Consider the following 72,089-nt stretch of genomic DNA (forward strand, 5'->3'; position numbering starts at 1 on the left):
CGACGGAAGCAGTCTTCTCGGTGACATCTTCAGCGAGTTCTTCGGGAGATCAATGTAAGTCATTTATAGTTAGTTTTTGTTTTCGTTTCATGCTATATGGATCAACAATGGTATCAGAGCCAAAATTATGGTTCTGAAAGCATGAAATTAACTGTGAAATGGCGACATTGTGATTTCACAATAATCGTCAATGCTATCGAAGTCGCGATTTCCTCCTGGACATATGACGGTAGAGAAGCACCGACAATCACGGTAAAATATCGGTAGAAGTTGGCTGTGGGACGCCTCGTGTTTATCGCGAGAAAGCTCATGTTTTTTTTCTTTCTGTCGAGAAGAAGAACAATACCTACTGTTCATCCGTCATTTGAATCGATTGGAATGAATTTCAATCGATTCAAAATCAGAGTGAACAGTGCTTCAGTTTTTGGCGAAGCACAGTGCTTAATCGATTCATGAATCGATTGAAAAAAATGAGAAGCACAGTGCACAGTTTAATTTGTTCTTTTCAATACATAATGTTGGATCGAGAAGCGTAGAGGGGGGGGGGGGGTGAATAGCGCTCGTGGCTTTCACTTGTTTCGAATTCGTAAAGCGATAGAAAATTAAAGCAGTGGAATAAAAAAACACGCACAGAAGACCCAAGTGTTTTTACTTGGCTCGGAGCCTTGGGCGGCTTCTATTCCAAGGCCCACGCTCGTAGAGCATTTAATTTAGGCAATCACTATAATCGCGTAAAAGTACAAATATGAATTGCGTACAACAAGAATTTTAAGTAATACAGACAACAAAAATTAAGGAGATCGGAGTGCCAGATTGTCGGGGGCTTGTCATAGCTTGGCCGGAATGTCTCGTTAGTAGCTTGTTGCTCGAAGGTTGTTTGGAAGATGATGATTTGTACTGCTAGTCTAGATGCCCTTTTATTGGACGTTGAAGGCGCCTCCAATGCCAGTCAAGGCGCCTTAAACCCCAACACTTATCCCGGATTGAACGCTGAGATGAGCCTCACATCGCTTCCTCTTATCCACCTTGAGGCGCCTCAATCATCACTCTGAGGCGCCTTAAAGGTAGCTTTCAAGGCGCCTCGGATGTCCTCTAAGGTGCCTCCAGCTCCTTTGTGTAGCCATCTCCTGCCTTGCATCCGAGGCGCCTCTAAGCTCCATGGAGGCGTCTCAGACACTGTTCATCCGAGGCTTAAGGTTGCTCCTTTGCACTTGCAAGATACGTTAGTCCCAAACAATACCCTACAACATAAAGTTAGCACAAAATACCATAAATATGATAAATTGAATACTTGACAGTCATCGGACTGTCCAGTTCTGACTTCAGATTTCCAACCGAAAACCCTAGGTTGAACCGACGTCTACTGTTCTCTCTACCGGGGAACGCATCCTCACCTACTCCACTCAGGAGAGTTACCTTTTACCAGTTCGATCCTCCATACCGACTGGACTTTTGTTCAGCGTTCGATGCTTCCGGTCTTCATGCTGGACGTTCAGTTCTCGACCCATCCAGACTTCTACCCGGTTCGCGACACCAGGATTTTAACCTAGGGTTACCGCCCCCTAGGATTTTTACCTGAAGCTCCGACCCGCCAAGGCTTTCCGCATAGGGTTACCACCCCTATGACCTAGGGTTACCGCCCCCTAGGGTTTTCCCTTTGCCTAACCGCAACTAGGACTTTTTCCTAAGTAAACTTAGGATTTTCCTGTAATGCTCATTCAAGATATCAGATAACAAAACACCTTAATTTTGAATCCTTTGACATAATTAAAATATAGGTTCGATCATTGATGCTTCCTGCACCAACACATAAGACTTTAATTAAACCAGTGCATGTGTAAAACTTTAATTAAATATATTTATTACTTAATTAAATACATAAGGAAATGTATTATTAATTAATATATATATATATATATAATTAATTTATAGTTCAATTTACTGAAAATTGAACCAGACCAACTTATCCAATCAAACCCAGATCTGATTTAAATTATTAATTGATTTTAGCAGACTAGTTTGATTCAATGATACCTAGATCTAGTTCAAATTATTTGTTGATTTAACCAGTTCGATTTATTATTGAATTAATTGGGGTGATCTTGATTACAAAAGTTGGGCTGATCAAATATGACCAGATTAGTTTTGTTGTGTCAGATTTGATCAAAAAGATTAGATTTGTTCTAATGGGTCAAAATTAATCCAATGGGCAATTGGGTGAATCAAATAGACATAAGTTTGATCAATAAGTCTGAGATTGACTCAAATGAGCTTAAATAATAACAGAACATAAGTCAGAAATCCTTGTCCAATTAGATTAGTTCTAATGAGGATGATAGACTAAGCTTAAGATCTGGATCCTTGATCGACCGATCTAATGTGTCAGTCACATGAGACTCCCCAAAATAAGAAAATTTATTTTTTTAATTGCTTGTGTATTCTGTATGTTTCGTTCTATATGTGGGAATTGAATATGACCGATTTTTGTTATTGGTTTGTCGGTTTTGTACTGACATCATGATTTTGAATTCCAGATACAAAGAATGATATACATGATGACTGGTCGTTATGAACGACAACATGAGCTATGGGAGGAGATCAAGAAGCTGGAATATGATTCGGATCACGGAGTCGGTATGCTTATTGGTCAGCTTGATTAGTTGTTCTAGAATCTTGAGCAAGAAGGGTATCCAGTCCAAGAAAAAGAAAGAAGATGGTCTATGGTTTATTCGTTATCGGAACATCTAAGGCAGATAGCATTCCAACTTTGGGATGATTCTGATGGACACATCTCATATTCAGAGATGTGTAGACAGTTACTTCATTTGTAATGGGATCCTGAAGAATCTGAAGAGGATCCAGATCCCAAAGATATGGACCTCGAAGAATCTGAGGAGGATCCAGAAATGGATTCTGAAGATTTAGAGGAGGATCCAAATCCTGAAGAATCTGAAGATGATCCAGAAATGAACCTCGAAGAACTTGAAGAGGATCCAGAAATGGATCCTGAAGATTTTGAGGAGGATCCAGAGATGGATCTTGAGGAGGATCTAGAGATGGATCCCGAGGAGGATCTAGAGATGGATCTCAAAGAATCAGAGGAGGATCCTCAAGAGTGTGTAGAAGATCCAGAAATAGATTTGATGGATACATCTGAGGCTGATCCACCCATCATAGATTCTGAGATAAACGGGATACAATTGGCCACTACTCTAGAATTTATCCAAGTGGGAGTAGTGCTGGCTTATCTAGTTTATTAGTGTTCTGTTTACTGTCGTTATATACGAACAGTGTTAGCTCATTTAGTGTTTAAGCCATGTAATAATTTCTGTCGTTATGTACGAACAGAGTTATGAAAAATAAACAGTTGTGTTATGTGTTAACTAACTTGCTCATGATTAGTTCATGTGAATATGATTAGTTCATATTATAGGATCGAAAAGAATTTAGATATCTCCACAATAGCATGATATTGTCCACTTTGGGCCTAGACCCTCATGGCTTTGCTCTTGGGCTCTCCCCAAAAGGCCTCATACTAATGGAGATATCTTTTCTCTTATAAACCCATGATCTTTCCCATGTGTTTTCAATATGGGACTATGTTTGCAACCTTGCAACCCCAACAACCCCCCCTCAAACAAAGGACCATAGGCTTCCCACGTCCGATCCTCGACCCACCAGGTCTTCCTGCCCCTCGGTCCACCCGACCTACTAGGACTTTATTGCCTAGTCGCAACTAGGACTTCCTGCCTGGTGTTTGATCCTCTTGATCCGAACATAGGAGCTCCCACTTTCTTTATTCGAGGTCAATATTGTACCCACATGGCTCAATCAGACCATAGCTCTTGTGCACAGTCGGCGGTTAAACCTTCTGGCAGTCCAGACTCTGATACCAATTGTAGGATCGAAAAGAATTTAGATATATCCACAATTGCATGATATTATCCACTTTGGGCCTAAGCCCTCATGGTTTTGCTCTTGGACTCTCCCCAAAAGGCCTCATGCCACAGTTGGAGATATCTTTTCTCTTATAAACCCATGATCTTTCGCATGTGTTTTCACTATGGAACTATATTTGCAACCTTGCAACCCCAACAATAATGGATTATCGGACCAATTGTTGGATCGAGACGCGCTAGAGGGAGGGGGGGGGTGAATAGTGCTCGCGGCTATTTCATTTTTCAATTATCGGAAAACTATCGGAGTTAAAACGTGCAGCGGAATAAGCGGAAATAAAATAAAGAAACACAGAGACACAAGGAATTACTTTGTTCGGAGCCTAAGGCGACTCCTACTCGAAGGCTCACGATCCTTGATCGCTTTCCGTGGGCAACAACTATAAGCTCGATAAGAATTACAAACTAATTACAATGAAAGTATTATAACAACTTTATACCAACAACTAAAGAAGAAGAAAACAGAGCTCCGGGTCGTCAGGAGGTTGTTGCAGCACTTCTGGATCGTGTCGTTAGCAGCTAGATGCAAAGAAATTGCTTGGAAGTTGATTGATTAAGGTGCTGCTCGAAACCCCCTTATAAAGGGTGTTCAAGGCGCCTTGAAGGCTGTTCAAGGCGCCTCCATGCTGCCGAGTCCTCCGCGTGGATCAAGCTTGAACTGGTCGAAGTTCATCTGCATAAGCCGCCTTATGCCCTATCCAAGGCGCCTTATACCTCCTTCAAGGCGCCTCCATGGGTGCTTCGTAGCTAGCTCCAGCTTTGCACCCGAGGCACCTCCAAGCTCCATGGAGGCGCCTCGAACACTGTTCATCCGAGGGAAAACTTCATTATTTTGTACCTGCAAGACATGTTAGTCCCAAACAATATCCTGCACCACAAAGTTAGCATAAAACAACTGTATGAATATGATACTAAGTAATGACTGTCTTCGGGTTGTCCGGGTCTGACTTTGGATTTTCGTCCGAAAACCCTAGGTCGACCCGACGCCTACTGTTCCCTCTACGGGGAACGCGTCCTCACCTACTCCACTCAGGAGATTTACCTGCTGCCAGTACGATCCTCCAGATCGACTGGACTTTTGCTCAGCACTCGACGCTTCCGGACTTTCTGCTGGACATTCGCTTCCCGGCTAGTCCAGTCTTTCACCTAGTTCGCGACACCAGGACTTTTCACCTAGGGTTACCACCCCCTAGGACTTTTGCCTGAAGCCATCGACTTGCCAAGACTTTCCGCATAGGGTTACCACCCCCTATGACCTAGGGTTACCACCCCCTAGGATTTTCCCTTTGCCTAACCGCAGCTAGGACTTTCCTGAAATACTCAAGCAGACTTGTTAGATCACAAAACACCTTAACTTTGAATCCTTTGCCATTATCAAAACACGAGTTCGATCGTCGGATGCTTCCCGCATCAACACATATATCCATATGATTAGTTCATATGAAGAATGATTAGTTCATTTTAATAATGATTCGTTCATTAGATGGGATATGTGTAATATGATTGATCAATATTGATTGGATTAGAACATACAAATGATGAGTGGAAACAATGTTATCACTTGATTTTGTAAACTAATTTTAATTTACACTGAGTCAATAATTAATTGTACATATATGAATTACACTGAAATAATAAATAATATATTTATTTATGTAGATCATGACAACTAAAAATATCACAATTGAGCTCAATAAGGGTGAGAAATTATATGGGGATAACTACAAAATCTGGCACCTCAAGATACAATATGTTCTTGAGGAACATGAAGTTGTAGAGGTTGTTAAATCATGGAAGAACCAGCTGATGGTTCTACAACACAGCACAGACGTGACCTTGATGCCTATAAGGCATGGAAAAGGAAATACTCCATTACTAAGGGTATATTGATTAGTTCAATGGTGGATGACCTGGTATTTGAGTATGAGCCATTACCATCGGCTCATTCTGTCTGGGTAGCCCTTAAAGAGAAGTACAGTGGAGTAAGTCTTAGTAAGCTCTGTCAGCTAATAATTAAGTTTGATAGCTGTAAAAAACACTCGAATGTTATCATGGCTCAACATCTCAGGGAGATGGGTAACATGATTCAAGAGCTTAAGATTGCTGGTCATGCGTTGACCGATGAACAATAGGTTCAAGCAGTAATCTGTTCCCTTCTTGATTCTTGGGAAACGATGAAATAGAATCTGACCCACAGTGAGAGTATCAATACTTTCACCGATGTCTCACGCCATGTTGAACTTGAGATGGAGAGGATTGAATCTGCAAGGATTTCTAGTCAAGCTTTTGTAGCTGAAGGTTTTGGTTCCAAGAATAAGAAAAGATGGTTTAAGAAAGGAAAGGGAAAAGAAAAGGAGGCTAGTGTTGTTGCTGTTAAAAACCAAATCAAGAAGAAAGGAAAGAGATATGGACAATGATCTATGAGCAAGTTGACCTGCTTCAACTGTGGTAAGAAGGGCCATTTTGCTCGGGATTGTACTGAGCCTAAAAGGGTAGATCCATTGCTATATTCTTTCCATGAGCAATATGTTGCAAGCATAGTGTTGTTAGCTGATTCGTATCCTTTGTGGATTATAGATTCAGGAGCAATGAACCACGTAGAACGTGATTGAGCTATATATGTGGAGTACCGTCGGGTACCAGCTGACAACAAATGGATATATGTAGGAAACAATGCAAGAATTGAAGTCAAAGGAATTGGCACTTGCAAGCTCAACGTACATGGTGGGCGTACCTTGTTTCTACATGATGTTCTGTATGCTCCTTAGATTCGACGAAATCTAGTTTCCATTATTTGTCTTCTTGGTTTGGGTTATAATGTAAATTTTTATAGCCATTGTGTGGAACTTCGAATTAACTCTGTGTTAATTGGGTATGGTTATGTAACAAATGATTTTATGGTTCTTGATGTAGAACCAAATAATAATGATGTCTATTTTTCAAACATTGCTCTTACTAGTAATGCTGATGTTAATGATGAAATTTGGCATGCTAGGCTAGGACATATAGGATAAGAACGAATGAATAGATTAGCTAAGGAGGGCCTTTTTGTAACAGCCCGCCTCCTACTGACTAGGCTGTAAGGCCGGGGGTTACATTATGCTAAACTATTTTGTGCAGAAAGCTGAACTAATTTAAAACTCTATATTATTTGCTATAAAATCTGGAATCTAATATTCAGAATACACTTCTAAAGTTGTACATATGCTAAAGAAGGGAACCTAAACTTCCTATTCGATCCAAAAAGCTGAAATTATACAATTCTGGCTGAAATCAGACGTTCCAATCGATCGGCTGATGGATTGAAGTTATTTGATTGATCCACTGATCGATCCAACGTGCTACTGTGCACGGAACTCCCATCTGGATCGATCGGCTGATCGATCCAGGCTGACCAATCGATCCAGTGATCGATTCAACAGCTCTCTATTCGCGGAAATTAAATTCCCGATCAATCAGCTGATCGATCTATGGCCGATCGATCAGCTGATCGACTCATCAGCTTTCTGTACACGGCAGATCGCTTCCCAATCGATCGACTGATCGATTGAGGGCTCCTCGATCGATCGGCTGATCGATTGAGGGCTCCTCAATCGATTGGCTGATCGATTCCGTAGCATTCTCTACGTGGAGATTTCTTCCAATCGATCGGCTGATCGATTGAGGACTCCTCAATCGATCGGCTGATCGATTGGGTTTCTGATTTCTGCAGAAATCCCACCCGAACTCGTATAGGACCTTCCAGGAATAAACTAAAAACATAATATCACTACTAGGCATGTCATTACTCATGGTTAGCTATCTAATATCCAAACAACAAGTAATCTAAGCATAAACTTCATAATTCAAGACGCTTAAACATCTAAAGGTGCGGAAAGTAACACTATAAGAAATAATAAGTCTTTAGACTTGCTAGTCTCCAAGAATCTTTATTCTAAGTTCCTTCTCACACATATCTGATTGCATTGCCCTCCAGCCTCCGCTAATCCATCTTCCCTTTACCTCTATCTGCAGTATAAGGAAAAGGAAACTATAAGCTTGGGAGCTTAGTAAGAAACCATCTACCTCACAAAACATGCATTCGAAGAAATCATGCTTTCAAAAGATACTATTTGAAATACATGCTAATGATCATGCTGAAAATGCTAAAACATGGCATATGAACATACAAGTCATGCTATACAAATAATGAACAAAAGTTATTCATTGTATCAACAAGCTAGCTAAATCGATACATAAGCTAAGCTATTTGTTATAACAATAAGAAAACTAAACTGAAGCTAAGCTGTATTCACATATCTGGTTTGTGAAGTTTGAAAACTATTTTCATAGATAGATAAAAATAATAAACATGCTACTGATGGGTCCGACAACTGTACTTGCTATGCGCGCATCCCTAACTAGGCCCGAGGTAGCAAGTCCCGAATCTAGTAGGGTTACTAGGTTATCTAAATCTAGGGACGACTATGGGAGCCCAACCCAAGGACAACTGAAGTCCAGTACAGTGCCACTGATAAAGTAAAATATTAATTTTTAATCTAATTATTTTGTCTTGTCTGACTAGGTTATCTGAACCTAGAACTAGGTTATCTGAACCTAGAAGTGACTATGGGAGCCCACCCATTGAACTGTAGTCCCATATAACTTACACAAGGTTAAGCATGCTATTTAAAATGCTTCTATGACATTTAACTAAGCTATTAAAATGCCTACTGTAACTTTTACTGTCCTAGACATTTTATCGAACACTTGGTGTGCTCTAACTCTACATATGGCTGCACTAAGAACATAAGAGCGAACTAAGGACATAAAAGCATACGACTAGCTACTTATACTGCAGGTGAGGGGTTACTTACATCCTGCGCTAGATTTCTTACAATTCCGATCGCTAGGTTTCCGGAGAAGAAGATCTTTTCGGCGATCCTCTTACGTCTACGCTTTCTTCTCGCGGAGAGGAGCGTCCTCGTATCGGAGACATCACCGGAAGGTGCTCCTATGGCCCTAGGGATGGAACCCTAGGTTCTCCTTGGCTTGTGCGCCGAGAAGGTGCGGGAGAAGAGGGAGGCGGCGTGTGAGGGTGAGGAATAAGAGAAATCATCGTTCAAGGATAATAACTCCCACTTAAATTCCCTATTTATATTAAGTGGTAAATATGACCCAACTAAACCTTAAATAAAATTTCTCTCTTCTTCTTTCAGCACACCCCTGCTGGGGCCCCCTAGTTACTAAGTCACCCTATATGTCATAGAGTCCATAGGTCGCGGGTTCAATTCCCGCTTAGGCTATTTTACGTTTTTGTTTAATTTTGCTACTTCTGCTACTCCAGAAATTCCATAAAAATATCCTAAAATTTCATAAAAATAATAGAATATTTCTAAAATTGATTTGAGAATTTTCGGGTGTTACAATCCCCCATACCTTATAAAAAGTTCATCCTCGAACTTAGAATAACTCTGGGTACTTCTGTCTCATACTAGCTTCTGTCTCCCAAGTTGCCTCTTCTGTTGTGTGATTTTGCCAAATAACTTTTACTAATGGTACCTCCTTATTCCGCAATTTCTTAACTGCTCGGTCTATTATCTGAATAGGCCGACTGTCATAGCTTAGGTCTTCGCGGACTTGTACCGACTGGGGCTCAATCACCTGGGTGGCATCTGGGATATGCTTCTTCAGCATAGAGACATGAAATACATTATGGATAGCTGACATCTTCTGGGGTAGCTCTAGCTCATATGCTACCTTGCCAACTCTTCTAATGATAAGGTATGGTTCCACATATCTGGGACTTAATTTGCCCTTCTTCCCAAAACGCATTACTCCCTTCATGGGAGCCACTCAGAGAAATACTGTATCCCCAACTGAAAACTCTAAGGGTCGACGCCATGTATCAGCATAGCTTTTCTGGCGGCTCTGAGCTGTCTCTATCCTCTGGCGGATCTGCTGTATAACTGCTGTGGTATCTGCTACTAGATCTGTCTGAAGTTCTAGTTTCTTCTATTCACCACTTTCATACCAGCATATTGGAGATCTATACCTCCGCCCGTAAAGAGCCTCGTAGGGTGCCATGCCGATAGTGGCATGATAGCTGTTGTTGTATGCAAATTCTGCTAAATACAGATATTTGCACCAACTTCCCTTGAAGTCTAGGGCACACGCTCGGAGCATATCTTCGAGTACCTGATTTACTCGCTCCGTTTGACCATCTGTCTGCGGATGGAAAGCTGTGCTAAATTTTAACTTGGTGCCCAACGCTGACTGTACACACTCCCAGAAGTGTGACATGAATCTACTGTCTCTGTCTAAAATAATGGCCCGTGGAACTCCATGTAGTATGACGATCTCCTTGAGATACAACTGAGCTAGCTGCTCCATGGAGTAGGATATCCTGATAGCTAAGAAGTGGGCTGATTTAGTCAACCTATCGACTATTACCCAGATGACATCAAAACCATTCGTGGTTCTGGGTAGTCCCACTATGAAATCCATGGAAATATCCTCTCACTTCCATTCTAGAATCTGAATAGGTTGCAGAACTCCTCCTGGTCTCTGGTGTTCTGCCTTGACCCTCTGGCAGGTCAGGCATGTGCTGACATATCTAGCGATGTCTCTTTTCATCCCAGACCACTAAAAATGTTTCTTTAGGTCTTGGTACATTTTGGTGGAACCATGATGCATCGCATAAGGAGTCCTGTGAGCCTCGTCTAGGATCCTCCTCTGTAGTTCCTCCTGATCCGGAACGCATAATCTGTCACCAAAATACAGTACCCCACTATCAGATACTCTGAACTCTCTACTTTCTGATTCTGCTAACCCTTGCTTGATTTTCTGAATTTCAGGGTCCCGATCCTGAGCTGTCTGGATGTCACCAAGCAGGGTAGATGCTAATGTCATAGTAGAGAGTTGCCCAGCTATTAGTTCGAGATCGAAATATGTAATCTCCCTTTGTAGGGGAGGTGACATGGCTGATAGGGATAATAAGGTGGCACTGGACTTCCTGCTAAGTGTGTCTGCAACCTTATTGGCCTTTCCTGGATGGTAGAGGATGTCTATGTCATAGTCTTTGACCAGCTCCAGCCATATGCGCTGTCGCATATTCAGATCCTTCTGAGTGAAGAAGTACTTCAGACTCTGATAATTTGTATACACTCTGCACTGAGCTCCATATAAGTAATGTCTCCAAATTTTAAGGGCGAAAACAACTGCTGTAAGCTTAAGGTCATGAGTAGGGTAGTTCCCCTCATAGTCCTTGAGTTTTCTTGAGGCGTAGGCGATCACCTTGCCCTTTTGCATCAGTACTGCTCCTAGTCCCAATTTAGAAGCATCACTGTAAATATCAAAGCTGTCTGTGTTTTCTGGCAGAGTCAGAATGGATGCGCTGGTCAATCTTCTTTTTAGCTCGATGAAGCTATTCTCGCAGTCCTCTGTCCACTGAAATTTTCTGTTCTTCCTGGTGAGAGTTGTCAGTGGGGAGGCTATCTTGGAGAAGTCCTCTACAAATTTTCTGTAATAGCCTGCTAGTCCCAGAAAGCTTCTGATTTCACTGGCGTTCTTAGGTCTTTTCCAGTTACTCACAGCCTCTATCTTACTGGAGTCTACCATGACACCATCCTTGGAGATGATGTGACCCAGAAAGGATACCTGATCGAGCCAGAATTCATATTTCGTGAACTTGGCATACAGCTAGTTCTGCTGGAGAGTCTGCAGTACTATCCTTAGGTGCCCTGCGTGTTCTTCCTGAGTTCGGGAATAGATAAGAATGTTGTTGATGAACACGATAACAAACTTATCTAAGTATTCCCTGAATACTCTGTTCATGAGGTCCATGAAGGTAGCTGGAGCATTCATCACACCAAAGGGCATGACTACGAACTCATAATGTCCGTATCTGGTCCCGAAAGCTGTCTTGGGTATATCACCTTCTTTAACTCTCACCTAGTGATATCTCGATCTGAGGTCTATTTTAGAAAACACTGTTGCTCCCTTTAGCTGATCGAACAGGTCATCTATCCTGGGAAGAGGATACCTGTTCTTAATCGTGACTTGGTTTAGTGCCCGGTAGTCTATACTCAGTCGCATGCTCCCGTCCTTCTTCTTCACGAACAATACAGGCGCTCCCCATGGTGAGTGACTCGAGCGTATGAAGCCCTTGTCGAGCAGCTCTTGTAGTTGCTCCTGAAGTTCCTTCAGTTCTGCTGGAGCCATGCGGTAAGGTGCTTTGGAGATGGGGTTTGTACCGAGAATAAGCTCTATCTCAAATTCAATCTCCCTATCTGGTGCTAGGCCTGGTAACTCCTCAGGGAAGACTGCTGGGTAGTCATATACAACTCGGACCTCCTCTAGCTTTTGGTCCTTGTCCTGACTGGTACTGACTACATATGCTAAGAATCCCGTACATCCTGAATCAAGTAGCTTCTGTGCTTTCAGAGCTGAGAGAAACTTCTTGGCTTTTCTCTTTGGTTCTCCGATGTACCCGAACTGCACTCCTGCTTCGGGTTGGAATACAACTCTCTGTTTACGGCACTCTATGGAGGCACCGTACTTACTCAGAAAGTCCATTCCCAAGATGACATCGTAGTCAGTCATATCTAACATTATTAGATCACCAAAAAGCTCTCTGTCCGCTATAATGACTGGCACTGCTCGGAGCCAGTGCGTGAATGCCATTATTTCTCCTGAAGGTAGTGTTGTCAAAAACTGACCACTGAGTATCTCTGGAGATCTTTCTAGCTTTTCGGCAAATGTCCTGAATATATAAGAATGGGTTGCCCAAGTATCGAATAAGACAATTGCACTATGCTGCAACATACTAATATGACATGTAACAACTGTCAAAGCATTCTCTACGTCTTCTCTGGTGAGTGAGTAGATCCTTGCATTCGTCGTGGCTGAGGGGGCTTCTAGTCTGCCTTGACTGATGTGTGGACCATCTATAGCAGCCTGCATCTGATGTAACTGTGCTGGGTTACCTCCGTACTGAATCGGCTGTGGTGGAGGGAAATTGGTCTTGTTCGGGCATTGCTTCTCCATATGCCCTTCCTGGCCACATTCGAAGCATCCTCGTGTGCCCTTGTGACAAACTCCTGGGTGGAATTTCCCACAAGTAGAGCACTTGGGATAACTGAGTTGTTTACTAGCTGGTCCTCCTTTTGGGTAACTCCCTGGCTTACGTTTGTTACTGGAGTTCCCTTTCCAATTAGAACTGTGGCCCTGGTGTTTTTGAGTACCTGAGCCTCCTTGGCCCTTAGGCTCTTAGATGGTTTGCTTTTGCTGTTTGATGCTGTTCTGGTAATGCTCGGTGATCATAGCACTACTTACCAGTTCTTCAGTGGTTTGCGGCCTACGAACGTTGTTGGCCACGTTCAGTGCTATTTCCGACCTTATCATTTTGAGCATCAACCGGACTCGTTCTCTTTCAGTGCTGACTAGTTCGGGGCATAGATGAGCCAATCTATTGAATTTCTTTACGACCTCCTCAATTGAAAGGTTGCCCTGGCAAAATTCAGTGAACTCGTCGTAGTGGCAGTTTGTGACCCGCATGTGAAAGAACTCCTCAAAGAATTCCCTTTCAAAATCGGCCCATGTCATCTAGCTCACTGGGCACTTCGCTTTAATTTTCTCCCACCACATACGTGTGTCTCCTGCCAGGCAGAAAGAGGCGCATTTCACCTTTTCATGTTCTGGCCAGTCCAGAAGCTCCATCGTACTCTCCAGTGTTTTGAACCAGGCTTGGGCGTCCCATGGTTCACTGGTGCATGAGAAGTTCTCGGGCTTGATCTTCTGCCACTGGATCAGATAGGCTTCCCTCCTTGCCCCTGCTGCTGGGGGTACTGGTGCTGCAGGTTGGACTGGTGGAACCTCTATCACTACTGGGGTTGCTAAGTTAGGCTCTGGGTGACAGTGGGAGTGTTCTGCTGATTAGCCCTTAGGGTGGCTTTCTCCTATTGCTGTTCAGCTAGTTGCTTCTGTAACTGAGCCACTGCCTCTGCAAGGTCTGGGGGAGGCACTGAGCTGCCTGCCTCATGCTGGGGCTCAATAACTGGTGTCTTTCTAGCTGGGCGTCCTCGTACCATTTTCTAGAGGAATAAAGGACATACATAACTAATACAATCATAGGTACATAACTACTATTATCATGTTAGATGTTATCATATATAAACAAGCTTTAGTTATCTATAAACATGAAAGCAAAACATAAATAAAGTGAGAGGTATTCTTACTTAGAAGCTGCAGGTTCAATGCTAATGTGTGTGTGAGGAAGTATGGAACTTGCTCTGATACCACTCTGTAATGGTCCGCCTCCTATTGACTAGGCTGTAAGGCCGAGGGTTATATTATGCTAAACTATTTTGTGCGGAAAGCTGAACTAATTTAAAACTCTATACTATTTGCTATAAAATCTGGAATCTAATATTAAGAATACACTTCTAAAGTTGTACATATGCTAAAGAAGGGAACCTAAACTTCCTATTTGATCTAAAAAAGTTGAAATTATACAATTCTGGCTAAAATCAGACGTTCTAATCGATCGGCTGATCAATTGGAGTTATTTGATCGATCCACTGATCGATCCAACGTGCTACTGTACACAGAACTCCCATCTGGATTGATCGGCTGATCGATCCAGACTGACCAATCGATCTAGTGATCGATTCAACAACTCTCTGTTCGTGGAAATTAAATTCCCGATCGATCGGCTGATCGATCCATGGCCGATCGATCAGCTGATCGACTCATCAGCTTTCTGTACGTGGCAGATCGCTTTCCAATCGATCGACTGATCGATTGAGGGATCCTCAATCGATCAGCTGATCGATTCCGTAGCGTTCTGTACGCGGGGATTTCTTCCAATCGATTGGTTGATCGATTGAGGACTCCTCAATCGATCGGTTGATCGATTGGTTTTCTGATTTCTGCAGAAATCCCACCTGAACTCGTATAGGACCTTCCAGGAATAAACTAAAAACATAATATCACTACTAGGCATGTCATTACTTATGGTTAGCTATCTAATATCCAAACAACAAGTAATCCAAGCATAAACTTCATAATTCAAGATGCTTAAACATCTAAAGGTGCGGAAAGTAACACTATAAGAAATAATAAGTCTTTAGACTTGCTAGTCTCCAAGAATCTTTATTCTAAGTTCCTTCTCACACACATCTTATCGCATTGTCCTCCAGCCTCCGCTAATCCATCTTCCCTTTACCTTTATCTGCAGTATAAGGAAAAGGAAACTATAGGCTTGGGAGCTTAGTAAGAAACCATCTACCTCACAAAACATGCATTCGAAGAAATCATGCTTTTAAAAGATGCTATTTGAAATACATGCTAATGATCATGCTGAAAATGCTAAAACATGGCATATGAACATACAAGTCATGCTAAACAAATACTGAACAAAAGCTATTCATTGTATCAACAAGCTAGCTAAATCGATACATAAGCTAAGCTATTTGTTATAACAATAAGAAAACTAAACTGAAGCTAAGCTGTATTCACATATCTGGTTTGTGAAGCTTGAAAACTATTTTCATAGATAGATAAAAATAATAAACATGCTGTTGATGGGCCCGATAACTGTACTTGCTATGCGTGCATCCTTAACTAGGCCCGAGGTAGCAAGTCCCGAATCTAGTAGGGTTACTAGGTTATCTATACCTAGGGACGACTATGGGAGCCCAACCCAAGGACAACTGAAGTCCAGTACAGTGCCATTGATAAAGTAAAATACTTATTTTTAATCTAATTATTTTGTCTCGTCTGACTTGGTTATCTGAACCTAGAACTAGGTTATCTGAACCTAGAGGTGGCTATGGGAGCCCACCCATTGGACCGTAGTCCCATATAACTGACACAAGGTTAAGCATGCTATTTAAAATACTTCTATGACATTTAACTAAGCTATTAAAATGCCTACTGTAACTTTTACTGTCCTAGACATTTTATCGAACACTTGGTGTGCTCTAACTCTACATATGGCTGCACTAAGAACATAAGAGCGAACTAAGGACATCAAAGCATACGACTAGCTACTTATACTGCAGGTAAGGGGTTACTTACATCCTGCGCTAGATTTCTTACAATTCAGATCGCTAGGTTTCCGGAGAAGAAGATCTTTTTGGCGATCCTCTTACGTCTACGCTTTCTTCTCACAGAGAGGAGCATCCTCGTATCGGAGACGTCGCCGGAAGGTACTCCTATGGCCCTAGGGATGGAACCCTAGGTTCTCCTTGGCTTGTGCACCGAGAAGGTGCGGGAGAAGAGGGAGGCGGCGTGTGAGGGCGAGGAATAAGAGAAATCGTCGTTCAAGAATAATAACTCCCACTTAAATTTCCTATTTATATTAAGTGGTAAATACAACCCAACTAAACCTTAATTAAAATTTCTCTCCTCTTCTTTTAGCACACCCTTGCCGGGGCCCCTGGTTACTAAGTCACCCTATATGTCATAGAGTCCATAGGTCGTGGGTTTAATCCCCGCTTAGGCTATTTTATGTTTTTGTTTAATTTTACTACTTCTGCTACTCCAGAAATTCCATAAAAATATCCTAAAATTCCATAAAAATAATAGAATATTTCTAAAATTGATTTGAGAATTTTCGGGTGTTACACTTTTAGACACTCATGCTAAGATTAACTTGTCTATATGTGAGCATTGTCTTGCTAGAAAGACGACTAGAAAACCATTTAGTAAGGCTATTAGGGCTGAATCACCATTGCAATTAATTCATTTGGATATTTGTGGTCCAATGAATATGAAGGCTAGAAATGAGAGTTCTTATTTCATTACATTTATTGATGACATCACACATTTTGGTCATGTATATTTGATTTCTCACAAATCTGAAGCATTAGATTCTTTATTCGTTACTTGAACAAAGTTGAGAACAATTGGAATGTATGATTAAAACCTTGCGCACTGACTGTAGAGGTGAATATTTGTCTGTTCAGTTCAAGACAATATGTAATGAGAAAGGGATTATTAGACAGCTAACTATCCCTGGAACTCCACCGCAAAATGGGGTTGCTGAAAGAAGAAATAGGACTCTTCTTGAAATGATTAAATCTATGATGGTGCAGGATAATTTGCCAATCTCCTATTGGGGAGATGCATTATTAGTTGTGGCCTATATATTAACAAAGTGTCTTCAAAGTCAGTTCCATCTACCCCACAAGAATGTTGGACAGACAGAAAGCCGGATTTGAGTAATCAAAGACCTTGGGGGTCAACTGCCTACGTTCATGATAAGACTCACGAATATGGAAAATTATGACCCAAAGGTAAGAAGTGTATCTTTATAAGGTATTCTGAGATTTCTAAGGGCTATGTTTTTATTGGTGAGCGACAAGATGGAACAATATCTGAAATAGAGTCAAGAGATACTACTTTTTTTTGAAATTGAGTTCCCAACACGAGGTGAAGTTGATAAGATAATTCCTCTATATGAGATAGATGAGGAGGATAATATTCCTTTATCAACAAATCAGGAGATGCCTGAATCTAGTCAACATAGTGGGAGTAATTTGCCACTGAATGAGTCAGTTTCTCAATAGTCTAACTTTCGAAGAAGTAGTCGCCAGATTATTCCTTGGAAAAAGTTTGATATTGAGAATGAGGCTGTTAGAGTGTATACTAAAAGTCTAGCCTTTTGTAAACATTTTATTTTGAAATAAAGAATCACATTCGTCAAATGTCTACATTTATATGCTAAGTGTAGTTGTTCAATTAATTTATATTATAAATAACATGGTATGTGGTGTCACACACAGAAGATCATGTTATCAATTCCTTATAAATTATAAACAGTAGCTCATGACTAAGATGGAAAGGAACAAACCATTGGAATAGTCGTAGTGTAATTTGATATCAGTTTATCTTAACTATAAAATTACACTAGTATACTCTGAGTGTATTGAGCAGGACCAATTAAGATAAGTTCTTTTTATACTAACTGAATAAAAGAACAAGACCTTTGTTATTATGGAAGTGTGTGCTCTTAATCCTGATAAAATAACAAACACATATATCTAGTATTTATTTCTTTGACTTACCAATGGGTGAGATTTAGTTCGATAAATCAAGAGACCCGATAAGTTGGGAAATGATATTATTTATAGTGTGTGTTGTTGATTATAGAAGGAAATCGTGTCCTAGTAATTTAGGTTGATAATGTCCCCAAGAGGAGCTCATAAGGATTGTCATGTAAACCCTGCAGGTGGACTTAATCCGACATGACGATAAGGTTGAGTGGTACTACTCTTGGAGCTAGATATTAATTAAGTGAGTTGCTAGTAACTCATTTAATTAGTGGACATTCGATATCTTAAACACAGGGAGACTAACACACTCATGATAAGAAAGAGCCCAAAATGTAATTTGGGATTGGTGCGGTAGTTCAATAATAATTCTTTAGTGGTATGAATTATTATTGATGAAATTAAGTTGGGTGTTCGGGGCGAACACGGGAAGTGTAATTTCATCGGGAGACCAAAACCAATTCCTCCTCTCGGTCCCTATCGTAACCTCTTATTTATAAAGTGTTGTACCCACATATACCCACCTTCCTACCCAACCTTAGGTGGCCAACCAAGCAAGCTTGGAGTCCAAGCTTGGGCCGGCCAAGCAATAGGTTGAGTCAAGTATAGGTGGCCGACCCTAGCTTGGTGCCCAAGCTTGGTGTGGCCGGCCATGTAATGAATAAAAGGGATTTTATTTAAAATCTTTTCATATGTAGATACCATGGTTTTAAAAGAGAGTTTAAAATTTAAATCTTTCCTTTTATAGCTTTCTACAAAAGATTAAGTGAAAGGTTTGATATCTTTCCTTATTTGTAGTTAAAAGGAAGATTTTAATTTTTGATAAACCTTTCTTTTTTTAACCATCTTGATAATATAAAAGAGAGTTTTAAAATTAAATCTTTCCTATTATAGTTTCTACAAAAGATTAAGAAAAGATTTGATATCTTTCCTTATTTGTAGATTGAGAGGAAGATTTTAATTTTAAAGATAACTTTCCTTTTTGGAAATCATCCACATGTTTTAATAGAGAGATTTTAATTTATAAAATTTACTTTTATAACCAACCATGAAGGGAAAAAATTAATAGAGAAATTTTTATTTTAAAATTTCCGGAAACAAATAAGGAAGTTTTAATTTTGTGTTTAAAACTTGCCTTATTTGGAGCATGATGGTGTGGCCGGCTATAGCATGGGTTAAAAGGAATTTTAATTAAAATTTTCTTATTATCTAATGGCAATGAGAATAAGGGAATTTTAATTATAATTAAATTTTCTTATATGCCAAGACCAAGGAATATAAAAGAGGGGGTAGAGGTGCCTCACCTCACAACATATCTTATATAGTTTCTCCTCTCTTCCTTGGTGTGTGGCCGACCCTATTCTTCTCCTCTTCTCTTCTTCTTTAGTGGCCGGTTCATCCCTCTCTTGGAGCTCTTGTTGGTGGCCGGTTCTTACTAGAGAAGAAGGAGAGAAAGGAGGCTTTGCTCTTGAATCCCTTGGAGCTTGAAGGTTGGTGGCCGAAACTTGCAAGAAGGAAGTTGTCTTGGTGGTTCTCATCTTGGTAGATCGTTGCCCACACAACGTCCGAGATAAGAAGAGGAATACGGTAGAAGATTAAGAGATTATTGTTTACAAAGAAAGATATAACTAGTAATTCTATTCCGCATCATACTAGTTTTCTTTGTATAGTTTTTGAAATACCAAACACGAGGCATATGATTCTAGGTTTTGAATTTGTGATTCGAGTTTGTGTTTTTTTTTGTTTTTTGAATTTGTGATTCGATTGTTCCTTTTGGTTAAACCTAGGGTTATATAAGGAAATTAAATATTAAATTTTCTTTAAAAGGATTTGTCTAGGCGGTGGTGGATGATCCCATACCTAAGAAGACCTAGTACCTCGCCATGCAGTTCTGGAAGCTAATTTTAGAAATTAATATTTAATTGAATTTATAACATGGGTGGATTTGGATCAATAATGTTAAGCATCGTTTGCCATCCAAGTCTAAACCACTAAGAACAGATAAGTTAAATTTGGAATCAATAATGTTAAGTTTCGTTTGCGATTCCTAATTTAATTTCTAAAGAAGACAATAGGTTGTTAGTAAAGGTTCAGGACTTATACAAAATTTTTGTACAGGAAAACCGGTATGATATTCCGCATAGCAACCAACAGAGGCATTGATGATTCTCCCGGTTGATGATGAGGAACCTCGAACAGTTGAGGAAGCTTTGAGAAGTTTAGTTAGAAAAGAATGGAAAATTGCAATGGATGAAGAAATGGAGTCAATGAGAAAGAATCAAGTTTGGGATTTAGTCGATCTTCCTCCGGGCCGAAGGGCTATTGAGAATAAGTGGATTCTTAAAATAAAGAGGAAAGCAGATGGATCGATTAATCGATACAATGCTCGATTAGTTGCAAAAGGATATACCCAAATGGAGGGTATTGACTTTGAAGAGACATTCTCTCCAGTTATGAAGTTTGTGTCAATACGTGTCATCCTAGCTATAGTTACACAATTTGATATAGAATTACATCAGATGGATGTAAAAACGGCTTTCCTTAATGGTAATCTTGACGAAGAAATCTATATGGTACAACTAGAAGGTTATGTTGCTGAAGGCCAAGAGAAAAGAGTATGTAGACTTGGGAAGTCTATATATGGGCTAAAGCAAGCGTCAAGTCAATAGAACAAAAGATTTAATGAAGTTATTTTATCTTATAGTTTCGAAATGATCAATGAGGATCATTGTGTTTACCTAAGAAAGGAAAAAGGAAAGTTTGTCACTTTATCATTATATGTTGATGATATGCTAATAGATGGAAGTGACATAAATGTGTGATATAAGTCAAAAGTTGGCTTTCATCACAATTTGACATAATAGATATGGGAGAAGCAGAGTACATCTTAGGAGTGAAGATCGTTAGAGACCGATCAAAAAGGCTCTTGGATTTGTCTCAAGAAGCTTATATCACTAAGATGCTACAACACTTCAATATGTCAGATTGCAACATTGAATAGATGCCTATAGCGAGAGGTACTATCTTGAGCAAAAGTATATATCCCAAGACTCCTGAGGAAATAGCCGAGATGAAGAAAAAACTATATGCCAGTGCTATTGGTAGTTTGATGTACACTATGTTGTGTACTCGTCCTGATATAAGCTATGATGTTGACTTAGTTAGTCGTTTCCAGTTAAACCCAGGTTTGAGACACTGAAAAGCAGTGAAGAGGATATTTAAATATCTCAAAGGAACAACGGATTATTGCCTCTGTTTCCAAGGATCAGATATGAGCCTAAGTGGCTACACAGATGCAGATTGGGTAGGGGACCTTGATGATAGAAAATCCACATCTAGCTATGCCTTCTTGCTGAATGGTAGCGCCATCCTATGGAGCAGCAAGAAGCAGTCTTGTGTAGCCTTGTCGATAATGGAAGCTGAGTATGTGGCTTGTGCAATGGCTGTGCAAGAGGCTGTCTGGCTAAGAAGGTTCCTGAAACATCTGAAGATTGCTGAGGACAGTGGGAGTCCTGTTACAGTGTACTGTGACAGTCAAGCTGCAATAGCTTTTTCTAAGGATCTCAAATATCATAGCAAAGGCAAGCATATAGAAATTAAGTATAATTTTGTAAGAGATATTGTTGACAAGAAAAAGGTTATTCTTGAGTACATCCCTACATGAAATATGCTTACTGATCCTTTTACTAAGCCATTGACTAAAGAGTCATTTCATGGACATGTGAAGTCTTTGGGACTTCGAAGAATGTAACTTATTGTAAAGACATTTTTGATAAATAAAAATGCCATGATCTATTCAGTGTATATGTCTTTGTTATATTCGAATAAAAATCTTGATGAGCATGTTGGCAGGTTGAGATTGGTCCACTCACATGGACAATCATATCTATTTGTTGAGTATAAATAGAGGTAAGACCGTTACTTATGGGACAACTTATGTAACTATGAATAGAGACATACCAATAAGTTAAGGTTATCTTGAACATTGTGTCAAGATGAGATCATTTATGTAATGATCGAAGTAAATGAATCCACCATTTACTAAACCTGTTGAAAGCTAGATTGGAATTCATATGTTGAATTCAGGATTGGACATTAGGTATGTCTAAATCGAAATCTGTACGATATTAAATTTTGGGAAAAACATACACTCTTTTTAGTAAAGAGAATAACATCGTAGTATGTGATTCATACCACATGTGCTATGGCGATAAAAAGGGTAGTAGGAGAATGGATCCCTGCTTCTCTACTATGTGAGACCCTTGAGATTATAAGTTAAATCTCAATCTTACCCTAAGTGACTATTTAGCTGTCTACTTGAAATTTTGATCAGTGTCTGCTACTTTAGTGTGTTTCCTATTGGCTATGGATGATTTGGTCTATGGAGCATAACTAGGAAAGCGACTGATTAGAATGAATAGATTCTAACTAAAGAGGAAGATTAAGATTGATTTACATCTATGACATTTATTCACTAGTACCAGTTACATTTTTAGTTTAGTACATAAAATGTAATTATGAATAATTTGTTTGATTGGAGATGTTGAACATGCTCTTGACATATAGTCAATATGAGGGATTAGAGATGTTCATAATGATATAAATAATTTAATCTGGGATAAAGGTAAGTCATTGATGTCTCTGATTCGTTCAATGGAGTAGCTAAAAAGGTGTGACAATCTTCTTAGCAATTGAATGCTCACTGTGCTTGCTGTCGCACAAACCATTTTCCCTAATGTATGGAATAGATGTTCTTATTTGGCCTTTGTGACTAATTAATTTTGCTCTGGTCTTCGTGACTTAATCCTCATAAGGTCTACATGACTTATTTGGTCTTTGTGACTAATTTTGCTCTGGTCTTCATGACATGATCACCTTGTAGTCTATGTGACTGACATGGTCTATGTGACCATATAACCTTATGGATTAACTTGGACGAGTGGGAGATGTTGGACGTTGAGAGGAGACGAAGGGGCGTTGCTTCCCCTTCATCTCCCCTTTGTGCAAACGTCAAGGAGACGAAGGGGCGTCCTTTCCCCTTCGTCTTCCTCTTTCGTCTTATAAAAGGCATCCAAGGTAATCAGAGAGGGAACGAGAAGGAAAAGGGAAGGTGATCAGAGAGGGCATAAGAGTAGAAGCTCTGGAGGTGGCTGAGAAGCAAAGTAGAACATCTGGGATTTGGTTCGTGAAATATTTTGAGGAGGTTCCGAGTGGTGATCTTCTCGGCGACAGAAGCAGTCTTCTCGGTGACATCTTCAACGAGTTCTTCGAGAGATCAATGTAAGTCATTTACAGTTAGTTTCTATTTTCATTTCATGCTATATGGATCAACAAAATCAGGGTCCCAGATCTTAGACAAAAGATGCAGCCTGGAGTAATACCTGACCTGCCCCAACTGGTCAGGTTTCCTCAGCTCGGGCTGTTGGTGCAGCGGGGCCGGCAAGAGGGGGGTGAATTACCTGTAAAATAGAAGTATACCCTCCTCAATTCTTTCAACTCAAATAGTGTAATAGTAATAAAGTAACCTAACAGAAACAAAGAAAAAGACTCAGTAATTTACTTGGTTACAACCAAGAAGGTTGTTAATCCAAGGCAGTAGGAAAAGCTCTAAAAATCTCCTTCTCTGAAGGCAGAGAAGCCTTTTACACACTAGAAGCTCAGAACTATTGCTAGAAATGAATACAGAGTTGATTGCTTGATTGATATACATTTCCTAGCTCCAAGGGCCTTTATATAGCTCCTGGAAGGTCTATCTCGAGGGTCAAATGCGCTTCCAACAGGGGTTCAAGGCACCTCCAATAGTTTGATTGGATAAAACTTTATCCGAATCCAAACGACAACTTTGGCTGGGTCTGAGGCGCCTCAAATAGCCTTGGAGGTGCCTCGGACTGGTCTGAGGCGCCTCCAAGCTGTCTGAGGTACCTCAGACAGTGCAAGCTACAGAGGCGCCTTCAACACTTCATTGAAGGCGTCTCCAGCTAGCTTTCCAGCTTCTTTTGACTTCTTTTTGGCTTCCGATGCTCCGATAGCTTGGGTGATTGTGGCCAATCGGAATAGAGCTCACCCAAACCCAATTCTCGGCCTTTTCCTCAAGTAGGCTTCCGTCTCGGCTTCTCGTCCCTTGAACGCAGCGCACATTCTTCTCGTCCACCGGTGTACTCTTCCACAGCTTTCTCGTCATTCGGACGCACCGAGCCCATCGGCTCCCTTCCCGTGTCGTCCTTCTTGCTAGCTGCGTCTTCTGCTCGACTTCCTGCACTCCTAAGTTCCTGCACACTTAGACACATGGATGAGATAACTAGCAGGACCTAACCTAACTTGGTTGATCGCATCAAAACACTCACGAGGTCCAACAATCTCCCCTTTTTTGATGTGCATCAACCCAAGTTCAAGTTAGGGTAAAAATAAACAAATAATAATTTTAAGAAAAATTACTAAACTAACAGTTTAAGCAAAATTCTCAACATAAATTAGATAAAATTTTAAAAAAAATTTAATTTTCTTAACTCCCCCTAAACTTGTACCTAACTCTCCCCCTTTGATCACAACAAAAAGAATGGGGTAAAAATAATTTAAGGGTTAAATAAAAATTTCTAAGTAAAATTTTTTTTTCAAAAAGATTTGTCTAAGTCAAAATTTTATGCAAGAAATATTTCCTAGAAAATGTTTTAAACAACTTTTCGAAGCATTATATAATTCTAATTTTAATGCTTTACCAAAAAGTTAATTAAACATTTTATTTCGATAGTTTGGTTTCTAGGTCGTGGCGAGGCACTAGGCCTTCTTGGTTATTGGCGCAACAACCACTTCCTTAGACAAAACCTCATAAAGAAATTGTAATGTTTAATTTTCTCGCTGAAAGTGTTACCCTTTTTAATCGAGCACAGATCCTAGAATCCAGTAAAGGTTTCTACCTACTAGATTAATAAAAAATTTAGGGGGTATATAACTGTTGGGAACTTTTCTAAGATGCCCCTGATTTTTTCTAATATACCAATTTGATTTCCCGTAAATTCTAGGTTTTGATTTTGGGAATTTATTTAAACATGTATTATTATTTTTCAAATTTTCAAATTTTCAAATTCGATTTTCAATTTTTCATTTTCTAATTTTAAATTGTCAAATAATTCTAATGAGCATGAATTTTCTAGTTTCTTTTTCAATTCTGCATTTTCTTTTTCTAATTTTGCTAGATCTTTTGTAAACACTTTGATAAATTGAAAAGATTGAGTAGGGGTGAGATCACGTACTTTACTTACCTCACTTGGTGATGCTCCCCCTTCATCGTAGCTTTCCTCTTCTGATTCTCCCCCTTGATCTATGCTCATCTCTGAGTCTAAGTCATAATCTTCAAAGAGATGGTTGGCCATCAATGCCACTCCTGAGAAGCCTTCGATTTCTAACTCGGAGGTTGAAGAATCGTCCCATGTAGTCTTCAAACTCTTGCGTTTAGAGGGCATCGATCTTGGAGACTTTTCCTTGTCATTTTTCTTTAATTTGGGTCAGTCATCCTTAATGTGCCCTTCCTCGTTATAGTTGTAGCATCGGACCATCCTTTTGCGTTGATTCTTCCTTGACTGCAATCAAAATTTATTAGTTTTAAGAAATTTATTGAAACGTCTTACCAGTAGCGCCGCTTCGGTTTCATCGATCGACGCTTCGGAGTCGGGGTCGTCCTTTTCGGCTTGTAGGACAATGTTGAGGTTCGACTTCTCGACTTGTTTAGGCTCTGCAAATCGAGACTCGTGAAGTTCGAAAGTAGAAAATAAACTTTATAAACTACTTTCATCAAAGTCCGTAGAGATGTAGTATGCATCTACTAAGGACGCCCACTCCAGAGTTCTAGGGAAGGCGTTGAGAGCATACCGGATAGAGTCTCGGTTCGTTACCGATTCATCGAGATTTGTCAGTTGCGTTGTCAGCTCCTTGATTCTCGCTTGAAGTTGCACTACCTTCTCACCATTGTTCATCCAGAGGTTCGTTATCTGAGTCCGAAGGATGTCCCACCTTGCCAATTTTGCTTCTGAGATATCTTCGTGAAGCTCGAGGAATTTTTCCCAGAGGTCTTTGGCGGAGTCGTAGTTTCCGATCCGACTTACCTCCTAGGGCGGCAGAACGCTGAGCAGGTGGAATTCTGCCTTTCCGTTGGCCACAAAATCTACTTGCTCCTTCTTCGTCCAATTGTATTCTTCCTTGTCTTTAGGTGCTGCGAAATCATATTTCATAATAAGAAGAATATCAAACTCTGTTTTGAAAAATACCTCCATTTTGCGTTTCCACGTAGCGAAGTTTTCGTCGAACTTCGAGGGATGAATGTTCTCGCCGGCCATCGTCTTGATCTTTGTGCTTCAATCGGTGGTTAGTCCTTTTGGTGCAGCGGGGCCGACAAGAAGGGGGTGAATTGCCTGTAAAATAAAAGTATACCCTCCTCGATTCTTTCAACTCAAACAGTGCAATAGTAATAAAGTAACCTAACAAAAATAAAGAAAAAGACTCAGTAATTTACTTGGTTACAACCAAAAAGGTTGTTAATCCAAAGCAGTAGAAAAAGATCTAAAAGATCCCCTTCTCTGAAGGCGGAGAAGCCTTTTACACACTAGAAGTTTAGAACTATTGCTAAAAATGAATATAAAGTTGATTCCTTGATTGATATACATTTCCTAGCTTCAGAGACCTTTATATAGCTCATGGAAAGTCTATCTCGAGGGTCCAAGGCGCCTCCAATAGGGGTTCAAGGCGCCTCCAATAATTTGATCGGATAAAACTTTATCCGAATCCAAATGGCAACTTTGGCTGGGTCTGAGGCGCCTCAAATAGCCTTGGAGGTGCCTCGGACTGGTCTGAGGTGCCTCTAAGCTGTCTGAGGCGCCTCCAAGCTGTCTGAGGTACCTCAAACAGTGCAGGCTGCAGAGGCGCCTTCAGCACTTAATTGAAGACGCCTCCAGCTAGCTTTCTAGCTCCTTTTGACTTCCTTTTGGCTTTTGATAGCATGGATGATTGCGGTCAACCGAAATAAGGCTCACCCGAATCCAATTTTTTTCCTCGAGCAGGCTTCCATCCGGGCTTCTCGTCCCTCGAACGTCGTACACATTCTTCTCGTCCACCGGTGTACTCTTCCGCAACTTTCTCATCCTTTGGACGCACCGAGCCCGTCAGCTCCCTTCTCGTGTCGTCCTTCTCGCTAGCTGCGTCTTCTACTTGACTTCCTGCGCACCTAAGTTCCTGCACACTTAGACCCAAGGAATAGATAACTAACAGGACCTAACCTAACTTGGTTGATCACATCAAAACACTCACGGGGTCCAACACAGGTCGCATAGCCAGGCCGGGTACTTTCAGTAAAATAACTCTCGGTCGGCCTTTAGCGATCCAAACGCGAAAGATAGGGCCCTCACCACAGTTCGCCCCCCTCATCAAGACTCGAGCCATGTGGCACACTCGAACGGTCATCCCGATCTGTCTGTAGCTAAACCCGGGCGAGACAGAAAGCACTAGGCGATAATAATGTCAGGGAATCATAATCTCCTGTCAGGGAATACCTGCCATACATCAGGGAATATTCCAATGGTTTGTTATCATCTGCGAATTGAACCTTCCTTCCACCAATAGGAAGCCACCGTACACTTTCTCTCACCCTGCAGGCTCTGACACTCGACATTCTCTGACAACATGCAGACTCTAAAGTCTAAAGGTATGCAGCATCATATAAAAATGAAGATCCTCTCCCTTAGCCAGGTACGCGCACATTCACACTCGTCTTCTACAGTACTTTTTCTTTCGTACACTGTTCTTCTGGGAAAAAAGTACCTGACTTGAGCGTCGGAGGGTCTGCGCTGGGAACTTTTTCCTTGGTTTATGGTCTCTAATGTTCCATGTGCTCGTTTGAGTATGCGCAGAGCCTAAGTACCGCTGGTTTTGTCACCACTGTCCTTCAGTTCCACATGAGGATCCATTTTCCAGTGCACATACGCTAGATGTGTTCAAGTCACTTCTCCCTCAACATCGACATCATCTCAGCCGGCTTTCGTCTGACTCAGATTCCGGACATGATCATATAATTTATTTTTTTTAATGATAAATTAATTGGTAAAATTTTCCAAGAATGGGAATATATGATGCTATGAAATTATGCAAGGCTGATATCGCTACTGTTTGCTTGGTCTTGCGGCATCAATGGGTGCTTTCTTTCTTGCTGCTGGAACAAAAGGAAAGAGATTCTGCATGCCAAATGCTAAAGTCACGATCCATTAGCCAATGGGAAGTGCTGGAGGCCAAGTAAATTATTATCCCTCGCATTTGGGTTGTTTTGTTTTATGAAAATGGCTGACTTGAAAAGTAAATTTCTGCAATATGTTAATTAATCTTTCTTCATAAGCTCATTAAACTATTAATCTATAAAAGTCAAGTATGCAACTATTTATCTGTGTTCGTTATTCTGTCACACATTAAATGAAGTTTATTCTTTTCAAAATCCTATATATTTCCTTGTTATTTCTTATGCAGGCAACATGAGATGGCACTGCAGATTATAGAGATGATGCACCATAAGATAAAGATGGTGAAGATTCTATCTAGAATAACAGGGAAACCTGAACATCAGGTGAGCAACTGGGTTGAAAATTTTGATCTGGTTTAGCTATTTTCAGCTTGAAGTTGACACTGCTCGTGGAAGCCAAAGAATATGGATTGGTGGACATCGTTATAGATGATGGGAAACCAGGCCTAGTTGCACCCATTGGAGATTCTGCGTTACCTCCGAGAACCCTCATCTGGGACTCGTGGACAGACGAAGAGATGAAGAAAAGTAAGCAAAATCTACCTTCAGAGGAGAAGCTTTTGCAAAATGGAAATAAAATTGGCGGCAGAAATGATGAAGTAGGTAAAGAACAACCAAAGGAGAAACCAACAACTGTATGAACCAATCGAAGGTGCTTAGATCCAATTTGATCAATTTCCGACCGAAGAAACATTGAAGATTGCCGAAGTTACAGACTGAGTTGATAGGAGAGGCAGCAACAATACAAAAAATTGGCTTGATGTCCAGATGCTAGTTAGTAGATTGCTGCAACATGGTTCTACTTCTACTGCTCTTTTAAGGGTCAGTAATAAACCAGAATCAAACTCCAATAGAACAAGAACTAGAGATGCTTTGGATGTTGATATGGTGCATAATGGTAGAGCTTGGTCGTCATGAGTCAAGGAGATGTGACAGTCAAAAATCAAGAAGACGTGACAGTCAGAAGTCAAAAGAACGTGACAGTCAACAGTCAAGAGGGCATACCAATCAGCAGCTAGGGAAAGAAAGGGTAGGACTACGAGGTGTCATCAGACGTATAATGCTAGGTCGGGTGCTTACAAATCGGGATTCCAGATCTGAATCATGGTCGTAATCAGGGTGATGCCTGACCTGGATCTGACTGGCCGGTTTTCATGGCTCGGTTATATTCAGGTTTGGTTCTCTCAGTAGGTCAACTCGCGATCATCCCGAGCTACCCTAGTCATACCCGGACGGGGCAGAAGGCGCTACAAGACAACAAGGTCAGGGAATCGTAACCATCTGTCAGAGAATAACTGTTATATGTCAGGGGAATATTCCAAGGATCTGCGGTCATCTGCGAATGAAACCTTCTTCCAGTCTACAAAAGGATGTCACACGTCCTCCATCACCAAATAGGTCCTGACACCTGACATTCCCTAACATCGGTCAGTCTCCAGAGGTACGCACGGTTATATAAAAAGGGAGGTTCTCTCCCTTGAGCAGGTACACACATATTTCTATTTTCATCCTCTACTATTCTTTTTTTCCTTCGTGCACCTTTTCTTCTGGGTAAAAAGGACCTGACTTGAGCGTCGGAGGGCCTACTCCGGGGACTTTTCCCCTAGTTTTCGGCCTCTAACGTTTCGTATGCTTGTCTGAGTACACGTACCTCCTGCTTAGTGGTCCCCATCCGTCAACGCCACAAGGAGGTCCGTTCTCGGGGGCACATACGATAAGGGTGTCACAGTCGCCTCTCCGTCAACACCAGCGATAGCTCATACTACCTTCGTTTGACTTAGATTTCGGATAACATCAATTTGACACCGTTTGTGGGAACTTCCTTCACCTGTTCTAGAGCGTGAAGATGGAGAAAACCAGGAGAATCAATGTGACCATGACGACAGGGGACTACAAACTGTTCAAGGAGGCTAAGAGGTGGGCGACTTCCAAAAAATAGACCATTGCTTTGCGACCATACAAGATGCCTGCAATTTCCAAGGACCCTACTCACGTCTCGGATAGAGGATCTAAGAGGAAATAGCCCGAGGATTTCCCTCCAGCCTTCTATCGGGAGCCTAACCCGGACTATTACCACAAGGGCCCAGATTGTTACAATAAGAAAGAGCAACCGCAGGCCTCCATGGCGGAAAGCTCCCCGCTCAAGGACTCAAAGAAAGGGAAAGACATAGTCCTCAAGGAGGAGCCCCGGGGGGAGCCTGAGGAGCAAGTGCCCTTCTCTTCAAGGGTACTCGAGGAGAAGCTACCTAAGGGGTACAAGTCCCCAGCTATTGGAGAGTATGACGGTAGCAAGTATCCGGAGGATCATCTCTGGAAGTTTCGAAACACTGCACTGTTGCACCAATACAGCAACACTATCAAGTGCCGAGTGTTCTTGAATACTTTGTCCGGCTCAGCACAAAAATAGTTCGATGGATTGTCGAATGGATGCATCACCTGCTTCCATGACTTCAAGACTGTTTTCCTGCGCCATTTCGCTAGCAGCAGGAAATACCAGAAGACAGACCACTGTCTCTTCGCCCTCAAGCAAGGGTCTGTCAAGCCCTTGAGAAGTTATATCAAACACTTCAACCAAGTAGCCCAGGACACCCCATCTACTTGTTAGGATGTATACTAAAAGTCTAACTTTTGGTATAAATATTTATTTAGAAATAAGAATCACATTGGTCAAAAGTCTACATTTATGATAAATGTAGTTGTTCAATTAATTTATATTGTAGATAACATGGTGTGTGGTGTGTTGGTGCGGGAAGCATCCGACGATCGAACCTTAGTTTTGATAATGGCAAAGGATTCAAAGTTAAGTTAGTGTGTGATCTAACATGGTTGAATGAGTGTTTCAGGAAAGTCCTAGTTGCGGTTAGGCAGGGGAAAAATCCTAAGGGGTGGTAACCTTAGGTCCTAGGGGGCGGTAACCCTAGGTAGAGGAAAACCCTAAGGGGCGGTAACCTTAGGTCCTAGGGGGCGGTAACCCTAGGTGGAGAAAAACCCTAAGGGCCGGTAACCTTAGGTCCTAGGGGGCGGTAACCCTAGGTGGAGAAAAACCCTAAGGGGCGGTAACCTTAGGTCCTAGGGGGTGGTAACCCTAAGCGAAAAGTCCAGTCGGTCTGGAGGACCGGACTGGCATCAGGTAAATCTCCTGAGTGGAGTAGGTGAGAACGCGTTCCCCGTAGAGGGAACAGTAGGCGTCGAGTCGACCTAGAGTTTCCGGTTGGAAATCCGAAGTCAGACTCGGACGGTCCGAAGATGTCAGCTCTTTTTCACTTATGAATTATCAGATTATAACATTGTCTTGCAGGGTACGAAATTGCTCGGACTAACCTTGTTTTACAGGAGAAGCGGCTCCTGGAAAAAGGTGGTCCGGGCGCCCGGAATGGATCCGGGCGCCCGGAGGTCCGGGCGCCCGGAGGTCCGGGCGCCCAGAATAGGTCCGGGCACCCGGGACCAAATTTTATCCCCTGCACGACTTCACTGTTAGGATCCTTCGTACGGAGGCTAGAGAGGGGGGGTGTGAATAGCCGACCCCAAATCGTCGTTTCTTTCTACAAAACGTGTTAGTGCAGCTGAAAATAAACACAGAAACGAAAGGGAAAGAGGACAAACCTCAAACAAACCGATGTAACGAGGTTCGGAGATAAACTCCTACTCCTCGACGTGTCCGTAAGGTGGACGAAGCCTATCAATCCGTCGGTGGATGAGTCCCCGGAGAACCGGCTAATAGATGCTCCTTGTGGGTGGAGAAACCTCGCCACAATACTTGTAACAACAAGAAAGGAGTACAAGGAAAGCAAGAAGCAAATACAAACAATAATATGAATGCAACACTCGCTTGCCTTCTCTGTCGACCGGAGGCGATGAAGCAGCAACTTCACAACCCAACTGCAGCAGCTGATCGACGACTAGAAGCTCACGCGAAGCTTCGGAAGTGAGCTCAACAAAGCTCAGAACCTCAGAGCACAGGAGCAGAAGCTTCAATCCAAGGAAGAAGAAGAAGAGCCAATGTAGAAGCTCTCAGCCTCCTTTTATACCTGCGGAGAAAGAAGCACAGAAGAAATCTAGCCGTTGCATCTGCAGACCGATCAGTGGTTCTGGCACGATCAGCAGTTACTGGTCGACTTCTGATCGGTCCGGGGACCGATCAGGAGCTTCCCTGATCGGTCTCCGCGACCGATCAGGCCTCTCCCTGACCGATCGGACGTTCCCTGATCAGACCGATCAGTTATCACACAGTATGCTACTGATGTGTTACTGATCGGTCACCAGACCGATCAGAATATTCGCGGTATCACTGGATCGATCACCAGATCGATCCAGCTCATGGTTTTCGCCCAAACCAAGTCCAAACCAACATCCGGTCAATCTTGACCTGTTGGTACATTGCGCCTAGCATCCAGTCACTCCCTTGACCTGCTAGGACTCCCCGCTAAGTGTCAGGTCAATCCCTTTGACCCACTTAGACTTTTCTCTCCGTGCCAAGTATCCGGTCAATCCTATGACCTACTTGGACTTCCCATCACCAGATGTCCGATCACCCTTGATCCATCTGGATTTTCCCTTGCCCGGCTTCACTCACCAGGACTTTCACCTAGCTTCACTCACTAGGGTTTTCACCTGGCTTCACTCACCAGGATTTCCAATCTGCCTGGCTTCACTCACCAGGATTTCCCAACTGCCTGGCTTCACTCACCAGGACTTTTCCAACTGCCTGGCTTCACTCACCAGGACTTTCTAACTGCCTGGCTTCACTCACCAGGACTTTCCCGTCTGCCTGGCTTCACTCACCAGGACTTTTCCACATCCGGTCCAGAGAACGAGCTACCGAGCCCTCTCTGACCACAGTTCGGAGAACGAGCTACCGAGCCCTCTCCGACTTCCATCCGGTCCAGAGAACGAGCTCCCGAGCCCTCTCTGACCATAGTCCGGAGAACGAGCTACCGAGCCCTCTCCGACTTCCCATGTGCCAAGCTTCCATACTTGGACTTTTCCCGTGCCAAGCTCCCTGCTTGGACTTTTCCCATGCCAAACTCCCTGCTTGGACTTTTCCCGTGCCAAGCTCCCTGCTTGGACTTTTCCGAGTCAGGTCAACTCACCTCGGGTCAACCAGGTCAACCTTGACCACAGGTTGCACCCACAATCTCCAAAGCTTGTATCCTTGTCAAACATCAAGATACAACCATTGTCAAACATAACTCGTCAAACATCAAAACACAACTTGAGTCCAGTCAACTCAAGTCTAGTCAACCAGGTCAACCTTGACCTAAGGTTGCACCAACATTCACCACGTGGAGCAACCTAGTTGGCTGGCCACGTCACACTCCAGGCGCCCGGAAAGGTCCCAGGCGCCCGGAACCTCATATAAAAAGAGGGTTGAGGTGCAGCTTCAAAGACAACAGATTCTAAACTTTCTTCTGTGAAGTGCTGCCAACGAGACGACCTTGAAGTGCTACTACTCGACGTCGACAACCCGAAGCTCAGACTCTTCGATCTTTTGTTGACGATATTAGTTTACTTATTGCATTAATTGTAATTCAAATTGTAATCTTTCCGATATTATAGTTGTTGCCCATCGAAAGCGGTCAAGGACCGCGGGCCTTCGAGTAGGAGTCACCATAGGCTCCGAACGAAGTAAAACATCTGCGTCTGTTGTGTTTGCTTTTACTTTCCCCTGCGTAACTCTTTTACGATTTCTGAAAAACGTTAAAATAGCCACGAGCGCTATTCACCCCCCCTCTAGCGCTTTCGATCCATCAATTGGTATCAGAGCGGGGTCATTTTGAATCGGTGCAACCACCATTCAAAATATTTTTTCGTGGTATTTTTTTTATTTTAGGAGTCGATTAGAATTTAGCCTCATAGCTATATTCTAATTCTTTTTCCCTCGAATCGGTTTTTCTCGGAATTGGTGCAACACCACCCGAGTTCGTGATCCTTTTTTTTTCCTACCGCACTACTAAGCCAGGACCAAGTCCTGGGACATTCCTTTTTGGTTATTTTTCGCTTTAGGTAAAACTGAAATGGCCCTTCAAGAAGGCTACAGTACTGCCCGCCCTCCGCTATTCACCGGAGATGACTTCGGATATTGGAAAGGTCGGATAGAGGCATATCTCCAGACTCACTTTGAAGTCTGGATGATTGTCAAAACCGGATTCGAACTACCATCTGACAGCGCCGGCAAACCACTACCGTACGAGGACTGGGATGCATCTTTGATCAAGAAAGTGGAAGCTAATGCCAAAGCAACCTGCACCCTCCAGTGTGGCCTATCAAAAGAAGAACTCAACCGCGTCGGCCCCTTCAACAGTGCCAAAGAGTTGTGGGAGAAACTAATTGAACTTCACGAAGGGACATCTGACACCAAAGTAAGTAAAAGAGACCTAATTTTTAATAAATTATTTAACATCAAATTGCAGGAAGGTGAAACAGCTGCCCAACTCCATGCCCGGATTCAAGACCTGCTCAATGGGCTTCATGCAATTGGACAGAAGGTAGACAACCGGGACATCATAAGGTATTCTCTAAACGCATTTCCAAGGAACACCTTGTGGGCATCCATGGTAGATGCCTACAAGGTCTCCAAGGACTTATATACCATTAAATTAGATGAACTGTTTGCAGAACTCGAACTTCATGAATAGACTAATGCACGCCCGATCGAGAAAGGGTTGGCTTTGGTTGCAGGAACAGGGAGATCGCGTGAGACAAAAAAACAAGCAGAGAACCGAACCTGAGTCAGAAGAAGAATCAGATTCAGAAGATGACGATGAACTTACAATCGAAATAGTCAACTTAGTAAAGAAGCTCTGCAAAAAGAAGGGCTTCAACAAAAATGATCTCAGAAAGGCCATTCAGTCTAAAGAAGCCCAACCAAGCTCGAAGGTTAAATTCGAAGTGACCTGCTACGGATGCAATCAGAAGGGTCACATCAAGGCAAATTGCCCGAACCAGAAGGATCCAAAGAAACCCAAAATAAAGAAGGCATTGAAGGCAACATGGGACGAGTCTTCTTCTGAGGAATCCGACGACGAAGAACTAGAATAGACGAACTTTCTCGCCTTGACAGCCCGGGACTACACCAACGGATCCGGAAGTGAGAACGAATTGGAAACCGAGTCCGAGAGAAGCCACGGATCCGTATCTGTTTCCGAAGGACCGAACCTCTCTGTAAGTAAAAATCGTTTATATAGCTTAATTGATTATTTAATGCATAAAGTAGCTAAGTCCAAGATTCGAATCAAAACGCTTCTAAAGGAGGTAACACTCCTTAAAGAAACGCCAAACAACGAATCCTTAACTGATCAAGTTCAGACTGGAACCTCAACTCAAGTTCAAAAACTTGAGGAAGAGAATTCCAATCTGAAAAGTCAGGTAAAGGATTTGAAAACTACCCTAGAACAATTCTCCTTGGGATCCAAGAATCTTGATTTGATTCTTGGAACACAAAGGGCAATCTACAATCGAACTGGACTAGGATATAAAAAGAAATATAAATCTTACCTATCCTTAATAAACAAACTAAATAGAAAAATGGTCCAAGCATGGGTTGCCAAGTCCAACCTGATCAATCAAGTTGGACTTGGACATTATTGGGTTCCTAAGGATCAAATACATTACCTCAATAAACCTTATCGAGGCTATGATCCAGGGGGAGCCAAAACAATAAAAATTCGAAATTAACCTAAAACTCAAATTTAAAAATTCGAAATTAATCTAAAACTCAAATTTAAAAATTTGAAATTAATCTAAATCTCAAATTCAAAATTCGAAATTAATCTAAATTTTAAAAATTCAAAATTAATCTAAAACTCAAATTAAAAAAAATTCAAAATTAATCTAAAACTCAAATTTAAAAATTCGAAATTAACCTAAAACTCAAATTTAAAAATTTGAAATTAATCTAAATCTCAAATTTAAAAATTTAAAACTCAAAATTCAAAATAAATCTAAAACTCAAAATTCAAAATAAATCTAAAACTCAAAACTCAAAACTCAAAATAAATCTAAAACTTAAAATTCAAAATTCAAAATAAAACTCAAAATTCAAAATAAATTTAAAACTCAAATAGAAGGAGGGTCCAGAATAGCTGGCAACTCCGAAATCTATTTACCCGACAGGGTAACCGAACTGAATCTACCCGAAATGGGTAAACAAGAGTAGATTACCCGGATGGGTAAATAAGGATAGATTAAAAAGGGTTAAATTTTAACTTGAAGCACAGTACTGGTGAAGTTTTTGGATGATAGTACGTTGGGAAAACTTGGGCATCGCATGTCTAGGAAGATATGGTTTCGACCTGGTGCATTTGGCCAAATGGAACTAACCGAAGCTACCCTTAAATGGATCCTAACTAGTTAGACCAAGGTTTAGTATTAAGCTCAATGGGTAGGACTATTTGGGAAACCTCGAAGGCATGGTTACTTTAATGAGCTCCTTGTGACTCACCATAGCCCAGAAGTTTATCCAAAGAACGCTTACTTGTTGAACTCAAAGCTAAACCCGAATCTAACATAAAGTTAAACAAAATCCTATAAATTGAACTAATTCATCTCACAGAATAATAGGAGTCCCTGATTGAAAACATAGATCGGGTGAGATGACTAAGCAAACTAAAAATCTTACGTAAGTTAAGTTAAACATTTTCAAAAATCAAATTAACTTAAACAATTTCAAAATTGAATTAATTTAAAATAATTCTCAATTAAACATGTTTAAAATCAAATTAACTTAAACGTTTTAAAGTTAATTAAAACATAAAAAAAAATGAACAAACAAGGGTCAAAAACCGGGGGCGGGCGCCCCCGGTATTCGGACTCAGGGCGCCCGCAGAGAACCCGGGCGCCCCGCCTCACACGACCCCAGGCGCCCGGAACAGGTCCGGGCGCCCGGTCTCCCTTATATATAGGGGGCAGGGGGCGCCCCCTACCCTTGCACCTTCAAGTCTTCCTTAAGCTTTTTGGCTTCCCTGTGAAGACTTTCAAAATTTAAATTTTCCGCGATTGATACGGAGTCGTGACTCAACCGAGGTCGTCAGTTCTAAAATTTCTTACAATGGCTCCTCGGTAAAATGTCTATCCCCTCTTAAACTTTATTTCTTATAATGCTTGTTTATTTCTTAGTATAATATTAGTTTGAAATTTAGGAAGCGTTCTAAATCTGGTGCTGGGCCCTCTACACCTAGCATTGACCCTAGGTTTCCCACCGACGAACTTAGGATTAAGTTTATGTCAACAAATTACATGGCCATTAGAACCAAATGTATAGATAGATCGTTCTTTCTACGCTCTTGTATTCCAGTCACCGAGGCTATAAACCACTATAGGTTGCGAAACCTTGTTGAGTGCACCGGCCCAATAAACATAAGTTTATGTGCTGAATTTTACAACAACCTAGTAAAAGTAGACGACTTCACCTATACCAATAGGGCAGCTGGCACGGATATCACATTATCTCCCACTACCATTCGTGAGTTTCTAGGGTTACGAGAGTCACCCTGCACCTTTTTATGCTATCCTCCTAGGGAGCTACCTTTTGGAGATCCCTACTCACATATTACCCTCGATACGATCTATTCGTATTTCTTTGAGGACCAGCGTGATCCCACTGAGACCCAGTTTAGGTCAGTTAACCTTAGAATTCAGGACTACGCCCTTTATAGGGTTCTAGTACTTTGTATTCTACCGCTGACCACTCACGACATTGCTGTGATGCGTTCATTTCACTCCTTTCTTCTCTATGGCCTATGTCATAGGTTGGACATAGACATCAGCCTACACATCTTTTCCACTATTATTTACGCAGCTGGATACGTGACCAGCAGACGAGTACATATGCCTTACTGTCACATTCTGACAGCTTACATGTCCTCATTGCACATTGATGTCACCGGAGGTGACATCCGCCACATGACCGAGTTTGACATCATAGGAGCTAGGAACTTTTCCCTAGCAAATATCCATATAGACGATGAGGGTACCATGTCCTGGCGTAGGGGGGCACAACACCAGCAGGCGGGGGAGGCAGAGCAAGATGAGTTCATGTTGGCACTATTTCCTGAGGAGGCTGCTCCTGCCCCACCACCACCTCGAGCACCACACCCAGCTCCCCGCACTCTAGCTGATCGAGTTTCCGGACTAGAGAGGGCTATGTCGAGTCTCCAGAACGAGAGCTCCGAGTTTCATCAGGCCATGCGGCGAGAGATCTCCGATCTTCGACGAGAGGTCCGACAGGAGGTCTCCGACTTATGACGAGACGTACGGCAGGAGCTCTCCGACCTGCGCCGAGATCTACGAGAGGACGATCGGGCTCGTCACACTGAGCTCCTGACACTACTCCGGTCGTTGGGTTCCGGACCACCTCCCTCATCATCTCAGTAGCTCCGACTGTAGCTCTATTATGACTCTAGTACAGCATGTAGCAGCTCTATTATGACTCTTTTATCTATGTCGACTGTTTAATCTAATAGACTGTTTTACTTCAGACTTGATTAACTATACCTTAATCTAATAGATCAGTCTTTTAATCACATTTTTGAAATTCTAGGCAAACTTTGATTTTTCAAATCCCTACTTTACTAGACTTTCAAAAGTTGGATTTAGCCTAGGATTTTCCCCTAGAAATCATGTTCCCCCAGAACTCAGCCAGAGCATCTCACAAACATCTAGGTTTACCTTGATTGTGTTTGTAAAACATAGAACAGTGTGAGATGCATAGGGTACAGCCTGGACTCGAGAATGCTTATTTCTGTGCATCAATATGAGTCTGGGCGTTAAATACGTGATTAAAAATAATCAAATCAAGTCTTTCAACCTTAGTCAAATCTAACTGGATCAATTGACTTGACTTGACTAACCAAGTGAACACTGTTGCCCTCTAGGCAATCAGCAAGTAGCTAAACGGTTAGACAGTTGGTGAAGGAAATAATAAGTTTAAGCATGTCTGTACTTAAGGGATCTGATACCTGATCAAAACAAATCTTGACTCATGCTTGGACTTTAGGGCTCTGATACCTTACTAAAACAAATGGCAAGCTATTAAAAAATAAGGTTATCGCTTCTCCTTTGCCTTAAGTATTCTTGAAATTCATTTCAAAAACATGCCTTAAGCAGCCTTCTCAAAAACTTTCTCCAAATTTAAAACTTTCAAGTGTCCTCTACTTTGAAATTTTTTTTATCTTGTTAGAAAGTTATTTAAGCTAAAACTTTTTCCAAAATGCGTTAAGTTAAAAAAAAAATTTAGAAAATTATTTAAAACTTTGGAATTTTTTTTTAAGTTAAAAATTTTTCCTTGGAAATTTTCTTTAAAAACCTGAATAATTTTTTTTTCCAGAAAATTTCTGAAGTTGAAAATTTTGTTTGAAAATTTTTGAAGTTGAAAATTTTGTTTGAAAATTTTTGAAGTTGAAAATTTTGTTTGAAAATTTTTTGAAGTTGAAAATTTTGTTTGAAAACTTCTGAAGTTGAAAATTTTGTTTGAAAATTTCTGAAGTTGAAAATTTTGTTTGAAAATTTCTGAAGTTGAAAATTGTGCTTTGAAAATTTTCTTGTGAAAATTTTGGAAACTCCTCAAAATACACTAAGTTAAAAAGAGCTCCTTTTTGCTATATCTCTTCAAGCAAAATCAATTCTAAGGTGTTGCCTTTCACTTGCTCCTTGCCTAAGTTAAAATATTTTCTGCTAAATTCTGTCTTGAAAAGTTAAGTTTTCAAAACTAACTCATTTTTGATATATGGCAAAGGGGGAGAGTAGAGAAATTCAAAGAAAATAGTTTAAAGGGAGCTTGTATTAAGGGGGAGCTATGACTACTAGGAAAAAATTCAAAGAGAATAACTTATATTAAGGGGGAGCTATGTTTATGCTTATCTTGGTTTTTGTGCTTATACATAACTGCATATTTTTTACTTAACATTGAATTTCGGTTGCCATTATCAAAAAGGGGGAGATTATTGGTGCGGGAAGCATCCGACGATCGAACCTTAGTTTTGATAATGGCAAAGGATTCAAAGTTAAGTTAGTGTGTGATCTAACATGGTTGAATGAGTGTTTCAGGAAAGTCCTAGCTGCGGTTAGGCAGAGGAAAAATCCTAAGGGGTGGTAACCTTAGGTCCTAGGGGGCGGTAACCCTAGGTAGAGGAAAACCCTAAGGGGCGGTAACCTTAGGTCCTAGGGGGCGGTAACCCTAGGTGGAGAAAAACCCTAAGGGGCGGTAACCTTAGGTCCTAGGGGGCGGTAACCCTAGGTGGAGAAAAACCCTAAGGGGCGGTAACCTTAGGTCCTAGGGGGCGGTAACCCTAGGTGGAGAAAAACCCTAAGGGGCGGTAACCTTAGGTCCTAGGGGGTGGTAACCCTAGGCGAAAAGTCCAGTCGGTCTGGAGGACCGGACTGACATCAGATAAATCTCCTGAGTGGAGTAAGTGAGGACGCGTTCCCCGTAGAGGGAATAGTAGGCGTCGAGTCGACATAGGATTTCCGGATGGAAATCCGAAGTCAGACTCGGACAATCCGAAGACTGTCAGCTCTTTTTCACTTATGAATTATCAGATTATAACATTGTCTTGCAGGGTACAAAATTGCTCGGACTAACCTTGTTTTGCAGGAGAAGCGGCTCCTGGAAAAAGGTGGTCCTGGCGCCCGGAATGGATCCGGGTGCCCGGGACCAAATTTTATCCCCTGCGCGACTTCACCACATGGAGCAACCTAGTTGGCTGGCCACGTCACACTCCAGGCGCCCGGAAAGGTCCCAGGCGCCCGGAACCTCATATAAAAAGAGGGTTAAGGTGCAGCTTCAAAGACAACAGATTCTAAGCTTTCTTCTGTGAAGTGCTACCAACGAGACGACCTTGAAGTGCTACTACTCGACGTCGACAACCCGAAGCTCAGACTCTTCGATCTATTGTTGTCGGTATTAGTTTACTTATTGCATTAATTGTAATTCAAATTGTAATCTTTCTGATATTATAGTTGTTGGCCATCGAAAGTGGTCAAGGACCGCGGGCCTTCGAGTAGGAGTCGCCATAGGCTCCGAACGAAGTAAAACATCTGCGTCTGTTGTGTTTGCTTTTACTTTCCACTGCGTAACTCTTTTACGATTTCCGAAAAACGTTAAAATAGCCACGAGCGCTATTCACCCCCCCTCTAGCGCTTTCAATCCATCATGGTGTCACACACAGAGGATCATGTTATCAGTACCTTATAAATTATAAACAGTAGCTCACGACCAAAATGGAAAGGAACAAACCATTGGAAGGTCGTAGTGTAATTAGGTATTAGTTTATCTTAACTATATAATTACACTAGTACACTTAGAGTGTATTGAGTAGGATCATTAGAGGTCGTTTCTTTTATATTGACTTTATAAAGGAACAAAAACCTCAGTTATTATGTAAGTGTGTGCTCTTAATCCTAATATAATAACAAGCACATATATTTGATATTTATTTTTTTAATTTATCAATGGGTGAGATTTAGTTCGATAAATCAATAAGCCCGATAAGTTGGGAAATGATATCACTTATAGTGTGTGTTGTTGATTATAGAAGGAAACTGTGTCCTAGTAATATAAGTTGAGAATGTCCCCAAGAGGAGCTCATAAGGATTGTCATGTTAAACCCTGCAGGTGGACTTAGTCCGACATGACGATAAGGTTGAGTGGTACTACTTTTGGACTAAGATATTAATTAAATGAGTTGTCAGTAACTCACTTAATTAGTGGACATTCGACATCTTAAACACAGGGAGACTAACACACTCATAATAAGAAGGAGCCCAAAATGTAATTTGGGATTGGTGCAGTAGTTCAATAATAGTTGTCTAGTGGAATGAATTATTATTGATAAAATTAAGTTGTGTGTTCGGGGCGAACACGGATGCTTAATTTTATCGGGAGACCAAAACCAATTCCTCCACTCCGTCCCTATCGTAGCCTCTTGTATATAGAGATTTATACCCACCACATACCCACCTTCTTACCCATCCAGCCAAGACCAAGTGGATGAGCCAAGTTGGTGGCCGGCCAAAGCTTGGGTCCCAAGCTTAGGTGGCCAGCCACTAGAATATTAAAAAGGATTTTTATTAAAATTATTTCTTATGTGGATGTTTTTAAAAGAGAGTTTAAAATTAAAAATTTCCTTTTATAGCTTTCTATAAAAGATTAAGAGAAGAGATTAATCTCTTTCCTTATTTGTAGATTAAAAGGATGATTTTAATTTTTGGTAAAAACTTTCCTTATTTGTAAATCATCTACATGTTTAAAAGAGAGTTTAAAATTTGAAATCTTTCCTTATTTGTTGATTAAAACGTGGATTTTAAATTTTAAGAAAACTTTCCTTTTTAACCATGTTCATGATTTAAAAGAGAGTATAAAAATTAAATATTCTCTTTTATAAGTTTCTACAAAAGATTAAGAAAAGATTTGATATCTTTCCTTATTTGTAGATTAAAAGAGATTTTAATTTTTTAGAAATAACTTTCTTTTTATCCACATGTTTAAAAGAAAGATTTTAATTTATTAAATTTCCTTTTTATAAACCAATCATGAAGGGATAAAAATTATTGGAGAAATTTTTATAAATTTTCGGAAATAAATTAGGAAGTTTTAATTCTTGTTTAATTAAAACTCTCCTTGATTTGGGGAAATAAGTGGCCGGCTATGTTATAATGAAAAGAAAAATTATTTTTAATTAAATAAAATTTTCATTTTCATGGCAAAAGAATTAAGGAAGTTTTTATTTAAATTTCCTTATTTGCCAAGATCAAGGATTATAAAAGAGGGGGTAGAGGAGGCTTCATGGTGAACGACTCTATTATTCTTTTCCTCCCTCTCTTCCTTGGTGGCCGGCCTCTTCCTCTTCTCTCTTCTCCCTCTTGTGGCCGAACCATCTTGTTCTCTTGGAGTCCTTGTGGTGGCCGGATCTAGCTTGGAGAAAAGGAGAGAAAGGAGGCTTCGCTCTTGCATCTCTTGGAGCTTGGTGGTGGTGGCCGAACCTCATCCTTTCTTGGAGTCATGTGGTGGCCGAACCTTACAAAGAAAAAGAAGGTGCCTTGGTGGTTCTCGTCTCGGAAGATTGTTGCCCACACAACGTCTGGGATTATAAGAGGAATACGGTAGAAGATCAAGAGGTTATTATCTACTAAATAAGGTATAACTAATATAGTTTTCCGCATCATGTTAGTTTTATCTCCATGTAAAAATACCAAATACAAGAGGCATGCGATTCTAGTATTTCAAATTAGTTTTCGATGTTGTGTTCTTTTATTTTTCTTTTCCTTGTGATTTGATTGTTCCTTTTGGTCGACCTAAAGTTATTTAAGGAAATTAAATATTAGCTTTCCTTAAAAAGCTTTATCTAGGCGGTGGTGGTTGTTCCCATATCCAAGAAGGCCATGTGTCTCGCCATGCAGTCCTGGAAGCCAATTTTGGAAATTAATATTTAATGGAATTAATAACCTAGGTGATTTGGATCGAACGTGTTAAGTTCCGTAGGAGATCCAAGTCTAAACCTAAAAGAACAAATAAATTAAACTTAGGATCAAACGTGTTAAGTTCCGCAGGCGATCCAAGTTTAATTTAAAAGAACACATGGTAGCTAGGAAAGGTTCAGACCTTTGTACAAAATTTTTGTACAGTGGAACCATTAGGCTTTCCGAGTAGCAACCAACAATTGGTATCAGAGCTAGGGTTTTGCCTTTGTGTATTTGGTATTAGTTTAATTATGCACATGTCATACATAATTTAGGCAGGATAATAGTAGGATGTGCTAACTTTATGGATGCAGGATCCAACTATTATGGCTTATAGATATTGTGTGTGTGATTGGACCCTTGGACATGTCAAAGGCATTTTATTGTATGTGCATGATTGTATTATAAAATACAGTAGGAGCTGTATTTAGTTTTATTAGGATTTTATTTTTGATCTAGATACATGTACATTCCTTCGAGGAATATAAGATCGAAAAATGTAAAATTCTATTTATGTCGCGGATCGAATCTTGCAAGGCGTGGAACCTTTTGAGGATCAGAGGCGCAGCGGAACAAGGAGCAAGATGGATGCGACAACTAGACCCGGTGGCGGTGGCCAAAGATGGTAGCAGCTAGGGTAGGCGACACACGAAGGACAGCAATAGATAAAAGCCATAATAGTTGAAAATTAGTTTTTATATTTATTGCTTTTTATGCTGTGCTGTGTGTGCTTGTTAGTATGCATGTTAAGTAGGCTAGCATAGTCAAAATTACTCACTTTAAATAACTAAGTAGGAGAGAGATTTATTTTTAAATAAATTTCACGGTCTCCATTACTGGTTTATAAGTGATGCAACAAGCTTGCGCGTTGGCTTTGAATGCCTTCCTCCATATCGGATGAGCTTGTTTGCGGATCACTAGATTAAACTTCCATTTTGGATGACTATAGGAAGTTAATTAAGTGTGTGTGATCTTCCCCATCGGAAGGGACACAATCTTATTAATGGACTTAGTGTCAAGTAATGGTATACACTTAGGCACGTCTAATAGTATCCTCCCCATCGGAGTCACTGCTATTATTTATGTGACCGAAGAAAACCAACTATTAATTTGTCAAATAAATAGGTTGACAAGATAATAAAATTAAAAACCCCTCTTACAAATGTTTGATTTTGTATACGTCCACACTATCGTGGCATACAAAATTCACGGTGTTTGAGGTAATTTTATTTGTCATAAAGATTTATTGACAAGATAATTAATGGGTAAAACCCTCCTCTTACAAATGTTTAAATTTTATATACGTCCATACTATCGTGGCATGCAAAATTCACGGTGTTTGAGGTGTTGGTGAATTTAAATAATATTGTTTGAGGAATCAATGTTATTTTAAAATTCAAAATTTTTGACCAAATATTTGATCAAAGACAGATCAACTATTAATTTTATTCGTCATAAAGTAAAGTTGATGAGATAATAAAATTAATGGATAAAATCTCCTCTTTGATTTTGTATACGTCCACATTATCGTGGCATACAAAATTCATGGGAATTTTAAGGAGTTGATTTTGAACAAATATTTTTGTGACTTTTAGGATTTAAAATGTTTGTCAATCCCCTAGTTGTTATACTATAGAAAAGACTTAGTAGTCCCAATTGTAATGATTGGAAATAGGACTTGGACATTAAGGTAGTCTGTCTTCTTAGAACTAAGAACAATATAGGTATATTTAATTCATTAGTTGAAACATGTTTAGTGGTGTTATCTACCAGAACCTAGAGTGTAGATACAGATGTCATTAATCATGTCCGCAATTCATTGCAGGGTTCCAGGAAACCCGATAACTAAATGAAAATAAAAATATCATCCACATGGGCACTGCTATAAAAATGATAGCTGTTGTAGTGGGAGATATTTAATAAAATATGGATTTTAAGTAATTGTCTTTACGTACCAAGTTTAGAAAGAACTAGTTTTCAGTTTCTAAACTATTCAAAGAACTTGATATTCTACTTCTTTTAATAACAAAGTTGTTATCAAGAAAAAGAGGGAAGTTATCTGTTCTGGTACGTTGGTTGGCAATTTATAAATCCAATAACTCCCACGATACAACTAATGGAAATTAGTAACACATCTTCTAACTATAAGAGAAAGAACCTTCAAAATGAACCAAACATATCTTTGGCATCTAAGGCTAGGTTATGTTAACTTGAGTAGGATTCAAAGGATAATAATCGATGAACTCTTGGGTTCATTGGTAGAGGAAAATTTTCCAACCTGCGAGTCTTACTTGGAAGGAAAAATAACCAAGAAGCTTTTAAGTCTAAGGGGTTTGGAGCCAAAGATATAGGAATAGGTTCATTCTGATTTATGAAGACCTTTGACTATCCAGGCAAGAGGTTGTTTCAAATATTTCGTCTATTTTATAGACAACTATTTGAGATACGAATACATTTACTTGATGTGCCGCAAGTCTAAGTGCTTTGATTAGTTCAAAGAGTACGAGGCTGATGTGGAGAAACGTCAAAGTAAAAGTATCAAGACACTACGATAAGATCGTAGTGGCAAGTACCTCTTGGGAGAATTTAGGAGTCACTTATCAGAAGTAGGGATTCAATCCCAACTAACTACACCTGGTACACCCCAATAGAATGGTGTAGAAAAAGGAAGGTATAGGACTCTTATGGTAATAAGTAGATTGATGATGAGTTATTTAGAAAATTACCAAATTCATTTTAAGGAAATGCTCTGGAAATGGAAGTGAACATAGTACCTTCCAAAGTCAGAACTCTCTACTCATATAGAATTGTTGAATAGGCGTAAGCCTATTTTGAAGCATATTCAGATTCGGGTAGTCCAGCACATATGTTGAAGAGAGACAATGATAAGTTGGACAGGAATTCACTTGTTTGTGAGTTATCCTAGAGAAATAAAAGTAGGTTTATAGTCTTAAAAATCTGAAGGTTATTGTTAGCATCAATGATCGATTTTTAGAAAAAGACTATGTAATAAACCACAAGCCCATAAGTAAATTTGTTCTTAAAGAAAGGACATGTCTAATCTAGTACCAACTGTACAAGATGAAATATCACAAGAAACTGCAACACGTATCATAAATGATACACAGACAGTGGCTCATCGTAGTGGGAGGGTTGTCAAGCAAACCTAAAAGATTCATGTTTTGGGAGAGTTTTGGACTTGATCCCAAATGAACATGAGTCTGATCCTGGACATATGATGAAGCACTCCAAGATAAAGATGCAGGATCTTGGCAAAGAGCAATGAATACAGAATTAGAATATATGTATTCTAATAAAAAGCCTATAGAACCACCAGATGGTGTAAATGGTGTAAAAGCCATTGGGTAAAAATAGGTCTACAAATAGGAAAAGATGGATAGACAGGGTGGAAACTTTCAAAGCAAGCCTTGATGAAAAAGGAAACTTTTTCACTGGTAGCCATGCTTAAGTCTATCTGGATTCTTTTATCTATTTGGCAAGTGGATGTCAAGACAGCATTCCTTAATGGAAGTCTTGAAGAAAGCATCCATATAAAGCAACCAAAAGGGTTCATTGCAAAGGGCAAAGAGCATCTTGTGTGGAAGCTCAATCAGTCTATGGACTGAGGCAAAACTTCAAGGTCTTGGAACATCCGGTTTATCAAAGTAATCCATGGATTACCTATGGATTTATTTAGTAACCGGATAAGTCTTGTGTATACAAAAAGTGTGATGGAAACGTGGTGGTATTTCTTGTACTATACGTAGATAACATTTTTGGTAGTTGGAAACAATATCAAAGTGTTGTCAGAAGTAAGGGTATGGTTGTCCAAACAATTCGATATGAAGGACTTGGGAGAATGTATATATTCTTGGGATCAAAGGAATAAGGGATCGCAAGAAAAGAATATTTTACTTATCCCAAGCTTCATATATCAAAAAAATCCTTGCTCGTTTTAAGCATGCAAAACTCCAAGAAAGGTTTCTTACCTTTTTAGCATGGAGTAACTTTATCTAAAGAAATGTCTCCGTAGACATCAAAGGAGATAGAGGAAATGAAGGCAGTTCTTTATGCTTCGGCTGTCGGAAGTCTAATGTATGTTATGCACGAGATCAGAAATTTGTTTTGCCAAGGGCATAGTTAGCAGATATCAAAGTAATCCTGAACAATGACATTGGACTACAGTAAAGCATATATTGAAGTACCTTAGAGGCACTAGAGATTATATGCTAGCTTACAAGGCAGTTAATTTGGTCCCTGTGGGTTGCACGGATTTTGACTTCCAGTCGGATAGGGACAATAGTAAGTCAACCTCGGGGTTTTGTGTTTACTTTAGGAGGTAAAGTCATAACTATGGAAGAGTGATAAGCATATGTGTTTTTCTGGACTCCACCATAGAAGCTGAGTATATGGCAAACCTCTGAGGTAGTCATAAAAGCTGAATGACTCAATAACCTCAAGATAGACTTAGATATGATTTCTGGTTTGTCCAAAGATTATTACAATTTATTGTAATAATAGTGGTGCAGTAGCAAACTCGAAGAAACCATGAGTCTATAAGGCAAGTAAACACAATAGAGCGCAAGTACCACCCAATACGAGAAATCGTATAAACGAGGAGAAGTTGTTGCTGCCTAGATTGCATCAGATGATGATCTATAGATCTTTTCACTAAGGCCCTTAAGGCAAGAGCTTTTGATGGGCATGTTGAAGGGTTGGGAATCAGATGTATGGCAGCAGATATAGCATCTTAGTCTTTTAGTATAAGTGAGAGATTGTTAGGATGTATACTAAAAGTCTAGCTTTTGGTATAAACATTTATTTAGAAATAAGAATCATATTGGTCAAATGTCTACATTTATGATAAATATAGTTGTTCAATTAATTTATATTGTAGATAACATGGTGTGTGGTGTCACACACAGAGGATCATGTTAACAATACCTTATAAATTATAAACAGTAGCTCACGACCAAAATGGAAAGGAACAAACCATTGGAAGGTCGTAGTGTAATTAGGTATTAGTTTATCTTAACTATATAATTACACTAGTACACTTAGAGTGTATTGAGTAGAATCATTAGAGGTCGTTTCTTTTATACTGACTTTATAAAGAAACAAAAACCTCAGTTATTATGAAAGTGTATGCTCTTAATCCTAATATAATAACAAGCACATATATTTGATATTTATTTCTTTAATTTATCAATGGGTGAGATTTAGTTCGATAAATCAATAAGCCCGATAAGTTGGGAAATGATATCACTTATAGTGTGTGTGTTGTTGATTATAGAAGGAAACTGTGTCCTAGTAATCTAGGTTGAGAATGTCCCCAAGAGGAGCTCATAAGGATTGTCATGTTAAACCCTGCAGGTGGACTTAGTCCGACATGATGATAAGGTTGAGTGGTACTACTTTTGGACTAAGATATTAATTAAATGAGTTGTCAGTAACTCACTTAATTAGTGGACATTCGACATCTTAAACACAGGGAGACTAACACACTCATAATAAGAAGGAGCCCAAAATGTAATTTGGGATTGGTGCGGTAGTTCAATAATAGTTGTCTAGTGGAATGAATTATTATTGATAAAATTAAGTTGTGTGTTTGGGGCGAACACGGGATGCTTAATTTTATCGGGAGACCAAAACCAATTCCTCCTCTCCGTCCCTATCGTAGCCTCTTGTATATAGAGATTTATACCCACCACATACCCACCTTCTTACCCATCCAATGGGGTCGGCCAAGCTAGCTTGGAACCCAAGCTAGGGCCGGCCAAGACCAAGTGGATGAGCCAAGTTGGTGGCCGGCCAAATCTTGGGTCCCAAGCTTAGGTGGCCGGCCACTAGAATATTAAAAAGGATTTTTATTAAAATTATTTCTTATGTGGATGTTTTTAAAAGAGAGTTTAAAATTAAAAATTTCCTTTTATAGCTTTCTACAAAAGATTAAGAGAAGAGATTAATCTCTTTCCTTATTTGTAGATTAAAAGGATGGTTTTAATTTTTGGTAAAAATTTTCCTTATTTGTAAATCATCTACATGTTTAAAAGAGAGTTTAAAATTTGAAATCTTTCCTTATTTGTTGATTAAATGGTGGATTTTAAATTTTAAGGAAACTTTCCTTTTTAACCATGTTCATGATTTAAAAGAGAGTTTAAAAATTAAATATTCTCTTTTATAAGTTTCTACAAAAGATTAAGAAAAGATTTGATATCTTTCCTTATTTGTAGATTAAAAGATATTTTAATTTTTTAGAAATAACTTTCTTTTTATCCACATGTTTAAAAGAAAGATTTTAATTTATTAAATTTCCTTTTTATAAACCAATCATGAAGGGATAAAAATTATTGGAGAAATTTTTATAAATTTTCAGAAACAAATTAGGAAGTTTTAATTCTTGTTTAAATAAAACTCTCCTTGATTTGGGAAAATAAGTGGCCGACCATATTATAATGAAAATAAAAATTATTTTTAATTAAATAAATTTTTCCTTTTCATGGCAAAAGAATTAAGGAAGTTTTTATTTAAATTTTCTTATTTGCCAAGATCAAGGATTATAAAAGAGGGGGTAGAGGAGGCTTTATGGTGAACGACTCTATTATTCTTTTCCTCCCTCTCTTCCTTGGTGGCCGGCCTCTTCCTCTTCTCTCTTCTCCCTCTTGTGGCCAAACCATCTTGTTCTCTTGGAGTCCTTGTGGTGGCTGGATCTAGCTTGGAGAAAAGGAGAGAAAGGAGGCTTCGCTCTTGCATCCCTTGGAGCTTGGTGGTGGTGGCCAAACCTCATCCTTTCTTGGAGTCATGTGGTGGCCGAACCTTGCAAAGAAGAAGAAGGCGCCTTGGTGGTTCTCGTCTCGGAAGATCGTTGCCAACACAACGTTCAGGATTAGAAGAGTAATACGGTAGAAGATCAAGAAGTCATTATCTACAAGTAAGGTATAACTAATATAGTTTTCCGCATCATGTTAGTTTTATCTCCATGTATGTAACGCCCGAAAATTCTCAAAACTATATTAGAAATATTCTATAATTATTCTGGAATTTTTAGATATTTTTCCAGAATTTTTAGAGTAGCGGAAGTAGCAAAAATAATTAAAAAAGCAAAATAGCTTAAGCGGGAATCGAACCCGGGACCTCTCGGGTCCGCTAAGCCTTTAGACCGCTTAAGTAACCAGTTGAAAGAAAGGGGAGTCAATTATATTTATATTTAAGTTGGGCCGAGTTACCCACTTAATATAAATAGAAGATTTAAGTGGGGTTTGGTTTATTTTTTTATTTGGTTCGGCAATTTCTCCTCCTCACCCTAACCTCACGCCGCACCTCTCCCTCTTCTTCTTCCTCTCGGCGCCAATCCTAGGGTTCCCTCCCTAGGACCCCAAGGTCATCTTCCGGCTACAACTCCGGCACGAGGACACTCTTCTTCGCGAGAGGAACGCATAGACGCGAGAAGATTGTCGAAGGGGTCGTCTCCACCGGAATTCTAGCGAATAGAATTGTAAGGAAATTAGCGTAAGAGGTAAGAAACCCCTCACCTGCAGTATAAGTAGCTTTCGTTTGATTGCATGCCTTTAGTTTAGCTATATGCAGATTTTTCGGCACCCAGGGTGCGTTTAAACCCTCCTCACAGATTAGGGATCTAGATGAGCACCTCTAGATGGGCCAGACACGTTGTTCTCCTTCAGTTGGAGGCTCTAGACGTTGTCGGGTGCCTAGAGGTGGTCTCCCTATTAGAGGGGAGAGTTGGAGCATACCAGGTGTTCGACAAAATGATTAGTGTAGCTAAATACCACCTCAGATATTTTTAACAGCTCAGTTAAATGCATTAGTAGCATTTAAATCAGTATATTAGTCTAGTTGCAGTTTACATGGGACTACGGTCCAATGGGTGGGCTCCCATAGTCGCCTCTAGGTTTAGATAACCTAGCTCTAGGTTCAGATAACCTAGAAACAGCAAAATAAGCAATTAGTAGCTATATTCAGTATTTTATTTTCAGTGGCACTGTACTGGACCAGATGTCCATTTGGGTTGGGCTCCCACAGTCATCCCTAGGTTCAGATAACCTAGTAAACCCTACTAAATGCGGGACTTGCAAACCCGGGTCTAGTTAGGGATGCGCGCACAGCAAGTACAGTTGCCGGGGCCAAACAGTAGCATGATTACTATTTTCACTTATTATGATAATAGCTTTCAAACTCATAATCTAGGTATGTGATTATAGTTTAAGATCAGCACTAGCTCAGTTTCAGTTACAGTTTCAGCTTATTTTCTCCTAGCTGATACCATGAGATAGCTCCATGCTTAGATTTTATTATGCATGCCATGTTTCAGTATTTATGCCATGTAACTTCAGTATGCCATGCTTTAACAAATTCAGTGCATGTTTGTAAATAGCATTCTTTAAAAACATGATTGCATCGTTGCATGTTTTTGTGAAGTAGATGGTTTTTTACTAAGCTTAAAGCTTACAGATACTTTTTCCTTATACTGCAGATAAAGGTAAAGGGAAAATGGATTAGCAGAGGAAGCTGAAGGTCAATGCAGTGATGGTGTGTGTGGTAGGAACCTGGAATGAAGATCCTTAGGGAGTTTAGCAAATTAAGAACTTAGTTTCTTTTCTCAAGTACCTTTATGCACTTTTAGACCTTAGAATGTTTAAACCATGGAAGATTTGTTTAAGTTGTTAGTAATTATGTTGGAATGCTAGTTAATAGATGTTAGAACTTAGTTCAATTGATTTTAGAACTCTTATATGAGATTTTGGCACGAACTAGTGCTGAAATCAGGGGTTCTGATTCGAAATCAGAAACCAGATCGATCTACAGATCGATCAGAATTGGGTTGTGCCACTGGATCGGTCAGCCGACCGATCAGTGAGCCACTAGATCGGTCTGCCGACCGATCAGTGTACTCCTGGATCGGTCGGTAGACCGATCCAGCCGCATACAGAAGCGATATAGCTTCTGGATCGGTCAGCCGACCGATCCAGGGTTTTTCTCCGTGCCAGTATCAAGCTGGATCGATCACTGGATCGATCCGACAGCCCAATCGATTCATGGATCGATTGAAATGCCTGATTACAGCTAGCAGTACATCCGAGAGGCGTAGATTATCTTCCCTAGCAAGTGTACAACTCCTAGGTACACCTAGAATATTAAGTTCAGATTTTACAGTAATCAGTTTAGCAAAATTTTAATCAATCGAGATTTCTGCATTAGTAATTTAGCACAGCATAATGTAGCGATCGGCCTCACAGCCTAGTTAGTAGAAGGCGGGTCGTTACAGAGTGGTATCAGAGTAGTGTTCCATACTTCCTACACACACATCAGCATTGTACCTACAGCTTCCAAGTATGAATACCTCTACTTTAATTATATCTTGCTTTCATGTTTATGGATAATTATAGCATGCTTATATATGATAGCTTTAACATGTTTATAGTAGCTAGTTAAACATGATAGTAGAAATTCTACAAACATGAATGCTTTAGTTATATATGTCTTCTGTGTATCTAGAAATGGCACGAGGACGCCCAGCTAAGAGGGCACCAGCTACTGAGCCCCAGCAAGAGGCAGGCAGTTCAGTGCCTCCCCCAGATCTTACAGCATTAGTGGCTCAGTTGCAACAGCAGCTAGCTGATCAGCAGCAAGAAATAGCCACTCTTAGGGATAATCAGCAGAATACTCCCACAGTCAACCCTGAACCTGACCTTGCAACCCCAGCATTTATAGAGGTTCCACCAGTCCAGCCTACAGCACCAGTAGCCCCAGTAGCAGAGGCAAAGAGGGAAGCTTACCTGATCCAGTGGCAGAGAGTTAAGCCCGAGAATTTCTCAGGCACTAGCGAACCATGGGATGCTCAAGCATGGTTCAAAGCACTGGAGAGGACGATGGAGCTTCTGGACTGGCCGGAACAGGAGAAAGTGAAGTGTGCCTCCTTCTGCCTGACAGGGGACGCCAGTATGTGGTGGGAGAGAATCAGAGCGAAGCGCCCAGTGAATCAGATGTCATGGGTTGACTTTGAGAAAGAATTCTTCGAGGAGTTCTTTCACATGCGGGTCACAAACCGCCACTACGACGAGTTCACTGAGTTTCGTCAGGGCAACCTATCCGTTGAGGAAGCCGTGAAGAAATTCAACAGGTTGGTTCGGTTGTGCCCCGAACTGGTCAACACAGAAAAAGAACGAGTCCGGTTGATGCTCAAGATGCTGAGGTCGGAAATAGCGATGAACGTGGCTGGTGGTGTTCATAGGCCACAAACCACAGAGGAGCTAGTGAGCAGTGCTCTAATCACTTAGCATTACCAGAATAGCATTAAGCAGCAGAAGCAAGTCCTCTCAGAAGCTAAAGGTCAAGGAGGCTCAGACACTCAGAAACAGCAGGGCCACAGCTCCCATGGCTCTAACTGGAAAGGGAACTCTAACAACAAGCGCAAACCAGGGAGTTACCCAAAAGGAGGGCCAGCCAGCAAGCAGCCCAGTTATCCAAAGTGTGCTAATTGTGGGAAATTCCATCCTGGAGTTTGTCGTAAGGGCACACGAGGATGCTTTGAATGCGGACAGGAAGGGCATATGGCCAAGCAGAGTCCAAACAAGATCAGTCTTCCTCAGCCACAACCGATTCAGTATGGAGGCCAGCCAGCTCAGTTACATCAGATGCAGGCCGCTTTAGATGGCCCACATATCAGCCAGGGCAGATTAGAAGCCCCTCCAGCTACGAGGAATGCGAGGATCTACTCACTCACCAGAGAGGACGTAGTAAATGCCTCGACAGTTGTTACAGGTCAGATTAGTATTTTTCAGCAAATAGCAACTGTCTTATTCGATACTGAGGCAACCCATTCTTATATAGCCAGGGCATTCACAAACAAGTTAGCAATACCTCCAGAGGTACTCAGTAGTCAGTTTCAGACGACATTACCTTCGGGAGAAATCATGGCATCCACACACTGGCTCAGAGCAGTGCCGGTCATTATAGCAGACAGAGAGCTCTTTTGCGACCTGATAGTGCTTAATATGACCGACTACGATGTCATCTTCGGGATAGACTTCTTGATCAAATACGGCGCCTCCATCGAGTGCCATAAACAGAAAGTCATATTCCAACCTGAAGCAGAAGCACAGTTCGAATTTGTCGGAGAACCCAGGAGAAAAGCCAAGAAGTTTCTCTCAGCTATGAAGGCACAGAGGATGATGGATTCAGGATGTACGGGGTTCTTAGCACACGTAGTCAATACCAGTCAGGACAAGGACCAACAGCTAGCAGAGGTCCGAGTCGTATGTGACTACCCAGCAGTCTTCCCTAAAGAGTTACCAGGATTAGCACCAGACAGGGAGATTGAATTTGAGATAGAGCTCATTCCCGGTACCAATCCGATTTCCAAAGCGCCTTATCGCATGGCTCCAACAGAACTAAAAGAACTTCATGAGCAATTACAGGAGCTGCTTGACAAGGGCTTCATCCGTCCTAGTCAATCACCATGGGGAGCACCTGTATTGTTCGTGGAGAAGAAAGACGGGAGCATGCGCTTGTGTATAGACTATCGGGCAGTGAACCAAGTCACAATCAAGAACAGGTATCCTCTTCCCAGAATAGATGACCTGTTCGATCAGCTAAAAGGAGCAGCAGTGTTCTCGAAGATAGACCTCAGATTAGGTTATCATCAGGTGAAAGTTAAAGAAGGGGATATATCCAAGACAGCATTCAGGACTAGATACGGACACTACGAGTTCGTAGTCATGCCCTTCGGCGTGACAAATGCTCCAGCTACTTTCATGGACCTCATGAACAGAGTATTCAGGGAATATTTAGATAAGTTTGTTATCGTGTTCATCGACGACATCCTTATCTATTCCAAAACTCAGGAAGAACACGCAGAGCACCTGAGGACAGTATTGCAGACCCTTCAGCAGAATCAGCTGTACGCCAAGTTCACAAAATGTGAATTTTGGTTAGATCAGGTGTCCTTCCTGGGTCACATCATCTCGAAGGATGGTATCATGGTAGATCCCAGTAAGATAGAAGCTGTGAGCAACTGGAAAAGACCCAAGAACGCCAGCGAGATCAGAAGCTTTCTGGGATTAGCAGGTTACTACAGGAAGTTCGTAGAGGACTTCTCCAGGATAGCCTCCCCACTGACAGCTCTTACCAACAGAGGACTGTGAGAACAGTTTCAGCGAGCTGAAAAGAAGATTGACCAGTGCACCTATTCTGACTCTACCAGAAAATGCAGATAGCTTTGACATATATAGTGATGCCTCGAAGTTGGGACTAGGAGCAGTGCTGATGCAAGATGGCAAGGTGATCGCCTATGCCTCCAGACAACTCAAGGATTATGAGAAGAACTATCCTACTCATGACCTTGAGCTTGCAGCAGTAGTGTTTGCTCTCAAGATTTGGAGACATTACTTGTATGGAGCTCAGTGCAGGGTGTATACAGATCATCAGAGTCTGAAGTACTTCTTCACTCAGAAGGATCTGAATATGCGACAGTGCAGATGGCTAGAACTGGTCAAAGACTACGACATAGATATCCTCTACCATCCAGGAAAAGCGAATAGGGTAGCAGACGCCCTCAGCAGAAAGTCCAGCGCTACCCTATTATCTCTAGCAGCCATGTCACCGCCCCTACAGAAGGAGATCTTAGATTTTGGTCTCGAACTCATAGTCGGACAGCTCTCTACTATGACATTAGAGTCTACCTTGCTTGGTGACATCCAGACAGCTCAGGAGCAGGATCCGGAAATTCAGAGGATCAAGCAAGGTTTAGCAGAATCAGAAGGTGGAGAATTCAGAATATCAGATAGCGGGGTGTTGTTTTTCGGTGACCGGCTATGTGTTCCGGATCAGGAGGAACTACAGAGGAAAATCCTAGATGAGGCTCACAAGACTCCCTATGCGATGCATCCTGGCTCCACCAAAATGTACCAAGACTTGAAGAAACATTTTTGGTGGCCTGGGATGAAGAGAGACATCGCTCGATATGTCAGCACCTGCCTAACCTGTCAGAGGGTTAAGGCAGAACATCAGAGACTAGGAGGAGTTTTGCAGCCCATCCAGATCGCAGAATGGAAGTGGGAGGATATTTCCATGGACTTCATAGTGGGATTACCCAGGACCACAAATGGTTTTGATACCATCTGGGTAATAGTCGACAGGTTGACTAAATCAGCCCACTTCCTAGCTATCAAAATATCATATTCCATGGAGCAGTTAGCTCAGTTGTATCTCAAGGAAATCGTTAGACTACATGGAGTCCCACGAACCACTATTTCAGACAGAGACAGTAGTTTCACATCACACTTCTGGGAGTGTGTACAAACAGCTTTGGGCACGAAGTTAAAATTTAGCACAGCTTTCCATCCTCAGACAGATGGTCAGACGGAGCGAGTAAATCAGGTACTCGAAGATATGCTCCGAGCATGTGCCCTAGACTTCAAGGGAAGTTGGTGCAAATATCTAAGCTTAGCAGAGTTTGCATACAACAACAGCTATCAGGCCACTATCGGCATGGCACCTTACAAGGCTCTCTATGGGCGGAGGTGTAGATCTCCAATCTGCTGGTATGAGAGTGGTGAATAAAAAGAACTAGAACTTCAGACAGATCTAGTAGCAGATACCACAGCAGCTATACAGCAGATCCGCCAGAGGATAGAGACAGCTCAGAGTCGCCAGAAAAGCTATGCTGATACACGGTTGGGGATTCAGTGTTCCTCAGAGTAGCTCCCATGAAGGGAGTAATGCATTTCAGGAAGAAGGGCAAGCTAAGTCCCAGATATGTGGGACCATACCTTATCAGCAGAAGAGTGGGCAAGGTAGCATATGAGCTAGAGCTACCCCAGGAAATGTCAGCCGCCAACAATGTATTTCATGTCTCTATGCTGAAGAAGCATATCCCAGATGCCACTGAGGTGATTGAGCCCCAGTCGGTACAGATTCGCGAAGACCTCAGTTATGACAGTCGGCCTATTCAGATAATAGACCGAGCAGTTAAGAAATTGCGAAACAAGAAAGTACCATTAGTCAAGGTTATTTGGCACAGTCACACAACAGAAGAGGCAACTTGGGAGACAGAAGCCAGCATGAGACAGAAGTACCCAGAATTATTCTAAGTTTGAGGACAAACTTTTTATAAGGTATGGGGGATTGTAACACCCGAAAATTCTCAAAACTATATTAGAAATATTCTATAATTATTCTGGAATTTTTAGATATTTTTTCAGAATTTTTAGAGTAACGGAAGTAGCAAAAATAATTAGAAAAGCAAAATAGCTTAAGCGGGAATCGAACCCGGGACCTCTCGGGTCCGCTAAGCCTTTAGACCGCTTAAGTAACCAGTTGAACCCAGCAGGACCGTGCTGAAAGAAAGGGGAGTCAATTATATTTATATTTAAGTTGGGCCGAGTTACCCACTTAATATAAATAGAAGATTTAAGTGGGGTTTGGTTTATTTTTTTATTTGGTTCGGCAATTTCTCCTCCTCACCCTCACCTCACGCCGCACCTCTCCCTCTTCTTCTTCCTCTCGGCGCCAATCCTTGGGTTCCCTCCCTAGGGCCCCAAGGTTATCTTCCGGCTACAACTCCGGCACGAGGACACTCTTCTTCGCGAGAGGAACGCATAGACGCGAGAAGATTGTCGAAGGGGTCGTCTCCACCAGAATTCTAGCGAATAGAATTGTAAGGAAATTGGCGTAAGAGGTAAGAAACCCCTCACCTGCAGTATAAGTAGCTTTCGTTTGATTGCATGCCTTTAGTTTAGCTATATGCAGATTTTTCGGCACCCAGGGTGCGTTTAAACCCTCCTCACAGATTAGGGATCTAGATGAGCACCTCTAGATGGGCCAGACACGTTGTTCTCCTTCAATTGGAGGCTCTAGACGTTGTCGGGTGCCTAGAGGTGGTCTCCCTATTAGAGGGGAGAGTTGGAGCACACCAGGTGTTCGACAAAATGATTAGTGTAGCTAAATACCACCTCAGATATTTTTAACAGCTCAGTTAAATGCATTAGTAGCATTTAAATTAGTATATTAGTCTAGTTGCAGCTTACATGGGACTACGGTCCAATGGGTGGGCTCCCACAGTCACCTCTAGGTTTAGATAACCTAGCTCTAGGTTCAGATAATCTAGAAACAGCAAAATAAGCAATTAGTAGTTATATTCAGTATTTTATTTTCAGTGGCACTATACTGGACCAGATGTCTATTTGGGTTGGGCTCCCACAGTCGTCCCTAGGTTCAGATAACCTAGTAAACCCTACTAAATGCGGGACTTGCAAACCCGGGTCTAGTTAGGGATGCGCGCACAGCAAGTACAGTTGCCGAGCCCAAACAGCATCATGATTACTATTTTCACTTATTATGATAATAGCTTTCAAACTCATAATCTAGTTATGTGATTATAGTTTAAGATCAGCACTAGCTCAGTTTTAGCTCAGTTTCAGTTACAGTTTCAGCTTATTTTCTCCTAGTTGATACCATGAGATAGCTCCATGCTTAGATTTTATTATGCATGCCATGTTTCAGTATTTATGCCATGTAACTTCAGTATGCCATGCTTTAACAAATTCAGTGCATGTTTGTAAATAGCATTCTTTAAAAACATGATTGCATCATTGCATATTTTTGTGAGGTAGATGGTTTCTTACTAAGCTTAAAGCTTACAGATACTTTTTCCTTATACTGCAGATAAAGGTAAAGGGAAAATGGATTAACAGAGGAAGCTGAAGGTCAATGCAGTGATAGTGTGTGTGGCAGGAACCTGGAATGAAGATCCTTAGGGAGTTTAGCAAATTAAGAACTTAGTTTCTTTTCTCAAGTACCTTTATGCACTTTTAGACCTTAGAATGTTTAAACCATGGAAGATTTGTTTAAGTTGTTAGTAATTCTGTTGGAATGCTAGTTAATAGATGTTAGAACTTAGTTCAATTGATTTTAGAACTCTTATATGAGATTTTGGCACGAACTAGTGCTGAAATCAGGGGTTCTGATTCGAAATCAGAAACCAGATCGATCTGGGTTGTGCCACTGGATCGGTCAGCTGACCAATCCAGTCGCGAACAGAGAGTTAGCGTCTGCGAACAGAGAGTACCGAAGCTCACTGATCGGTCAGCCGACCGATCAGTGAGCCACTGGATCGGTCTACCGACCGATCCAGCCGCATACAGAAGCGATATAGCTTCTGGATCGGTCAGCCGACCGATCCAGGGTTTTTCTCCGTGCCAGTATCAAGCTGGATCGATCACTGGATCGATCCGACAGGCCAATCGATTCATGGATTGTAACGCCCGCCCTCCCTGCTAACCCTAAGGGACGGGGCTACGATACTCCATGTACAAATTTTTCTTTTTAAAACAGCGGAAGACTTAAAATAATTTTCTTAGTTTAATAAAAACTTTTCTTTTGTTTTTCTTTTCATCAAATCTGAACTACACTATCATGGCATCAATAACATGATATCAAAATTAGTAGAAACATAACATCAAGTCACACATACGGTACTACAATTCATGATACCAAAGCATAGTTCTTTAAAAGTTTTTAAAGCAGGTTCTTATTTGGTTGCCTAGCCACTGCCACACACATCTCCTTGCCTCTCCTGCTGCTCCTTTAGCTCATCCAGCTTTTTCCTTTATCTGTGGTACAAGGAAAGTAAGCTATGAGCACTCATGGCTCAGTAAGTTCCTTTCCTACTCACTAAAACCGAAAATCATCACATGATCAAAGAATGTCTCAACATAACATGATCTCAACTAGTCATGGCATAACATATCATACTCTTTAAGCATATCATGCAACATAACAAAATCATAACTAGTCATGACATATCATCTCTTAAAGCATAGCATGAAACATAACATAATCATATCTAATCATGGCATATCGTAGTATCATCATAAGGTGGCATGACATATCAAGCTCTTAAAGCATAGCATGAAACATAACATAATCGTATCTAATCATGGCATATCACAAATCATAGCATCATCACAACATGATCATAAGGTATATGCAATATGATTTTGAAAACATGTATCCGAAAAACATGTGTATGTCTCATGATCTTTAAAACCATTTCTTCTTACATATATACTTGAACATAATATCAACATAATCAGGGCCCCGACTTGTACCACACATAGATAAATCACGTAGATATGCGCGCTTCCTAAGTATATCCAAGGTAGCAAGTCTTGAATCATACTAGGAACTAGGTCCGGATCACACAGCCATAGACCTAGGGGCGTACTAAGGAGTCCATCCCTTTGTTTTTACTAGCCTGGATCACACAGCCAAAGGCCTAGGGGCTGATTAGGAGCCCACCCTTGGTACAAGTCTTACAAAGTAAAGTAGCATGTATAAAAATGCATCATTTAGTCACATAGCATATCATAGAAGTATGCATCACTTAGGCATACGTTATGTCATAAAAGTATGCATCACTTAGGCATACATCATATCATAAATAGTATGCATCACTTAGGCATACATCATGTCATAAAAAGTATGCATCACTTAGGCATACATCATGTCATAAAAAGTATGCATCACTTAGGCATACATCATGTCATAAAAACATGCATATTTTCACCACATAGCATATCATGAGAGCATGCATATTTTAGGCACATAGCATATCATCAAAGCATGCATATTTCTATCCACATAGCATATCATGAAAGCATGCATATTTTTAGCACATGCATATCATCAAAGCATGCATATTTCTATCCACATAGCATATCATGAAAGCATGCATATTTTTAGCACATGCATATCATCAAAGCATGCATATTTCTATCCACATAGCATATCATAAAAGCATGCATATTTTAAGCACGTAGCATATCATCAAAGCATGCATATTTCTATCCACATAGCATATCATGGAAGCATGCATATTTTAAGCACATAGTATATCATCAAAGCATGCATATTTCTATCCACATAGCATATCATGAAAGCATGCATATTTTAAGCACATAGCATATCATCAAAGCATGCATATTTCTATCCACATAGCATATCATGAAAGCATGTATATTTTAAGCACATAGCATATCATCAAAGCATGCATATTTCTAAGCACATATCATATCATGGAAAGTATAAATCACAAGCATACATGTTTTAAGCATAAGGGTGTATCATGTGATTATACTATCATAAGAAACATGGTAACATAGTTAGCTTGGGTTCTAAGCTTCCTAATCCCTTGGGTTCTTATCATGGCCGAACCCCCCCTTAGATCTCAATTTAGGTAAAAACAACCTCCAAGCATGTGGAACCTAAATTATCATCACATCAATTTCATAGGAAGCATTATAAGCATGATTAACTTGGTTTCTAAGTTCTCCAAGTCCCTAAACTTCATGTGGCCGAACCCTATCAGGTGTGAAACAAGGTCCCAAATGTCATGAAAGCATGGAAACCTTAAACCATATTTATAGCATTTTTTTCCAATTAACATAGTAAGCATATTTGAGCTAGTTCCTAAGTTCTTCATGCCCTTAACATATGTCATGGCCGAAATTTAACAAGTATTCATTAGGGCTAAAAGCAAGCATACAAGCATGTGAACTTGAACTAACATCATATATAAATGTTGGTTGCTAATCGGAAAACCTAGAGGTTCCACTGTACAAAAATTTTGTACAAAGGTCTGAACCTTTTCCTAGCTACCATGTGTTCTTTTAAATTAACTTTTGGATCGCCTGCGGAACTTAACACGTTCGACCCAAATCACCTTAAGTTATTAATTCCATTAAATATTAATTTCCATAATTGGTTCCCAGTACTGACGTGGCGAGGCACATGACCTTCTTGGATATGGGAGCAACCACCACCGACTAGACAAAACCTTTTATAGAAAGCTAATATTTAATTTCCTAAAATAACTTTAGGTTAACCAAAAAGAACAATCAAATCACAAGGAAAAAATAAAATAAAAGAACACAACTTCGAAAAACATATTCGAAATACTAGAACGTAAGCCTCTTGTATTTGGTATTATTTCCATAAATAACTAGTATGATGTGGAAAGAAAAATTACTAGTTATACCTTGTAGAAAAATAACTTCTTGATCTTCTACCGTATTCCTCTTCTAACCTCGGACGTTGTGTGGGCAACGATCATCCAAGATGAGAAACCACCAACCACCTTCTTTTCCTCCTAGCAAGGTTCGGCCACAAAGAAAGAAGCTTCACCAAGGAAGAAAACCAAAACACTAACCAAGCTCCAAGAGATGCTAGCTTCCTCTCCTTCTTCTTCTTCTTCTCCAAGTAGTATCCGGCCACCACAAGAGCTCCAAGCCTTTGAGAGAGGTTCGGCCACCACAAGAGGAAGAGAGGGAGATGATGATGATGGCCGACCACACCAAGGAACAAAAGAGGGAGAGAAAATAATAAAGGTTGTTTTATGAAGACACCCTCACCCCTTCTTTTATATTCCTTGGCCTAGGCAAATTAGGAAATTTAATTACAATAAAATTTCCTCAATTTCCTTGACATGATTTAATTGAGAAGAATAAAATAAAATTTCTCAATTAAACTCTAATGGCCGGCCACATCAATGAAGGAAAAAATTAGACAAGTTTTAATCAACAATTAAAACTTCCTAATTTGTTTCCGGAAATTTTAAAAAAAAATTCTCTTTAAAAATCTCTTCATGGTTGATAAAAGGAAATTTCTATAATTTTAATTTTATCAACATGTGGATAATTTTAAAGAGAAAATAAAATATCTCACCAATCTACAAATAAGGAAAGAGATCTAATCTCTTTCTTTAATCTTTTGTAGATCTTTTACAAGAGAGATATTTTAATTTTAATTCTCTTTAATAAATTATTTCTTCCACATAATAAAAATTAAAATTAAAATCCCTTTTAATTTAATTTGGCCGGCCCCACTAGCTTGGGTTCAAGCTAGGGCCGGCCACCCAATTTTATACCTAGGCCGACCCTAGCTTGGTTCCCATGCTAGCTTGGTCGGCCCCCTATTGGTGGGTATAGAAGGTGGGTATAGGTGGGTATAATACTCTATAAATAAGAGGCTACGATAGGGACCGAGAGGAGGAATTGGTTTTGGTCTCCCGATAAAATTAAGCATCCCGTGTTCGCCCCGAACACACAACTTAATTTTATCAATAATAATTCATTACACTATAGAACTATTATTGAACTACCGCACCAATCCCAAATTACATTTTTGGGCTCCTTCTTATTATGAGTGTGTTAGTCTCCCTGTGTTTAAGATATCGAATGTCCACTAATTAAGTGAGTTACTGACAACTCATTTAATTAATATCTTAGTCCAAGAGTAGTACCACTCAACCTTATCGTCATGTCGGACTAAGTCCACCTGCAGGGTTTAACATGACAATCCTTATGACCTCCTCTTGGGGACATTATCAACCTAGTATCTCTAGGACACAGTTTCCTTCTATAATCAACAACACACACTATAAGTGATATCATTTCCCAACTTATCGGGCTTATTGATTCATCGAACTAAATCTCACCCATTGATAAATTAAAGAAATAAATATCAAATATATGTTCTTGTTATTATATCAGGATTAAGAGCACACACTTCCATAATAACCGAGGTCTTTGTTTCTTTATAAAGTCAGTATAAAAGAAACGACCTCAAATGGTCCTACTCAATACACTCTAAGTGTACTAGTGTAATTATACAGTCAAGATAAATTGATACATAATTACACTACGACCTTCTAATGGTTTGTTCCTTTCCATTTTGGTCGTGAGCTACTGTTTATAATTTATAAGGTACTGACAACATCATCTTCTACATGTGACACCACATACTATGTTATCTACAGTATAAATTAATTGAACAACTACAACTAAATGTAGACAATTTGACCAAATGTGATTCTTTATTCATAATGAATGTTTACAAAGCTTAGGCTTTCAGTATACACTCCAACAATCTCCCACTTATACTAATGACTAAGCTGCCATATCTTCTACCATACATCTGATTCCCATTCCCTCCACATGCCGATCAAAAGCTTTCGCCGGAAGGGCCTTAGTGAAAGGATCTGCCAGGTTATCTGCTGATGCAATCTTGGCGATGACAACTTCTCCTCGCTTCATGATATCTCGTATCAGGTGGTACTTGCGCTCTATATGTTTACTTGCCTTATGAGCTCGTGGTTCCTTCGAGTTTGCAACTGCACCGCTATTATCACAATAAATTGTGATAATTTTGGACAAACCAGCAATCACATCTAAGTCCATTAGAAAGTTCCTGAGCCATACTGCTTCTTTAGCTGCCTCAGAGGCTGCTACATACTCAGCTTCCATGGTTGAGTCCGATACTCATTTCTGCTTAACACTCCTCCATGAAATGGCTCCACCTCCTAAAGTAAACAAATAGCCTGATGTAGACTTACTATTGTCCCTATCTGATTGGAAATCTGAATCCGTGTAACCCACAGGGAGCAAATCGTCTGCTTGGTAAATTAGCATATAATCTCTAGTCCTTCTGAGGTACTTTAATATATGCTTTACCACAGTCCAATGTCCTTGTCCAGGGTTACTCTGATATCTGCTGATCATGCCCACGACAAAACAAATATCAGGTCTCGTACATAGCATTGCATACATAAGGCTTCCTACAGCCGAAGCATAAGGAACTGCTTTCATGTCTTCTATCTCCTTTGATGTCTTCGGAGACATCTCTTTAGATAGAGATATTCCATGCCTAAAAGGTAAGAAACCTTTCTTGGACTCCTGCATACTAAAACGAGCAAGGATTGTATCTATATATGAAGCTTGGGACAGACACAACATTCTTTTCTTGCGATCCCTTATCACTTTGATCCCAAGAATGTGTGCACACTCTCCTAAGTCCTTCATATCAAATTGTTTGGACAACCATACCCTTACGTCTGATAATACCTTGACATTGTTGCCAATTAACAAAATATCATCTACGTATAGTACAAGAAATACCACCACGTTTCCGTTACACTTCTTGTATACACAAGACTCATCCGACATGAATAAATCCATACGATTGGATTACTTCATTAAACCGGATGTTCCAAGACTCAAGCTTGCTTCATCCATTAATTGACCGATTGAGCTTGCACACTAGATGCTCTTTGCCTTTTCAATGAACCCTTCTAGTTGCTTCATATGAATGTTCTCTTCAAGACTTCCATTAAGGAAAGTTGTCTTGACATCCATTTGCCAAATCTCATAATCCATATGAGCAAGAATGGATAAGAGTATCCGGATAGATTTAAGCATGGCTACCGTGAAAAGGTCTCCTCATAATCGATTCCCTCTTTCCGAGTGTACCCTTTCGCAAGAAGCCTAGCTTTGAAGGTCTCTACCTTCCCGTCTCATCCCTCTTTTCCTTTGTAGATCCACTTGCATCCAACGGCTTTTACACCATCGGTGGTTCTACAAGCTCCTGGACCTTATTAGAGTACATAGACTCTATTTTGAATTCATTGCATGCTGCATCTATATCTTGGAGTGCTTCGTCAGATGTTCAGGATCAGGTTCATGTTTACCCGGATCAAGTCCAAGACTCTCCCAAAACATGAATCTTTCAGTTGCCTCACAACCCTCCCACTACGACGGGCACCATGTCTGTGGTTGTGTATCATGTGTGACACGTGTTGCGTCTCTTGTGGTACTTCATCTTGTCTTGTTGGTACTGAAGTAGACATATCCTCTCTAAGTTCTTCTAAAACAACTTTACTATCGGGCTTGTGATCCATTATATAGTCTTCTTCTAAAAGCGGGCATTGGTGCTAACAATGACCTTCGTCTTTAGGACTATAAAATAAACCACCTTTCGCCTTTGGGATATCCTACAAACACGCGAACTTCTGACGGGATTCTAACTTATCAAGATTCTGGTTTCAAGACACGTGCCGACTACCCCAACCGAATATGTCTTAGATCGGGCTTTCGCCCATTCCACAATTCAATGGGAGTAGAAGAAACTGATTTAGAAGGTACTAAGTTCGGAACATATACTGTTTTCAGAGCATATCCCCAAAACGAATTTGGTAATTCGAATAACTCATCATTGATCTAACCATCTCCATAAGAGTCATATTCCTTCGCTCGCTACACCATTCTGTGCGGGCAATTGGGATTGAATCCCAGCCTCTGATAAGTAATTCCTAAACTCTTCTAAGAGGTATTCGCCACCACGATCTGACCGTAGTGTCTTGATACTTTTACCTAGTCGTTTCTCCACATCAGCCTTGTATTCTTATCAAAGCACTCGGACTTGCGGCGCATTAGGTAAATGTATCCATATCTTGAATAATCGTCTATGAAAGAGACAAAATATTCAAAACCTCCTCTTGCCTGGACAGACATAGGACCACACAAATCAGAGTGAACCAACTCTAACACTTCTTTGGCTTTATACCCCTTGGCCTTGAATGACCTCTTGGTCATTTTACCTTCCAAGCAAGATTCACAAGTTGGAAAATTTTTCAACTCAAATGAACTCAAAAGTCCATCGGCTATAAGCCTCTGAATCCTACTTAAGTTAATATGACCAAGCCTTAGATGCCAAAGATATGCTTGGTTCATTTCCGAAGGTTCTTTTCTCTTATTTGAGTTAAAAGATGAGTTATAAATTTTCATGTTTTGCTTTGTGGAAGAAATTGGATTTAAAGTATACAAATTGCCAACTAATGCACCAGAACAGATAATCACTTTATTTCTTTTAATAACTACATCGTTACTGAAAGAAACTGAATATCCATCTAAAAACAGTTTAGAAACTGAAATTAAATTCTTTCTAAAACTGGGTACATAAAGACAATTTCTTAAAATCAAATTTCTATTTCTACTAAAAGATAAGTAGACGTCTCCCACTCTGCAACAACCGCCACCTTAGTAGCATTGCTCATGTAGACGTTAATCTCTCCTTCGATAGTTGTCGGTTTCTGGAACCCCAAGGAATTGCGAGACATGATCATGGGTCCCGTGATCTACACACCGTGTGGTAGATAACACCGCTAAACATGTTTCAACAACTAGAGTATGAGATATACCTTTGTTTTGGTTCCTACGAGGACAATCCGTCTTCCAATGTCCTGCCTGCTTACAGATGAAGCACTTGCCCTTCGGCTTCTTCATTCCGACTTTAAATCCAGTACTCTGATTTATTCTTCTTCGAACCTCCAATTTTTCTTCTTCTTCTTTCCTTTCGGTTTAGAAGTAGAACCATTTTCAGCATAGTGAATTTGAGCATTGTGACGGAATAATCCTTTTGCTGCTTGAAGTTCTGTCAGTAGTTCCACTAATGAATAAACCCTCTTATTCATATTATAGTTCAGGCGAAACTGCTCAAAACTTCTAGGTAGCGTTTGGAGGATCATATCGATCTGGGTTTCCCCATCAATTTCTCCTCCAAGGATCTGTATCTCGTTTAGATAAGCCATCATCTTTAGGATATGATCCCTCACAGGAGTACCCTCTTGCATGGTGGCTGTCATTATCTTTCTCATGGCTTCTTGCCTAGAAGCCCTATCATGATGACCAAAGAGTTTCTTGAGATTGTTCATAATATCATAGGCTGTTGGTAAATCTTGATGCTGATGTTGCAATACATTTGACATTGAAGCCAAAATGTAACACCGCGACATCTCATCTACTTTTACCCATTTCCTATGATATTCAATCTCCTCTTGGGTAGATTCACCAGTAGGTGCTTCAGGGCATTGTTCAGTCAGTACAAATTTATAGCTTTCAGCAGTAAGAACAATATCTAGGTTTCTTTTCTAATCTATGTAGTTTAGTCCAGTAAGTCTATTCTGTAGAAGTATGATGGATAGTGGGTTGAAAGTCATCCTAAGAATCACAAATAACTTTTGGTCAGAACTCTAAATTTAGAATAATATTGATTCCTCAAACAATACTATTTTAAATTAACCAACACCTCAAAACACCGTGAATTTTGTATGCCACGTTAGTGTGGACGTATACAAATTCAACATTTGTAAAAGGAGGGTTTTATCCCATTAATTTAATTATCTTTGTTGGTTGCTACTCGGAAAACCTAGAGGTTCCACTGTACAAAAATTTTGTACAAAGGTCTGAACCTTTTCCTAGCTACCATGTGTTCTTTTAAATTAAATTTTGGATCGCCTGCGGAACTTAACACGTTTGATCCAAAACTTAATCTATTTGTTCTTTTAGGTTTTGACTTGGATCTCCTGCGGAACTTAACACGTTCGACCCAAGTCTCCTTAAGTTATTAATTCCATTAAATATTAATTTTCATAAAAGGTTCCCAGTACTGACATGGCGAGGCACATGGTCTTCTTGGATATGGGAGCAACCACCACCGACTAGACAAAACTTTTAATAGAAAGCTAATATTTAATTTCCTAAAATAACTTTAGGTTAACCAAAGAGAACAATCAAATCACAAGGAAAAGAAAGAAAACAAAAGAACACAACATCGAAAAACATATTCGAAATACTAGATCATAAGCCTCTTGTATTTGGTATTATTTCCATAAATAACTAGCATGATGCGGAAATAAAAATTACTAGTTATACCTTGTAGAAAAACCTCTTGATCTTCTACCGTATTCCTCTTCTAACCTCGGACGTTGTGTGGGCAACGATCTTCCGAGACGAGAAACCACCAATCACCTTCTTCTCCTCCTAGCTAGGTTCGGCCAACAAAGAGGAAGCTTCACCAAGGAAGAAAATCAAAATACTAACCAAGCTCCAAGAGATGCTAGCTTTCTCTCCTTCTTCTTCTTCTTCTCCGAGTAGTATCCGGCCACCACAAGAGCTCCAATGGAAGAGTAGGGTTCGGCCACCACAAGAGGAAGAGAGGGAGAGGTTGGCCGGCCACACCAAGGAACAAAAGAGGGAGAGAAATAATAGATGTTGTATCTCATGAAGGCACCCTCACCCCTTCTTTTATATTCCTTGGCCTAGGCAAATTAGGAAATTTAATTACAATAAAATTTCCTCAATTTCCTTGACATGATTTAATTTATAAAAATAAAATAAAATTTCCAAATCAATCTTCAATGGCCGGCCATATCATTGGAGAACAAATTGGACAAGTTTTAATCAACAATTAAAACTTCCTAATTTGTTTCCGGAAATTTTAAAAAATAAAATTTCTCTTTAAAATCTCTTCATGGTTGATAAAAGGAAATTTCTATAATTTTAATTTTATCAACATGTGAATAATTTTTAAAGAAAAAATAAAACATCTCTCCAATCTACAAATAAGGAAAGAGATCTAATCTCTTTCTTTAATCTTTTATAGATCTTTTACAAGAGAGATATTTTAATTTTAATTCTTTTTAAATTATATCTTCCACATAATAATAAAAATTAAAATTAAAATCCCTTTTTAATTTAATTTGGCCGGCCCCCACTAGCTTGGGTTCAAGCTAGGGCCGGCCACATATATACCTAGGCCGGCCCTAGCTTGGTTCCCAAGCTAGCTTGGCCGGCCCCTTATTGGTGGGTATAGAAGGTGGGTATAGGTGGGTATAGAACTCTATAAATAAGAGGCTACGATAGGGACCGAGAGGAGGAATTGGTTTTCGTCTCCCGATAAAATTAAGCATCCCGTGTTCGCCCCGAACACACAACTTAATTTTATCAATGATAATTCATTCCATTAGAGAACTATCATTGAACTACCGCACCAATCCCAAATTACATTTTTGGGCTCCTTCTTATTATGAGTGTGTTAGTCTCCCTGTGTTTAAGATATCGAATGTCCACTAATTAAGTGAGTTACTGACAACTCATTTAATTAATATCTAAGTTCAAGAGTAGTACCACTCAACCTTATTGTCATGTCGGACTAAGTCCACCTGCAGGGTTTAACATGACAATCTTTATGAGCTCCTCTTGAGGACATTATCAACCTAGTATCTCTAGGACACAGTTTCTTCTATAATCAACAACACACACTATAAGTGATACCATTTCCCAACTTATCGGGTTTATTGATTCAACGAACTAAATCTCACTCATTGATAAATTAAAGAAATAAATATCAAATATATGTGCTTGTTATTATATTAGGATTATGAGCACACACTTCCATAATAACTGAGGTCTTTGTTCCTTTATAAAGTCAGTATAAAAGAAACGACCTCAAATGGTCCTACTCAATACACTCTGAGTGTACTAGTGTAATTATATAGTCAAGATAAACTAATACCTAATTACACTACGACCTTCTAATGGTTTGTTCCTTTTCCATTTTGGTCGTGAGCTACTGTTTATAATTTATAAGGTACTGATAACATCATCTTCTGTATGTGACACCACATACTATGTTATCTACAATATAAATTAAATGAACAACTACAAACAAATGTAGACAATTAGACCAAATGTGATTCTTTATTCATAATAAATGTTTACAAAGCTTAGGCTTTAAGTATACATTCCAACAATCTCCCACTTATACTAATGACTAAGCTGCCATATCTTCTACCATACATCCGATTCCCATTCCTCCACATGTCGATCGAAAGCTTTCGCCGGAAGGGCCTTAGTGAAAGGATCCGCTAGGTGCCGATGCAATCTTGGCGATGACAACTTCTCCTCGCTTCACAATATCTCGTATCGGTGGTACTTGCGCTCTATATGTTTACTTGCCTTATGAGCTCGTGGTTCCTTCGAGTTTGCAAGCGCACCACTATTATCACAATAAATTGTGATGATTTTGGGCAAACCAGAATCACATCTAAGTCCATTAGAAAGTTCCCGAGCCATACCGCTTCTTTGCTCAGGCGCTACATATTCAACTTCCATGGTTGAGTCTCAAACGTGCTTAACACTCCTCCATGAAATGGCTCCACCTCCCAAAGTAAACACATAGCCCGATGTAGACTTACGGTTATCCCTATCCGATTGGAAATCAAAATCCATGTAGATCATCGTCTTGGTAAACTAGCATATAATCTCTAGTCCTTCTCGGTACTTCAATATATGCTTTACCGCAGTCCAATGTCCTTGTCCGGGTTACTCCGATATCTGCGACCATGCCCAGAGAAAGCAGATATCCGTTGATATCATTTCATACATTAGATTCCTACGAAGCATAAGGAACCGCTTTCATGTCCTCTATCTCTTTTGATGTCTTTGGAGACATCTCTTTAGATAGAGCTACTCCATGTCTAAAAGGTAAGAAACCTTTCTTGGAATCCTGCATGCTAAAACGAGCAAGGATTGGATCTATATATGAAGCTTGGGATAGACACAACATTCTTTTCTTACAATCCCTTATAACTTTGATCCCAAGAATGTGTGCACATTCTCCTAAGTCCTTCATATCAAATTGTTTGGACAACCATACCCTTACGTCTGATAATACCTT

The 72,089-nt window shown here is 40.3% G+C and overlaps 1 pseudogene; it reads left to right on the plus strand.

Moving 5' to 3' along the window:
• The first annotated feature begins 28,094 nt into the window (after positions 1-28,094).
• Positions 28,095-28,909, plus strand: LOC122028877 (annotated as a pseudogene).
• Positions 28,910-72,089: the final 43,180 nt, after the last annotated feature.

This window comes from Zingiber officinale, chromosome 10B (assembly GCF_018446385.1).
Source record: "Zingiber officinale cultivar Zhangliang chromosome 10B, Zo_v1.1, whole genome shotgun sequence".
Taxonomy (NCBI): domain Eukaryota; kingdom Viridiplantae; phylum Streptophyta; class Magnoliopsida; order Zingiberales; family Zingiberaceae; genus Zingiber; species Zingiber officinale.